The 72,089-nt window shown below is 38.8% G+C and overlaps 1 long non-coding RNA gene across 3 annotated transcripts; it reads left to right on the forward strand.

Moving 5' to 3' along the window:
- Positions 1-24,630: 24,630 nt before the first annotated feature.
- On the forward strand, positions 24,631-29,715 carry LOC142179380 (uncharacterized). 3 transcript variants are annotated; one of them, XR_012707371.1, is made up of 4 exons: positions 24,631-24,689; positions 24,774-24,941; positions 25,021-25,083; positions 25,205-26,210. It is a non-coding gene; the product is annotated as an uncharacterized LOC142179380 (long non-coding RNA). The 3 variants fall into 3 exon arrangements; XR_012707372.1 differs by lacking the exon at positions 25,205-26,210 and adding an exon at positions 29,361-29,715 and having other exon boundaries at positions 24,642-24,941; XR_012707370.1 differs by having other exon boundaries at positions 24,642-24,941.
- The last annotated feature ends 42,374 nt before the right edge of the window (positions 29,716-72,089 follow it).

Here is a 72,089-nt window from a genome sequence, read left to right on the forward strand (position 1 = left end):
CCAAAAATGCATAAAGCATAAAATGCAGCCTCAGGCCTAAATACAGGTGTTCAACATTCAGGGATTTAAAATCAAGAACTGAGAATCATACTGCGATATGTGATACTGAAATAAGGAATCACACTGAGTTACATAATACTGGAATACTAAATAGGACTAGACTGAGACATGAATTCTTGAATTGATTATGAACACTGAAACTTTGATTGTTTATTACATACTGAGTAATCAATACTGAGACTCGGGGCTTCAAAGCCAAGTCTATATTGAATATGCACTAAGCTTAAAATATTCAGAATGAAAGTTAAGAACAAGTTGTGAAGCTAGAGAATAGAAGTTCTACAACAATTCAAGGAACTAAGACATAATTACTTTATGAGGAAACTCATAGCAGTCATAAAGGATGGGACGTAGGGAGAATCATAAACATTCCCAAACGTAAAGAGAGTTAGCCTCACATACCTCAATTTTGCCCCTTAGTGATACTACAATGATCCACAATACTAAAAACCTTCAATCTACAATAGCAACATCCAATGGAACCCAATATTAGAAACAAATTTCATAACTTAAGCCATTTAGGAATATTATCAAACACCTTGTAGGCATAAATCTCTACATCTCATCACCATATAATTAGTTCATCTAACTGCCACCATTCATCAACAATTTATCCCACCATCATGATTAACCAATTTACAACTTCCAACATCACATATATGACCATCCTTCCACACCCAACCAATAAAATTTCATCTAATATTTATCTTTCAATCTCTACTATAGTTATGTAATTAAATTGGGAACTTTTGGCTTCCAATTACCATACCAAGAGTTCTATTACTTATTCATGCTCATATTCCCTTAATAAATCCATACATGTATGTCTAAAGGTGTAGGATTACCTTTTTGGAAGAAATCTTGCAAAACCGTCCTTTGAGTTCTTGAAGAAATGTCTTGATATAAAAGTATTTTATGTGTAGATTTCATTAATAATAGTATAGAAATGATGGAATTTTATACCAAGAAAATGGGGATTGCTTACCTTGAAGAGGGTAGGAGTTGGTGCTCTTGAGTGGGTGAAGAAGAACCCCAAGGATCGTCCAAATAGAATGGGGAAAATGAATCCCGAAATTGTGTTTATAAGCCCAGATTTTGGATGCATACGTGGATGCTTCGCATCCGAGCAGTCCTCCGCTCATGAGCTCGGACGCTATGGTAGCACTTCACCGCCAGCCCATCTTTTCGTATGCGGTCTCAGATGTTTCGCATCCGCGCAGTCTTTCACCAGTCTTTGGTAATTTGGTCATAATTTCTTGTAGGAAAGTCCAAATGACGAACAGTTTGAAGCGTTAGAAACTAGAATCAAAGACCTTTCATTTGATAGGTCTTGCATCATATAACACCCTATATATCTGTATCTATGCTTGTCGAACATATGGTCTTGTCCTTACTCATTTGGAATTTTAGTCTTTCATGTAGTTTTCCAATTTTACTTAGACTTAGGTCTCTCCTTGGACCCTAAATCACTAATGATATGCCTCATACACTTATTATCATAACAATTTGATTACCATCACGTTAATACTCATTTAATGCATCCACAACTGATTAAATTTTATGGGGTGTTACATTATCTCCCCTTTGGGATCTTTTGTTCTCGAATGATTGTCCTTGTTGTATCTTCGACTATCTCCGGACCTTAAATGGGCCTGGTGGGAACATGAACATGCATTAACACTTGCATACTAAACTGAATGAATACAAGATTACTGAACTGATGAGATACTGAACTGAATAAGTACTAGACTGAATGGCTACTATACACGAATACTTGTTTGTTATGGGTACGTGAATTCTGAACTAATGTAGATATATAAATACTGAACTGGCACGAATAATCGAGTGTTGCACTAACGTGAATATCTGCTCACTGAACTCACATCAATATCTGAGTATTAAGTTAGCATGAATATATGAGTACTAGACTGATATGAGTATCTGAGTATTGAACTGCCTTGAATGTTTCTAAATATTGAAAAACATAAATGTTGTGACATGAGATTTGAAAACTGGAAACACAACTGTCGTGACATGAGATTTGAATACTTGAAACTTGAATGTTATAATATGACACGTGAAATATTGGTATACAACCGCTAATTATGGTGGAAATTCCAACTCATAAGCTACTTACCCGATCCTTCATAGGATCCTATATAGGATGATGTATCTGGGATTGAGCCTTCCTTTCTTCCCAAATCTTATAACACCTTTCATAGGCGAAACTTTTAGAAACACCCATTCATCAACTTGAAACTCTAGGTCTCTATGTTGCATGTTCGAATAGGACTTTTGGAGACTCTAAGCCGTTTTCAAATGCTCTTGAATCAGCTTGACTTTCTCCAAATATCGATTGACCAAATCTAGTCCCAACAACTCCGCTTCGCCAAATTCAGACCAACTTATTGGCAATCTACACCTTCGCCCATAAAAATCATGCTTTCAAAATGAGAGAGATAATCCTATTATAAGATCCATATTTACCATCTCCACTAAAGGATATATGTGTTCTGAGATAAACACTTGGTTTTCTGCTGCTCGACTTTCGCTCGCTGACAATTCAATTACTTGGCCACAAGGTCTGCAACTTTCTTTATCATGTCTTTCCACCAATAAATATCCTTAAGATCATGATACATCTTTGGGAAACCTAGGTGGATAGAATACCTGGAATTATGGGCTTGTAACATCTTCCTCCCTTACTAAGTCCATGTATGGTTGGAACTCACAATCTATCGTGGTACCTCAAAGTACTATCATCCCCCTCTTGTTTAAAAGCCATCATATTATGCTTGTGAATCCCCCTTTTTAGCTACAACAGGTAGGGATCATCAAACTATTTCTCTGTCACTTCGGCTACTAAGGAGGAACAAGTCATATTTAAGACCACAACTATACTATCTTTGGAGTACGCATATTGAACTCATAGTTGGGCTAAGCGGTGAACTTCTGTCACTAGAGTTCTCTTGTCTACCTCAATCATGAGTTATACTTCCCACACTTGATTATCTTCTTCCTGAAAACACTTATAGTATTATTGTGAACTAGTCTTTGACATGTACTCTAAATTTTAGAGTCTCGTGCAATGGCACTACCCTTATAACACATAAATAGGAATGATTTTATAGCTTTTCTGTGATCACTTATCATCAATAACTAAGCTCGGTGGTCATTCTATTCACTTTGTGTTTCTTACACATGCTAGACATATTCCTTATGATAATTATACAATTTTCCCTCGTTACCGAACCAATTTTCTTTTTATCCATGCTAACTATTCGGGTTTCACATCACTAACTAGACTTACTGAAAAGTTTCACTTCACCCCTTACACCAAAGGTCTTATACTTGTGGATCTTTCTATTTTTGTTGGGATCCAAATAACCTTCCTTATTTTTTGCAATTCTTTGCACTCTATGTCAATGACGACTCATCTACCAACTTACTTCCGAGCTAGGAAAAACTAAATTATTCACATAAAAGATAGCTAATGTATTCACACCTATCATACACTATCTTAATAATTTAACTCTGCTCACACTGTCAATCTTAGAGGAACCACATTATGATAATTCCTTAAAGTTATTCTTCTATAGCTTGCTCTCTCACTGTTAGCTGGTTTTTTTTCCACTACCACTGTACTTCAGGTTTAACATAAACTCTTTGGGTTCTAACATTCGTTTGGTGTTTCAAACTGTCACTCATTCACTAGTGTTAATCTTGCTAAGTGAATCAAATCTTACCTCTACTAGCTCTGCTGAAATTGGTAATTCACTGTATTTACTCTAATCTTATTTACTATTCTTTTACTAACCACCTGCTAGCATCATATTTTCTCGCTTTGCTATGAATAACTAAAGTAAAGCATAAGGTTATTTCTAACTTACCACACCATCTGACAATATTCTACGGTCGCACACAATCTTTCTTTTGTACTATGTACATGGATCACACTTAGGAAAATTTCATCTGTATTAAATAAAATTGGAATGTCTAACCCCAAATTTCGATACACTTCAAAAATATATCAAACTATAAACTTTCGGGGTAAACACTTAGTCACATAACCTAAAGGGAACTATCATATCCTTGATCTCACAATACTAACTTCTTCTTATAGTAACTTACAAAGGTGGTACTTTCTAGTTCTAGTATGAATAAATATAAACAACTTAAAATTATTCGCTAAAATTCAATATCGGTTGCTATATGTTCTCATTTTCGTACATCATATCTTCTTAGTCATATGAATAAGTCGTAATAAAAATACCTCTCTCATAATATCAATCATTTCTGACTGCTAGGACTTTTGCCCTTAGTCTCTTTTTTGTCCAAAATTATAATGACCAATTCTAGGCCAGTTGCGGTCAAATTCTTAACCTGCTATACTATAGGGTCTAACATCTAAATTGTCATCATCCAACTTGTGGCTCAATTGCTAAGAATTAAAAATAAAATTGTTATGTGAAGTAAAATGCATTCGAATACACAACCATACATAAACATGTCCTTCAGAGATACCATCGCCTTATAAATAACTTCTTACACAATCTAGCGAGTCCTGGTCTTAATTCAGACCTAAAACATGTGACAATTTCGCTACAATCACTATTCTTACATTTTCTCTTAGCACCCGTAGGCATCACCATATACTCCCAAGTTAGTAGATATTAGATACACTGGAAATTGGAGATATGGTAATTGAATAACAAATAACTGGCATACTGAATAACCATAAACCTGGTAACTGAAAGACATAACTGGTACCTGAGTTAAACTGATAACCATAAAATATAATGACTGCTTTTGTACTTTCTGATAAGGTTATGCTCTAATCTCATTGCATCACACTTTCAACATCCTCTCAAATCTCAGTTGTTGCCAACATGAAATTTATAGTAATACCACAATAGGCAAATCATCCTTCCGGGACCTTGGGCTTTTCTTTTTTCTCCCTGACCGTCGCTTAGTCATTCAATATATCTGGAATTCGATAGGAATAGAAGGATACATATTGCTCTAAGCTTCATGGCATGATCTAGAGTAGAAAGAAATAAGACAATCCTGGATGTCTTAATAGTTAAACGTTTATATGAGTGGCCGACGCACACATATAAAGAAAACTCCACTGAACACAACTTAAGATTGTAAGGAGATCATAATGCCCCGAAAGAACTAGGGATCACCAATAGCTGGTACGAGAATCCTAGCACTCGGAATTATCAACCTATAAATCATTACCTGTATCGTGAGATGCAGGCCTTGGGCAAAAATGGATATCAATACATTTGAATTGCACTGGTATGTAAAGCAACTGAAAGAAAGAATTATAAATATTGAAATTGAAACTAAGCTGATAATTGAGAATTGATAATTGATAACTGAAAAGATTACTATTGAATCTGAAACTGAAATGATAACTGATAACTGATAATTGAACTGAATGAAGGAAGTAAGGATATGAATACTCCCTTTTCTGAATGATGAATTACCTGTTTATCTGTACACTAAACAGCGGCCTCAGGCCCAATATATCTGTGCACAAACTGCGGCCTCGGGCCCAAGTATATGTATACATAATTGCGGCCTCAAACCTAAAAATGCATAAAGCATAAACTACGGCCTCAGGCCCAAATACAAATGTTCAACATTAAGGGATTTAAAATCAAGAACTGAGAATCATACTGCGATATGTGATACTGAAATAAGGAATCACACTAAGTTACATAATACTGGAATACTAAATAGGACTAGACTGAGACATGAATTCTTGAATTGATTATGAACACTGAAACTTTGATTGTTTATTACATACTGAGTAATCAATACTGAGACTCGGGGCTTCAAAGCCAAGTCTATATTGAATATGCACTAAGCTTAAAATATTCAGAATGAAAGTTAAGAACGAGTTATAAAGCTAGAGAATAGAAGTTCTACAACAATTCAAGGAACTAAGACATAATTACTTTATGAGGAAACTCGTAGCAGTCATAAAGGATGGGACGTAGGGAGAATCATAAACATTCCCAAACTTAAAGAGAGTTAGCCTCACATACCTCAATTTCTCCCCTTAGTGATACTACAATGATCCACAATATTAAAAACTTTCAATATACAATAGCAACATCCAATGGAACCCAATATTAGCAACAAATTACATAACTTAAGCTCTTTAGGCATATTATCAAATACCTTGTAGGCATAAATCTCTACATCTCATCACCATATAATTAGTTCATCTAACTACCACCATTCATCAATAATTTATCTCACCATCATGATTAACCAATTTATAACTTCCAACATCATATATATGACCATTCATCCACACCCAACCAATAAAATACCATTAAATAATCATCTTTCAATATCTACTATAGTTATGTAATTAAATTGGGAACTTATGGCTTCCAATAACCATACCAAGAGTTCTATTACTTATTCATACTCATATTCCCTTAGAGCGTGTTTGGAAAGCCACCTATAAATTGGATTTGGGTGTAATTAGCTATAATTACACAGTTTGGCATGTTTGTTTGGCCAAGTAATTACTTGGTCAGCATGGAATTAGGTGTAATTGGATGGGTGTAATTACACTCTCCAATTCTCAAGGAGGAGGTTAGAATTGGTGGTAATTAAACCGTGTAATTACAAGGTTGTTTTTTTATTTTCTTTCCTTTTTATTTTTATTTTAATTTATTTTCTTTATAACTTTTTTATTTCTATTATTTTAATTTTTTTTATTTTATTTTTACTTTTTAATTTCTTTTAAAATTTTAAAATATATTTTTCTTTGTACATTATTTATCTTTTATTTCTCTTCCTTTACTTCTTGTTATTTCATGTAATTGCTTATATTTTTATTTTTTATTTATTTTATTATCCTATTTTTTGAAACTACACCTCCCAATATTATAAATAATGAGTCATTTACTTATCATGTAATGAGTGATGTAATTAAAGTGGAATTTCATTGTTGAATGAGGTTATAAACTTATTATGTTTCCTAATCTAAAGTTATAGTGGAACTTACTATTATTATGTTGGAATTTGACATATGCTAAATAATTTTTTTTTTGGAATTTGAAATTATGTTATATTCATGGTTTCAATTTACTTATTTAGTAGTATTGGCTCACGTCACATGTTGTTCATTTTTTAGTTAGAATTGATAGATCAATGTTGTCAAACATTTGAATAATGTTATGACATTATATTTATAAATATTAATTTATTTTATCAAATATGAATTCCATGATGTTCTTACAAAAAACGTATATTTTAAATTTTTGTAAGTATCTAAACTAAATATTATTAATTTCAAATATATATATAAATTATTTTTACAATATTAGTTATTAATATATGATTACTTATTAATGTGTATTCACGAAAAATATACATCTTAAATACCAAATATAATATCATTTATACTTATAAAAATTTATATGCATATATTTATTATATTAACTTTTAAGTTTTGTTAATTATTTAATTTAAAATTTAATCTAACTGTGTAATTACACTTGTTCAACCAAACAATAAACTAGTAATTACACTGTAATCACACTATGACAAACAAATAGGTCATCGTAATTACACAACTGAGTAATTACTAGGCTGTGTAATTACTATCCTAGTAATTACACCAATTTCAGTTATACGGTGGCTTTCCAAACATACTCTTAATAAATCCATACATGTAAGTCTAAGGGTGTAGGATTACCTTTTTGGAAGAAATTTTGCAAAACCCTCCTTTGAGTTCTTGAAGACATTTCTTGAAGATTTATGTATTTTATGTGTAGATTTCATCAATACTAGTGTAGAAATGATGGAATTTCACACCAAGATAATGGGGATTGCTTACCCTGAAGAGGGTAGGAGTTGGTGCTCTTGAGTGGGTGAAGATCGTGCAAATAGAAAGAGGAAAATGAATCCCGAAATTGTGTTTATAAGCCCAGATTTCGGATGCGGATGTGGAAACTTCGCATCCGAGCAGTCCTCCGCTCAGGAGCTCGGATGCTACATGGATGCTATGGCAGCACTTCACTGGCAGCCCCTCTTTTCGGATGCAGGCTCTGATGCTTCGCATCCGCGTAGTCCTCCGCTAGCCTTTGGCAATTTGGTCATAACTTCTTACAGGAAAGTCCAAATGACGAACAGTTTGCAGCGTTAGATACTAGAATCAAAGACCTTTCATTTGATAAGTTTTGTATCATCTAAAACCTTATATATCCGTAGATATGTTCGTCGAAAGTATTGTCTTGTGCTTACCCATTTGGAATTTTAGTCTTTCATGTAGATTTCCAACTTGGCTGAGACTTAGGTCTCTCCTTGGACCCAAAATCACTTATGATATGCCTCGTAAACTTATTATCACAACAATTTGATTACCATCAAGTTAATACTCATTTAATGCATCCACAACCGGTTCAATTTTACGGGATGTAACATTATTTACTAATTCAAACTCAAACACTTATCAATTCAAGAGGTTTCTTCACAAAATACATAAATAACTAATTTATTACTTAAAGAACTATCAAGCAATAATATAACTAAAAATCAACCACAACACTTTTGCAATTTCGGATAATAATCAATGAGAGAAGATATTCCAGGGTCATAGGCTAACTAACAATCATGTTGCATCCTTGGTTTAAAATAACTAATTGAATTATCTGGGTTATTGATTAACATGATTGATAACACTCATAAGAATCTGTCGAGTTCTTACACGCCTATTCAAGCTAACTTAGTACCTATATATCTATGGAATCAAGATTAACGAGAATGCATTTACAATTCCTAAATTTCAACCAAATAAGGCAATTAGATATATGTCTATCCTAATTGCAAATTCATACACCGATGCCCAGGATCAAGAACTTGATCTATTTAATTCTCTATGCAATCTAGAATTTTCACTTTCTAGTTAAACTCTAGATTCATAAATAGTATTTCACTGTCAGCTACTCAGCAAAAAAATTAAAAGCAGAATTAAGTAAACAACCCAATATGATAAATTCAAATTAAACTTCAAACATTACAATCATATAGCACCCATGATCCTAGAATATTTGGGTTCTTAGACACACATATTCATACAAGCATCAAAAATACTATTCTTAAACATAATATACATGGATACTAGAAGAAGGTTGGAAGAATTAATCAAATTCTTGCTCCCAAGTGCTTTGTACTCTCCTTTTGCTCTCCAAATTGGATCACCTTTTGTTTTCTTCTCCAAATTAGGTCCCCCCCCTCCCCCCCCGAAATAGTGTTTTTTATACCGTGTAGGAATAGCTTTGGACGAATCTACCTTTTTTAAGCCGAAGTAGAAATCATTTTGCTATTTTTACACACGCGTGGCGTGCCGCATTAGCGGTGCATTTTTTTTTTTGCGAAATTTTCACTCTAAGGCAAATTACACTACCGCGGCGCCCCAGGCGGTGCATTAGTACAAATTTCATAGAGTGAAGTTATTTTCTCCTATTTTGCTATCAAGGCTTGCTACGCGACTTCCGAACACGACCCCGACTTAATTTATTAGGCTTTTACTTAGACTTCAAAGCCCCAAATTGATCGATTTCATTCCAAATTACCTTTTGTCCTCAGAATCACTTCCTGCAAGGCATAAAACATATTAAGTGTAATTCACTATTATTTAAGGTCAAACAAATGTAAAATATAATAATTAAAGTATTGTTACTATGGCTAAAATACGAGTTTCTAGCCTAGGATCACTGGCCATGCCACCACTGAATTCCAGTAAATAACCCTTTTAGATCGAATTGTGTATGCTATTAGAAGTTTTTGGTTATGTGCTCGTTGTTGATTTGACTAAGTTTCTTATCTAACATTGTTATTTGTGGCTTGAATTATTTCATTGTATTTTTAGGAAACTCATTGTCCTAATAGATTTGGGAAAGGAAAACCTATAGTCCTTGTCAAATTGGGAAAACTTTCTCATATATGTTTGGGATATTTTGGGATCTATATGTAGGGGTTGTAGTTTGGGATTCTAGAGATTGTATTGTACTTTTCTTCTCATTCATAGTGGAAAACTCTCCGCGTTTGACCCGAGGATTAGGCTTAGCCGAACCTCGTTGAATCTTTGTATTGATTTTTCTTCTCTATTTGCTTTATGTGTGATTGTGTGCTAGTTAACACACGATATTCCGCAATAATTGGTATCAAAGCAAGGTTCGGGTTTCTACATATAATCTAGGGTTAAAATATCTTCATCATATTCAACAAAGTACGAAGTAGAGAAATTTGATGGAGGTTCTAGTTTCATTCTATGGAAGATTAGGATGAAATCGTCCCTGGTGTTACAAGGATTTTGGATAGCAATTGATGAGGATTTTACTGAAGTTATGAAAGAGACAAAGAAGGAAGACCCGAAGGAGAGGGCTTTGAGTGCGATCTTCATGATGGTTATAGATAGCGTTCTTCGGGAAATTGTTGAAGAAACATCTGCAGCAACGGCATGGAAGAAGCTGGAAAATCTGTATTCTAAGAGAGACTCCAGGACTAATTATCAGTCGGTATGTAACATTCAATAATCTTCTTCACTGGACAGTCAGAGGGAGAAGGCAATAGCAGAAACAGATCATGGTGTCAGTGACCGCATAGAGCTAGAAATTGAATCTCCACTAGCTCATCCCAGTAGTTCTAAAGTAGAGGAAGTGAAGGAGGTGCAAAATATTGATCAAGACGATAATGTTGATGCACCTATGAAAAAACCCTATAGCATTGCAACAGGCATAGAGAAAAGAGTGATCAATCCACCACAAAGTTTGCAAACGTAGCCGATAGTAATTTTCTTGGATATGTTAAATTTTATGGAGTTTGCTTTGTCTGTTGCAAAGAACATTGATGTGCTTGAGCCTAATAGCTATAAAGAAGTTATTTCTAGTCTAGAAGCAGATCAATGGGTTTGTGTTATGAGTGAAGAGATTGAGTCTCTTCATAAGAATCAGATATGAAAGCTTGTTCCATTGCAAAAGGGGCAGAATGTACTAGGCTGCAAATGGCTTTTCAAAAGAAACGAGGGAAATCCAGGGGTTGAAGCATCAAGGTACAAGTAAAGATTAGTAGCTAAAGGTTTTACACAGTGGGAGGTGATAGATTATAATGAAGTGTTCTCTCCAGTGGTAAAGCATAGCTCTAACAGGGTCTTACTAGCTTTGGTGGCTCTTCATGACTTAGAACTAGAGCAGTTAGATGTGAAAACTGCATTCTTGCATGGTGAGTTGGATGAGCAAATTTATATAAGTCAACCCGAGGGATTCATTACTCAGGATAATAAAAATCATGTTTGCTTACTTAAGAAATCTTTATATGGTCTGAAACAGTCTCCTAGGCAGTGGTATAAAAGATTTGATACATTCATGATTCAAAATGCATTTTCTCGAAGTGCATATGATAGTTGTGTGTATTACAAAAAGCTTGAAGATGGTTCTAGTGTATATTTGTTGTTATATGTGGATGGCATGCTTATTGATGCTAAAAACATGTCACATACCCGATTTAAGAAGCAACTAGGTGAGGAGTTTGAGATGAAGGATTTAGGTGCTGCAAAGAAGATATTGGGGATGGAGATTACTCGAGATAAAAGGGTTGGAAAGCTGATGTTGTCCCAACGGTCCTATATTGAGAAGGTCCTCAAGAGATTTAATATGATAGGTGCTAAATCTGTGTCTTTTTCTTTTGCTTCCTATTTCAAGTTATCTGCAAACATGTCACCAAAAACAGACGAGGAGATCGAACAGTTGTCTAGTGTTCCATATTTCAGTGTTGTAGGTACCATTATGTATGATATCGTTTGCACTCGTCCTGACATTTCACATGCTGTTAGTGTTGTGAGTAGATACATGGCGTGTCCTGGTAAAGAACATTGGTAGGCGGTGAAGTGATCTTGAGATACTTGAAGGGTACTGTAGATGTAGGCTTAATTTTTACAAAGACAAGTTGAGTGAATCCTTAGTTGGCTATGTTGATTCAGATTATGCAGGGGACTTGGATAAGAGAAGATCTCAGGCTATGTTTTTATTGTTTCTAGTAGTTTCATCAGTTGGAAGGCGACTTTGCAGTCTGTTGTTGCTTTGTCTACCATAGAAGCTAAGTATATGGCAATTACGAAAGCAGTGAAAGAGAATTTTTGGCTACAAGGCTTGGTAAGTAATCTTGGACTAGCTCAGAAGAAGACGCAACTTTTTTGTGACAGTCAGAGCGCCATTCATCTTACTAAGAATCAGATGTTTCATGAGCGGGCGAAGCATATTGAAGTCAGACATCACTTTATTCGAGACATTATATCAAAAGGGGTTGTTAAAGTAGAAAAAGTGTCTACGCATGATAATCCAACTGATATGATGACCAAGGAAGTCCTGGCCAACAAGTTTAGGCATTGCCTAGACTTGATAGGTGTGTGCAGTACTCATAGAGCCCTTGCGAGGGCTAAGGGCAAGGTAGAGAGACGTTGTTCCTATTGATGAAGAGAATTTCAAGCCAAGGGGAAGATTTGTTATTTGTGGCTTGAATTATTTCTTTGTATTTTTAGGAAACCCATAGTCCCTATAGGTTTAGGAAAACTCATCGTCCTAATAGATTTGGGAAAGAAAACCTATAGTCCTTGTCAAATTGGGAAACCTTTCTCATATATGTTTGGGACCTTTTGGGATCTATAAATAGGGGTTGTAGTTGGGGATTCTAGAGATTGTATTGTGCTTTTCTTCTCATTTATAGTGGAAAACTTTCTCTGCTTTTGCCCCGAGGATTAGGCTTAGCCAAACCTCGTTAAATCTTTGTGTTGAATTTTCTCTTCTATTTGCTTTGTGTGTGATTGTGTGCTAGTTAATTCACGATATTCCGCAACAAACATGAATATTTGAGTTTTTATCTTTTGTTGCCTATAACCTTAATGGCTTAATTCAACAACTCTTAGGATTTTTTTTGGGACTTATAGATGGAGTACCAAGTATTGGATTGGCTCGTGACCTCTAGCAATGGAGTAGTTTAAACTGATGATGATATATTACTGTTACGCTGGTGGAAATTCAGTAGCTTGATCATAGTTTAAACTGAATTGGATTGTCTTGTGCCCTACTGTTCAGTTTCACTGTTACTATTTAACACAATTTTCATGAAACTGATAGACTGTAGTTGATCCATATTGTATTTTTATGATGTGTCTCTCTTTTTCATATCTGTAATACCAGGATATAGTATTGATCTTGTAGGAAACTTAATAAAAGAGAGAAGAACAGAATAATAAAACTCAATGCTTGCAATGCTGCCTTGCAATGGTATAATTTCAAAGGGGAAATACCTGCTATCAAACTCTTTAATACTGTTGGCAGTATTATAATCATAGTATACATTCTGCCTATTTTACGCTGCAACTAATATTCTGTTACCTCAAAATGAGCTAACAAGATACTTAAAGTGAAGAAAACAGATGTGTTAAATTTATCTAATCGAAAACGTATTGTGGTTGATTTTGCCGACACGGATTCTCCCATTGGTGAAGGACAAGGCGTTCTTGCAGGCTTTTGTGGAATTTTAGCAACCGACTGCTCCATTTTTCCAATTCACTTTAAGAAATGGCCGGATTTACCTGTGACAACCTTCAACCATTGTTAAGATTGATTTATAAAGGTATTCCCGAGGCATAAAATATCTCTGTTTTATGTCATTAAATTGTATATTTGCATGTAATAATTATCTAACCCTTGGTTTATTGTTGAAGCTTAGGACAACTGAGTCAAAAGCAAGACGATATGTTTATAATTCTATGCATAAGAAGTGGGGTGCAAAAAGGCTAAAGTTGTATGAAAAGGTCTGTGATCCACTTAAGAGCAAAGGTGAGATAATAGATGGTGTTCCACTGGGGATTCCATCGAATCAATGGATTTCTTATGTTGATTCACTTTAAAGAAAAACACAGGTATTTATTCATTGCTTCAATTAGTATATGTAGTTATATGGCTTCACTTTAACCAATCTTCATCTCTGCTAATATTTTCAAGCTTTTCCAACGTCGACTTGACTTAAGCTTAATTTTCAGATTCAAAATTCGAGATCTCTTCTTTAAACTTGTAACAATGGTGAATAGTTGAAAACATTAATTGTTCTAGCTAGAATATTTCAGAACTGTTATGATGATTTATTGTACAACCAACAGGCCACTACTATGTGCAATGAGACCTAACAGGTGAAGAACATAATGAAAATTGAAACTGAAAATAAACTTGTTCATTATAGCAAAGTACACAGCCCATATTGCTACATAAAATGAAAATAACTAGACACACTACTCCTATCTCTATAATGAATCATAACAGTGTACCACATGTTAAATGCTTGCTTAATATCCAAATTTCTTGGTATCTGTTTGTAAGGAAACTTGTAAAAGAAATGCTGAAATTCGGAAGAAACAAACTGTTTCACATATTGGTAGCTCCAAACCTAACTCCAGATGAAGGGCTAAAATGGTATTAATTCATTTTGGATACTTTAATTAAACTAGCAACTATTCATAGTTGATTAAGTTAATGCGACTTTGACTTTTTCATTTGTAGATGGCTGAGACTGGACAAAAGCTCGGACGAGGACAGCTTTATCTCGCTACACATAGGAATGAAGATGGATCATATGTTAATGAGGCGGCAAAAGAGATATGTGTAAGACAGCTTTATCTGGAGCCCCAGTAATTGCTATTAGTCTTTTTGGTTGACATATAACTTAACAAAGAATATGGTAATTTTCATCTTCAACATCAATTAAAAAGGTTAGCTAGTCCACCATGATCTTAGCCAATCATGTTTAGCTAAACAAAGTTTATTTAACTGAATTTTTATGTATGGTTTCCTGCTATGGCTTTTTTTATGCGTCTTTTCTTCAGATCCTTTGTATTCTTGCTCCTCCTTCTTTTTTCTCCTTATTAGGTTTTATGTATATTTTATACATCAGATCTTGAGAAGTTGAAAGGAAGGGAAGGAATTACAATCATGGAAAGAGGGAAAGCAATCAAATTATTGGTATGCCATGTCTTTGATGAATCATAACAGTGTACCACATGTTAAATGCTTGCTTAAGTATGCTATGTATTGTTTAAGTATGCTATGTGGTTGCAGTATAGTCTGATCTTTCACATCAGATAAGATTTATCTTGGTAATTGAGTTAAATTTCTGTCTGAGTATGCTCGGTGGTTGCAACTTAGTCTGATCTTCCACACCAGAAAGAAAATAATCTTGATTTGTGTCGTCAGCTGTTAAATAATATTTGTGTCAAAATGGGAGACAATAAATAAGAAGAATCTATATCAAGTGTCAATAATACATCATCGTTGGCATCTTCGCTAATGACAAGAATTGTGTCAAATGCGAAATTTGCGGTAGAAATTTTTGACGGGTCAGGACATTTTGGGATGTGGCAAGGCGAGGTTCTAGATGTCCTTTTTCAACAAGGGCTAGATCTTGACATTGAATAAAAAGACCAGATGTTATTGGAGAAGAAGATTGGAGAATTATCAACTGTTTTACTTGCGGTACCATTCGATCCTACCTTGCTAGAGACCAGAAATATCCATACACAAATGAAACTTCTGCAAGTAAATTATGAAAAGCACTCGAGGATAAATTTTTGAAGAAAACAGTCAAAATAAATTGTACAAGAAGAAGAGACTGTTTCGCTTCACCCATGTTCCTGGTACCACGATGAATGAACATATCACCAGTTTCAATAAGTTGGTCACGGATTTGCAAAATATGGATGCAACTTTTGATGATGGTGACTTGGCCTTGATGTTGTTGGGGTCACTTCTTGATGAGTTTGAGCACCTTGAAACTGCTCAACTCCATGGAAATGACGAAATTTCTCTCAGAGAAGTTTGTTCGGCTTTGTAAAGCTATGAACAAAGAAAGGGAGAAACACAGAAGGGCGGAGAAGGAGAAGCACTGGTTGTGAGGGGTCGTCCTCAAAATCAAACGAGGACAAAGAAGGGAAGATCCAAGTCAAGATCTAGACCCAACAAAGATGAATGTACCTTTTGTCGAGAAAAGAGGCACTGGAAGAAAGACCGTCAGAAGTTGAAGAATAAGTCCAAACATAACAATGGAAAGGCCTTTATGGATTCAAATGTAGCTTATTGTGATGATTTAGACTTCTCATTAGTTACAACAGAGTCATCAACATCATCAGACATATGGTTGATGGACTCAGCTTGTAGCTATCATATATGTCCCAACAGGGACTGGTTCAGGGATTTTCAAGAAGGAGAATATGGAGTCATTCACACAGAATATAACAGCCCTCGTACCTCATATGACATTGGTTCAATACGATTAAGGAACCATGATAGAATGATCAAAACATTAACAGATGTTCGATATGTACCGGATTTGAAGAAGAATCTCATCTCTATAAGAGCCCTAGAATCAAAAGGGTTCAAAATTATTGCAGAAAATGGAGTGATGAGAGTATGCTCTAGTGCACTAGTGGTAATGAAGGCCAATCGGAAGAACAATAACACGTACCGTTATCGCGGTAGTATAGTTATTGGGACAGCGACAGTAACATCCAGTGACAAAAAAGAGGCAGAATCAACCAGGCTATGACACATGCGTTTGGGATATGCTGGAGGAAAATCCTTGAAAACTCTATCAGATCAACGATTGTTGAAGGGAGTAAAGGATTGCAACTTGGAGTTTTGCGAACATTGTGTCAAAGGGAAACAAACAAGGGTTAAATTTGGTACATCGATCCATAATACTGAAGGCATTTTGGATTATGTCCACTCTGATGTTTGGGGTCCTTTCAAAACAGCTTCATTGGGTGGGAAGCACTATTTTGTAACATTTGTTGATAATTTTTCCCAAAGAGTGCGGGTGTATACAATGAAGAGCAAAGATGAAGTGTTGAGAATTTTCTCAAATGGAAGATGATTGTAGAGAATCAAATAGGCAGAAGGATCAAGTGTATTCGCACAGACAATGGAGGTGAATACAAAAATAATCATTGCAATAAGGTTTGTGAAAAGATGGCATCGTCCCACACTTCACTATCAGACATAAACCACAACAGAATGGGGTGGCAAAACGTATGAACCGGACCTTGCTGGAGAAGGTATGATATATGTTGTCTAATGCTGGCTTGGGCAAAGAATTTTGGGCTAAGGCAAATACATATGCATGCCACCTCATTAATCGTCTACCATGTGCTGCTATTGATGGCAAAACACCATTTGAAAAATGGTATGGAAAGTCTGCTGTAGATTATGACTCTTTGCACGTGTTTGGCTCAACTACATATTATAATGTGACAGAGTCAACATTGGATCCAAGGGCAAAGAAGGCTATTTTTATGGGAATTACTTCTGGAGTCAAAGGATATCGCTTATGGTATCCTATAACAAAGAAAGTAATATTCAACAGGGTTGTTACCTTTGATGAATCTGTTATGGTAAATAAAGTAACATAACATACCAAACAAAATGAGGGTGCTTCTAAGCAGGTGGAGTTTGAGGTAAAATTTATTTTTCCTACAAAAGAAGCAGAGGAGGAAACAAATGGAGATTATCCGCTGGGAGAAGAGCCAGTAGAGAGGGAGATTCCAACTTAGGAACCTCAACAACAACTTGAATCAATAGCAACCAGCAGACCAAAAAGGACAATAACAAAACCTATTCGTCTTATAGAGACGGTTGCTTGTGTCGCCTCAATTGTAGCTAATGATGTTCCTATCACTTATAAAGATGCATTCCAAAGTTCAGAAGAAGATAAGTGGAGGATTGCCATGAATAATGAAATATAATCCCTTCATCAGAATCATACATGGAGATTGGCCAATCTCCCGAAGGGAAATAAAACAATTGGGTACAAATGAGTATTTGCAAAGAAATAAGGATTTCCTAACTAAGAAGATGTTTGATACAAAGCAATATTGGTGGCCAAAGGATATGCTCAAAAGGAGGGAATTGATTACAATGAAGTATTTTCTCCAGTTGTAAAACATTCCTCCATTAGAATTATGTTGGCTTTGGTAGCATAGTTGGATTTGGAACTAGTTCAGATGGATGCAAAAACTGCCTTTTTACATGGAAACTTGGAGGAGGAAATCTACATGACTCAGCCAGAAGGATTCAAAGTTCCTGGAAAGGAAAATATGGTGTGCAAACTTGAAAAATCATTGTACGGATTGAAACAATCTTCTAGACAATGGTGGAAACGATTTGACAAGTTTATGTTGCGGCAAGGGTACACGAGAAGCAAGTACGATCATTCTGTGTATTTGTCCAAGCTTAAAGATGGTTCCTTTATATATCTTCTCCTATATGTTGATGATATGTTGATAGCTTCCAAGAATTTGGATGAAATTGAAAAGTTGAAGATTCAACTGAACAAGGAGTTCGAGATGAAGGATCTGGGTGAGGCAAAGAAAATTCTTGGCATAGAGATAATAAGAGATAGACGTTCAAAGAAACTCTGTTTATCTCAGAAAGAATATTTGAAAAGAGTACTACAACGTTTTGGCATAGATGAAAAGACTAAGCCAGTTAGTACTGCACTTGCTCCCATTTTAAGCTAAGTACTACTATGTCGCCAAAAGATCAAGCTGAACAAGAGTATATGTCAAAGTTACCATACGCAAATGTTGTTGGTAGCTTGATGTATGCAATGGTCTGTACGAGACCTGCCATTTTACAAGCTGCTGGAGTTATTAGCAGATATATGCATAATCTAGGAAAGGAGCATTGGCAAGCTGTAAAGTGGATTCTACGGTATATTCATAATACAGTAGATGTTGGGTTAGTTTTAGAGCTGGAAGGCAATCAATCTGTAGTTGGATATTGTGACTCAGATTTTGCGGGTGACCGGACAAACGAAGATCAACTACTGGTTATGTACTTACTTTTGCAAAGGCACCAGTTAGTTGGAAGTCTACTTTATAGTCAACAGTTGCTTTGTCTACAACAGAGGCAGAATACATGGCTATTATAGAGGCTATGAAAGAGGCAATTTGGCTTTAGGGATTGCTAAAAGAGCTTGGTATTGGACACAAAATTATCACAATTTTTTGTGATAGTCAAAGTGCTAATCAATTAGTGAAGAACCAAGTTTATCATGCAAGGATGAAATACATTGATGTTCGATATCATTTTGTATGAGAAATCATAGAAGAAGGTGGAGTCACGGTGAATAAAATTCATACTACAAAGAATCCTGCTGATATGGTGACAAAAGTGGTGACTGCGGTCAAGTGTCAACATTGTTTGGATTTGATCAACATTGTTGAACACTGAAAGTTGAAGATGAATACACAACCAAAAATTGTTATTGAGATAAAATTGAAGATGTGGAATTTTGCCAAGGTGGAGATTTGTTGAAATTGTCAAATCCCACATTGGTGGTTTAGCCTTTTGGTTGGGAATTTTTCCCTATAAAAGGAGGCCTAATGTTTAGGATTTAAACATACCTCTCATTTACCTTCTTATCTTCTTAAGACATTTGTATCTTCTCTCTTTAGTATTATTTCTCTTGTATTTTTGGAGTGGAATAAAATATTTGTTGTGTCCGAGGAAGTACGCAAAATTGGCCGAACCTCGTAAATTCTGGTGTTCCTTTTATTGTTGCTTTATTGTCTTATTTATTATTTGGTGGCTGTCATAAATTTTGGTATAGTAGTTGTGACTCATTCACACTATATACATTTGGCTTCCGCAACAATGCCTTAGTATACAAAATAACTTATGCATGATATGAGCAAACCTATTGTTGTATGTGAAAGTAGACAAAACTAAAGAAAGAAAAATCAAAAAGAGATGAAAATATTATGTAAGCGCTTACATCGACATTCTTGTGATGTAAGTTCTTACCTCGGCATTTTTATGATGTAAGCGCTTACATCGGCATTCTTATGATGTAAGCGCTTACCTCGGCAGGGCATTCAAATGCCTATAAATAGGGGTCTACATTTTTATTTGTAGATCATCCCAAAATTTCTTCTTTTTCTCTTCAATTAATAAAGAGTTATTCTTTGTGTGGCCGTGGAGTAGGCAAAAAATGTCGAACCACGTAAATCTTGTCTTGTACAATTTATTATTTTTCTCTCTTAAATATTCTTTTCCTTATATTAGCTTGACACGCTTCCTAACAACTGGTATCAGAGCACAAACAGTGTAATTCCGGTAGAAAAGTACAGTATTGGTGCAGGTACTATTCACAAGAATAATGCGACCTTATTGATCATCGTACTATTCACAAGCACTATTCATATAAATATTTTTGTGAAAAATGACATCGAAAGAAGGGAATGTTAAGATTGACAAGTTCAATGGCAAAGATTTTGGATTCTGAAAAATGTAAATAGAGGATTATTTGTACCAGAAAAAATTACACTTACCTCTGACCGAGGTGAAACCGAAGACTATGGCCAAAGCAGTTTGGGATCTATTAGATTGCCAAGCTCTTGGTGTGATACGTTTGACGCTAACAAGAAATGTGATGTTTAACATCATTAAAGAGAAGATCATTGCAGGCCTGATGAAGGCATTGTCAAATATGTACGAGAAGCCATACGCTTCAAATAAAGTCTATTTGATGCGTTGATTGTTCAACTTAAAGATGACAAAAGGTGGATCAGTCACGGAACATATCAATGAGTTTAATATAATATTAACTCAGTTGAGTTATGTTAATATAACAATTGATGACGAAATTAGGGCATTGATTCTATTATCATCTCTACCGGAGAGTTGGTCTGCAACAGTAACTACAGTTAGCAATTCATCAGGAAGAACTAAACTCAGATTGAATGATATTAGAGACTTGGTTCTAAGCGAAGATATTCTCCAAAGAGAATCAAGTGATTCCCTAGGATCTGATTTTAGTACCGAAAGCAGGGGAATAATCAACCAAAGAGGACAGAGCTATGGTTGTGGCAGATCAAAGTCAAGGAGAAGAGGACAATCCAAAAATTACAAAGACATTACTTGTTGGAATTGCGATAAAAAGGGTCACTACAGTAGCCAGTGTAGAGAACCGAAGAAGAAGGAGGAAGAAAATTCAGCAAATGTAATTGTTGAACAAGTCGGTGATGCACTAATTTGTTGTGCAGACAGCCCAGTCGAATCTTGGATTCTGGACTCAGGTGCATCCTTTCACTCTATATCATGCAAAGAATTATTGCATAATTATATTGCTGGAAAATTTGGGAAAGTTTATCTAGCAGGCGGCGAACCTATCGACATTTCCGGAAAAGGTGAAGTTCATATAAAGACTTCGCAAGGCACGCTATGGAAATTGCAAAATATACGACATGTTCTTGGCCTCGTGAAAAATCTAATATCTATGGGTCAGATTAACGGTGAAGGATATACAACAACATTCGGCAATGGATCGTGAAAGATAACCAAATGGAATTTGGTTGCGGCACGAAGCTTCAAAAGGGGAACACTATATGCAACTGCAATACAAAGAGATACTATAGCAATAGGTGATCATGGTCATGATACAACATTATGGCAGAATGAAGCTTTTGGCATCAAAAGAAAAGTTGTCAAACCTAAAACATATTGAATTAGGTTTGTGCGAAGATTGCATTTACGGGAAACAAAAGAGAGTTAGTTTCTTAAAGGTGGGAAGGACGCCAAAGAAAGAGAAGCTGGAACTAGTGCATACAGATGTGTGGGGACCAGCTCCTATAACTTCTCACAGAGGCTCACACTATTACGTCACCTTCATTGATGATTCCACAAGAAAGGTATGGATTTATTTTCTGAAAAGTAATTCTGATGTGTTTGTTACCTGTAAGATATGGAAAGCTGAAGTTGAAAATCAGATAAGTCTAAAGCTAAAATGTCCGAAGTCTGACAATGGAGGAGAGTATGATAGCCAAGAGTTTAAAGCATTTTGCTCGTAGAATGGGATCCGAATGATCAAAGACAGTTCTTGGAACACCGAACAAAATGGCGTTGATGAGAGGATGAACATAACCCTAAATGAATGAGCTAGAAGTATAAGAATACATTATGGATTGCCGAAGTATTTTTGGGGTGTGGTTATTAAAAAGGTAGCTTACCTCATAAATACAGGACCCTCTGTACTGTTGAATTTTAAAATTCCTGAGGAGGTATGGATAGGAAAGGAGGTAACTCTCTCGCATCTGAATTTTTTTTATTGTGTTGCTTATATGCATGTAAACTCTAATGATAGAGATAAGCTTGATCCTAAAGCCAAAAAATGTTTCTTTATTGGCTATGGTGATGATAATTTTGGTTATCAGTTTTGGGATGATCAGAATAGAAAGATACTAAGACATAGGAATGTCACATTTAATGAAAATGTGATGTACAAGGACAAGCTTGAAGTAGAACCAACACCAGCAAATAGACAATGTATAAAACAATTGGGTTAGAAGAAATCTCAGAAAATGAAGTGGCTAGAAGGATTAAAACTGATTCTGAAATTGATGATGAAGAACCAGAAGTCGAATTTGAAGAAGAACTAGAAGCCAAACCTGGATCAGAACCAGAACAAGAGATAGAATCAAATGCAGAACCAAATCTAGAATCAGGACCTGAATCAAATTTGGATTCTGTTACTCACGAACCTACATTGAGGAGATTTAAAAGAGTCACGAATGCTCCAGATAGGTTAAATCTCTCTCTTCACTATTTACTTCTACTGATGCTAGAGAACCAGAGCATTTTGTTGAAGCAATACAGGTAATAGACTTTGATAAGTGGAAACTAGCCATGAAAGAACTGATGAATTCTCTTCAAAAGAATAAAACATGGATACTTACTGAGTTACCAAAAGGAAAGAAGGCATTACAGAACAAGTGAGTGTGTAGAATCAAGGAAGAGCATGATGGTAAGAAGAGATACAAAGCACGATTAGTAGTAAAAGGATTTAAGCAGAAGGAAGGAATTGACTACACCGAGATCTTCTTTTCTGTAGTCAAATTAACTACTATTAGTTGGTGCTAAGTATCGTAGCTGCAGAAAATTTGCATTTGGAGCAGCTAGATGTTAAAATCGATTTCTTGCATGGTGACCTTGAAGAAGACATCTACATGAAGCAACCTGAAGGTTTTCAAGTTTCTGGTAAAGAAAACCTTGTGTGTAAGTTGAAGAAGAGTTTGTATGGTTTGAAACAAGCTCCCCGACAATGGTACAAGAAATTTGATGGATTCATGCATAAAAATGGTTTCACACGATGTGAGATGGACTATTGTTGTTATATCAAAAATCTTGAGGAATCCTACATCATTTTACTTTTGTACGTTGATGACATGCTAATTGCAGGATCTAGCATAAATGAGATTAATTTGGTTAAGCAACAACTGGCGGAGGAGTTTGAAATGAAAGACTTAGGACCAGCTAAGCAAATGCTTGGGATGAGGATTAGTAGAAATAGGTCGGAAGGAACCTTAAAGTTGTCTGAAGAAAAGTACATACAGTAGGTACTAAGCAGGTTTAGTCTTCATGATGCAAAGACCATAAACACTCTACTCGGAAGCCATCTAAATCTGTCAAAGGACCAATTACCTAAGACAGATGAAGAAATGAAGTACATGTCCAAAGTTCCGTATGCTTCAGTAGTAGGAAGTTTGATGTATGCTATGATTTGCACTAGACCTGACATAGCTCATGTAGTTGGAGTTGTCAGTAGATACATGTCAGATCCAGGAAAGGACCATTGGGAAGGTGTAAAATAGATATTGCGATATCTCAAAGGCACCTCAGGTATGACACTTTATTTTAAAAAGAGAAATATTATCTTACAAGGTTTTGCTGGTGCAAATTTAGGCGGCGATCTGGATAGTCAAAAAAGTACCACGGGTTATGTGTTCACCTTGGGTGGTACTGTTGTTAGTTGGATGACCAGACTTCAGAAAAGTGTTGCTCCATCTACCATTGAAGCAGAGTAAATGGCAATCTCAGAAGCTGGAAAAGAGATGATTTGGCTCAAGAATTTTCTTAAATAGCTAGGTAAAGTGCAAGACAATTGTGAGTTTTTCAGCGATAGCTAGAGTGCAATTCATCTTGCCAAGAATCCAGTGTTTCATGCAAGATCGAAGCATATCCAATTGAGGTATCATCATATCCGAGAGTTGATAAATAAAGGAACTTTTTCCCTGCAGAAGATACCAGGATCAAAGAACATGTCAGACATGTTGACCAAAGTTGTCGGTGTTGACAAACTGAGGTTGTGCGCCGCCTCAGTTAGCCTTCAAGACTGATAGCGTGAAGGCACCACCAGAGAATAGCAAATTTTTTTTCTTTCTTGATGTAACATAGGTTTGAGGTGGAGATTGATAGGATCAAACCTATTGTTGTATGTGAAAGTAGACAAAACAAAAGAAAGAAAAATCAGAAGGAGATGAAAATAGGATGTAAGCGCTTACATCAACATTCTTGTGATGTAAGCGCTTACCTCGGCATTTTTATGATGTAAGCGCTTACATCGGCATTCTTATGATGTAAGCGCTTACTTCGGCAGGGCATTCAAATGCCTATAAATAGGGGTCTACATTTTCATTTGTAGATCATCCCAAAACTTCTTCTTTCTCTCTTCAATTAATAAAGAGCTATTTTTGTGTTGCCGTGGAGTAGGTAAAAATTGCCGAACCACGTAAATCTTATCTTGTTTTGTGTAATTTATTGTTTTTCTCTTAAATATTCTTTTTGTTCTATTAGCTTGACATGCTTACCAACAACGCAACTGATTGAAGCTCCATGTTCAACTCTTCCTAGAGAGATAGCAGTTTGGTTACTTTCCCTGTCGCTGGGGAAAGCTCAAACAATCAATTTTAGGATGATCTTTGATTTCTTTATACCAAAATATCTGCATCAATTTGTCATCAGGTATGTGAATTTCTCTAGTAAAAAGTTGTAATTTACCTACAACCGGTGCCATAATTTTGTTTTTTTTCATCTTGACTAGATTTATTATCCCATAGCAAAGGCCTCATCCGGATAAATCCCAACTTGTCTGCGATAATTTTTGGTAAAATTGACATCTTTGCTGTTTCATTTGGCAATTTTGTCAACTATTCTTTAGGTGCATGCTATGATCAACTGAATGCTTGCATATATTGTGTTACATATATACCAATTTTTTTTGGCAGGGTTCCTCCGCTAGCTTTGGTTTTTTAGATTGTTACTACATTTGCTCCATTTTATTTCACCTAAGAGTCTTAAAGGAGATCCTGGATGTGATTGCGCAGTGCTTGGCTTCTTTCAATCCTATAGATTGTTGGCTTTATGTTTACCTTGTCCGAAATCCATGCGGAAAGGTTCTTTTGATGCAATTTTGATGGAGAGGCAACTTGAATCATCGTTGGTATACTCTGTCACTATTCCAGCCCCTCAGCAAGGCCCCGAAGTAATTTTTAGTCCTGCTCCTTTCCCATCATCGACAGGTCCTACTATATTTCCTCCACCTAATGTCCAACCAAACTAGATGCCTTATCAAAATGCTGTTGTAGTTGCTGTTGCAGCTAGGTCTACTGCACAGGTTGCTACGTTAGCTGTGAAAAAGCAGACAAGAAATTCAACAACTATTCTTCAAACCTTGATCTACTCTCGTTTCGTTATAAGAACGAGACTCGAGTTGACACTTTACTTTGCCATTGTGCTTGTTGTCTGTCGTAAGTTTTGAAATTTCTATTTCACAACCGCACGTCCAAATCAGGTCAAACCAACTCCGATTATCACCAAATTTCACAGACAAGTCACAAATGTGGTATTGGACCTATACCAGATTCCGGAACCAAAATACGGACCCGATATTCAAATAGTCAACTATTGGTCAAACGCTTCGAATTCATTAAGCCTTAACTTTCAAATTTCAACAAAGTCCGATAACTCGGGCTAGGGACTTCCGAATTCTATTCCGGGCATACGCCCAAGTCCCAAATCACGATACGAACCCTTCGGGACCGTCAAAACACGGGTCCGGGTCAGAACCGTAAAAGCTTTTCGGAATCACGCCCGGACTGCGCTCGCAAATCTAGGAGGATTAAAATGAGGTTTTTAACGCCTCGGAACACAAAATTTGGGAATGTATTTTATGTTAGTAATTGTGAGATTTTCTATGGAATTCAAATAAAAAATTTCAGTGTTTAAAAGAAATGGTGTTTCGTTGAGAGTTATTGGCTTGCCTATTATTGAGACAGGCGTCATCATGACTTGTGAGATTTTGGGTCGTGACACCATTCCAGAAAAAAAACATTGTAGAAAGTAATAAACTAAGAAAGCAAAAAGTCAAAGTAGAAATAGTACTATGTCTTGCAAATTTAAAATGCAAAAATTCCATATGACGTTTTCAACAATCGATGATACCATGCATGTAATTTCCTTTGGTTCATCTTAATATCCATTTTACTGCATCCCAATGTTCTTTTCCAGGATTAGAAAGGAATCTACTAACAGTACCAACGGCATGTGCAATCTCTGGTCTAGTGCAAACCATAGCATACATCAAGCTAACTTTGACAGAAGAGTAAGGAATACGAGACATCTCCTTTTTCTCTTCATCAGTAGATAGACTTTGACTAATACTCAATTTGAAGTATTTAGCAAGAGGAGTACTAACCACTTTTGCATCTATCATATTGAACCTCTTGAGTACCTTCTCAATGTATTGCTTTTGGGACAAAAATAACTCCTTTTTATCTCTGTATCGGTGGATTTGAATGCCTAAGATTTTCTTTGTTGGCCCCAAGTCCTTCATCGCAAACGATTTGCTCAATTTCTTCTTAAGGACTACAATTCTGGATTGATTTTTGTCAACAATAAGCATGTCATCCACATAAAGCAATAAAATAATAAAATCATCATCAAAGAACTTTTGGAAGAATACACAATGGTCTGAAGAGGTATTCTTGTACCTTGTTCTTCTATGACACATTCAAAATTCAAATACCATTGCCTTGGAGCTTGTTTCAATCCATACAGGCTCTTTTTCAATTTGCAGACATAATTTTCTTTTCCCTTAGTTACAAAACCCTCAGGTTGCTCCATATAAATCTCCTCATCTAAATCACTATGAAGAAAAGCAGTTTTGACATTCATTGTGTGAGCACGTGATTTTTGCTCTATATATGAATAATTCCCAAAATCCCAAACAAAATAATTTTTCTTTTATTTTTACAATTTTTGTGCGTTTTGGTGTCATCTTCTGATAATTGTTGCATTTTATTTGTGCGTGTTAATTTTTATAAAATACAAAAATACGCATTTTTCTGCACTTAGGATTTAATTTTATCCTTTAGTATTAATTGAGGATTAACCTGTTTTGGAATAGGATATGAAGAAAATGACAAAAACAGTTCACTTTAACGTTTTTATTATTTTAATTGTGAGACAGTCGCAAATAGTTATCAAGTTAATTTTAGGCATTAATTGGTTGTAGCTTAATTGTTAATTTAATTTCTCATCTTTGTAAAAATCAGAAAAATAAATACAAAAATACAAGATTGCAAAATGAAAAATGAAAAATTATTGTTTAAAAGAATATAGAGGGCTTGGTTTTAATGGCCAAATTTGGGCCACTTTCGCATTAATCCGTTGGCCCAAACGCCTCAGCTTTTTAAATTAAATCCAGCCCAAATTCCCCAGCCCAGTCCGGTTCATAACAAGTCCAAACGACGTCGTTTCGGGATCCTTGGATCAGGACCGTTGGATCTCATCAATCCAACGGTCCGGAACTAACGAGGTTTCCAGTATTTAAGTGTCCAAACCGCCCCCTACCCCCCATTTCCATCGTCTTCCTCACCCCACCCCTTCTCCCCAAACCCTCATCCGCGCCGCCCTAAAATCCCTTGCCGGCGGTGAACGCGAACTATGTCGTTCACCCTGAAATTAACACCACGGACTCCCCTCACCCTCCTCTTTCTATTGCACCCGCTGGTTTGCCTCGAATAAGGCCGGAACTCTTCGAATCTTGATTTGAAGTTTTCCGGCCAGGTGACAGTTTCTCCGAATCAGCCCAAAATCACACCCTACAACCCCTAGCCCTTCCTCAACACTAATCCGTGTTTGTTTTCTTTCAAATCACCATGAAACGACCCAAATCTTAGATCTAAGAATTGCTGGCCAAACCCTAAAATCAAATCCTTTTAATTTCGAACCGTAGTACCCTTAACCATGTGTTCTCGTGTAAGAACACATGGTTAGGGATGTTACGCGTCAAAAATCTGAAAGGATTCAGATGTTCATAACTGGCCGGAATCCCATAGGCTTTTGTGAGTTTTTCTTTTCTTTTTTTACTGCTTCTTTTATTCGCATGATTGAAATATTATTTACAGTCGTTGTTTCATTATTGTTCTGTTAATTTTATGGTTTAATTGTGCTAGTTTAGATTCTGTTAATTACTGTTGATTCTGAGCTTGTTAGTTGGCTGAATGATTATTAGTTCATGGTTTAATAATTTGTTTTAAGTTCATTTAATTTTAATCGTGGTAGCTTAAGCTCAGTTTAATTTCATTTAGCTTATTTGAGTTGGTTAATTGAACAGAATTGATTCAGTCAGTTTGATTAGTTAGTTTCTGATTGGTTGTTAATTAATTTTAGTTAAGTTTCAGAATGGTTTAGGATATTGGGTATAACTGTTAGGGATAAGGGTAGGTTCAGTGATTTTGAAAGGATTTCAGGGGTAATCTGGGTATGGAAAAGGGTAGTTATGATAGGAATAGTAATATCAAGGTATAGGGAAGGACAGTATAGGTATTGTATGAGTATAGGGATACCTTAGGGCCTTCTAGAATGGGGTTCAAGTGTAAGTTTGAATAATTATACTGCAGTTACTTGTTTGGCAAGATAAAAATAGAGGGGCCAAATTAAAAATAGAGAGGGACTAATTGGAAAATCAGAGCCTAGTCCATTCTCTTTGGGGGTTGCCTATAAAAGGGCACAAGATGCCTTGGGAAAGGGGGTCGGCTCTCAATCTTCTGCCTTGAGCCCTAAGTTTTAATTTGAACTTTCACTCCTGCTTTTTGATTCAGTTAGAAGTTCAATTCTGAGGTTATTTAGAAAATAAAAACATAAAAATATGGAGATCTGAAACAGCTTCACAGTTTCCTTACTAGTTCTGGGTTTCAGTTGTGAAGGTCAGGGAAATGTTAGAAGTCTGTTAAGCTGGTCTGTGGGATTTTGCTTATATTTCTGGTTTCAAAGCAATCTACCTGTGTTTCTGTGGTGTAACATTGCTGGGTTTGTTGCTGTTGCTGTTAAATATAGCTGATTCATCTCCTTTTCTCTATTTTTCATTACAATTCCCAGGTACATTTCCCTGACTCGCATCTATGTAATTCTAAGTTGAAGTGGAGAAAAATGGGAATGCTATTGGAATTCTGTTGCCTTTGGAAACATTATCTGTTTATTGCCTTTTCATAGTTTAGTTGTTTAAATTGTCTGACTGTTACTAATTGATTTAGTTGACATTGATTCGAGTCCCTAACTGATTTGTATAATTGAGACTGATGAATTGTCCAACATAATTCTGATTATTTTAACTAGTAAATGGACATTCGGGTACTCAGATTCATGTATATAGTCCAGGGTGAGGGTTGTTTAAATTGAGCATTTCATGTTTATACAATTGTCATCTTCAATTTGTTTAAAGTTTCACAGTATGCTGAAGTCAAATCTGCAAAAGTTGCAGTTGGTTTGGAATTCTATACACATGGCTGATTTTAAGTTTGGGCTGGTATGAATCACATATTTAAACAACCTCATATTGGGCCAGTTTTGGGCCTGGCATTTTAGTAGGTAGTCCAAGAAATTAGAAATCAAAAGGGGCCCTAGGATTCGATCCCCGGGCTGTACGAGTGCAAGCCAATTTTGGGCCTGCTTTGGGCCTGACGCCAAAGTGCTCCAAGGGCCTGTGCCCGCAGCATGTGCAATGGAAGGAGTTGGGCTTCGTGGGCTCAGGGCCCATTTACTCGGCATTCTTGCCCAGATATTCAACTGCAAATTCAACAAGTTGTAGGCCTAATCAATTAGGATCCTCAAGTAGCTAATAGCATAATTATTTCATTGTGTAGACGGCTCAAGGCAGAAGATTGAGAGTCGACCCCCTTTCCCAAGGCATCTTGTGCCCTTTTATAGGCAACCCCCAAAGAGAATGGACTAGGCTCTGATTTTCCAATTAGTCCCTCTCTATTTTCAATTTGGCCCCTCTATTTTTATCTTGCGAAACAAGTAACTGCAGTATAATTATTCAAACTTACACTTGAACCCCATTCTAGAAGGCCCTAAGGTATCCCTATACTCATACAATACCTATACTGCCCTTCCCTATACCTTGATATTACTATTCCTATCAGAACTACCCTTTTCCATACCCAGATTACCCCTGAAAGCCTTTCAAAATCACTGAACCTACCCTTATCCCTAACAGTTATACCCAATATCCTAAACCATTCTGAAACTTAACTAAAATTAATTAACAACCAATCAGAAACTAACTAATCAAACTGACTGAATCAATTCTGTTCAATTAACCAACTCAAATATGCTAAACGAAATTAAAACTGAGCTTAAGCTACCACGATTAAAATTAAATGAACTTAAAACAAATTATTAAACCATGAACTGATAATCATTCAGCCAACTAACAAGCTCAGAATCAACAGTAATTAACAGAACCTAAACTAGCACAATTAAACCATAAAATTAACAGAACAATAATGAAACAACGACTGTAAATAATATTTCAATCATGCGAATAAAAGAAGCAGTAAAAAAGAAAAGAAAAACTCACAAAAGCCTAAGGGACTCCGGCCAGTCATGAACATCTGAATCCTTTCAGATTTTTGATGTGTAACATCCCTAACCATGTGTTCTTACACGAGAACACATGGTTAAGGGTACTACGGTTCGAAATCAAAAGGATTTGATTTTAGGGTTTGGCCAGCAATTCTTAGATCTAAGATTTGGGTCGTTTCATGGTGATTTGAAAGAAAACAAACACGGATTAGTGTTGAGGAAGGGCTGGGGGTTGTAGGGTGTGATTTTGGGCTGATTCGGACAAACTGTCACCTGGCCGAAAAACTTCAAATCAAGATTCGAAGAGTTCCGGCCTTATTCGAGGCAAACCAACGGGGGCAATAGAAAGAGGAGGGTGAGGGGAGTCCGTGGTGTTAATTTCAGGGTGAACGGCGTAGTTCGCGTTCACCACCGGCAAGGGATTTTAGGGAGGCACGGATTAGAGTTTGGGGAGAAGGGGTGGGGTGAGGAAGACGATGGAAATGGGGGGTAGGGGGGGCGGTTTGGACACTTAAATACTGGAAACCTCCGGACCGTTGGATTGATGAGATCCAACGGTCCTGATCCAAGGACCCCGAAACGACGTCGTTTGGACTTGTTATGAACCGGACTGGGCTGGGGAATTTGGGCTAGATTTAATTTAAAAAGCTGAGGCGTTTGGGCCAACGGATTAATGCGAAAGTGGCCCAAATTTGGCCATTAAAACCAAGCCCTCTATATTCTTTTAAACAATAATTTTCCATTTTTCATTTTGCAATCTTGTATTTTTGTATTTATTTTTCTGATTTTTACAAAGATGAGAAATTAAACTAACAATTAAGCTACAACCAATTAATGCCTAAAATTAACTTGATAACTATTTGCGAATGTCTCACAATTAAAATAATAAAAACGTTAAAGTGAACTATTTTTGTCATTTTCTTCATATCCTATTCCAAAACAGGTTAATCCCTAATTAATACTAAAGTATAAAATTAAATCCTAAGTGCAGAAAAATGTGTATTTTTGTATTTTATAAAAATTAACACGCACAAATGGAACAATTATCAGAAGATGACACCAAAACGCACAAAAATTGTAAAAATAAAAGAAAAATTATTTTGTTTGGGATTTTGGAATTATTCATATATAGGGCAAAAATCACGTGCTCACAGCTGCCCCTCTTTGTTCGGAAACACGAAAGGTTTCCGGGCAAAGACAAGTGAGCAAATACGAGCGATTTTTGCCCGTTCGAAAATTCCGTGTGAAGCATTTTGAAAAGCTTGACCGCATCCTACTTCGGAGGTTGCCTACATATCCTGGGCTAAATAGGAATCTGGTCAGTGTAGTTCGGAAGTGTCTGGTAGCTGGGACTACCAGGAGCTGTGATTGCACTGTGCTTGTTGTTGTTACTACTGCTGTTGCTGCTTGCTGACCTCCATTATTACATCGTGCCAAAGATAAAAGAAGCTAAACTAAATATGCTCTATGAATTATAAAAATCCTATCTAAATTCTTCAAACTTGCTCTTGTACTTCCTTGTTGCCTTGTTCTTTCTCGATAAAAATCCATGTTGCTATTCCTTGGTTGACTAAGATGTTATTCCCTCTCTCCCAACTGCTGAACTTAAATAAACTCGAGCTTGAATGTATTCCTCTGTTATTCAGGCGGGCTCCTGACTTCAACTACTTAAAATATCTAACACCTCCATTTTCCAGGCGGGCTCCTGACTGCTGAAATTCAAAATACGTGTCTCTGTTTTCCAGGCGGACTCCTGACTTTTAAAATGTAACCTATATGTTTCCATTCTTCAGGCGGACTCCTAACTTCCCAGAACTTGAACTGTGTGTCTCCGTTCTTCAGGCGGACTTTTAACATCAAACTTGAAAAATATGTCTCTGTTCTCCAGGCGGACTCCTGACTTCAAACTTGAAAAGTATGTCTCTGTTTTCCAGGCGGACTCCTGATTACCAGAATCAAATTGTCTATCTCTGTTTTCCAGGCGGACTCCTGATTGCTAAAATTAAAATGTATGTCTCTGTTTTCCAGGCGGACTCCTGATTGCTAAAATTAAAATGTATGTCTCTGTTCTCCAGGCGGAATCCTGACTACTTGCATTTATTCTAATCATGCAAACTTCGCAACCAAGCTCCATTCCTCTTACGTACTTTAATATTATCTCTCTCTCTCTCTCTCTTTTTTTAATCAAACCGCACTTTGCGATCAAACCTGATTACTGCTTGCTTTTCCTTCTTGGAGAATTCCTTTTCAGCGACTAACTTTCTGCCCCTGTTACAATCAAAGAAAACTTCGTCAATTTTAAAAAAAGGGTGGTCAGTTGATGGCATTCTTGCTGAAAAACCCTTCCCCTGCATTGCTTTGTGTTGGCTGGTTTCCACATATCGTCCCTGAACCGCTTGACTTTCCAACCGATTTCCACATTCCCCCAATTTCTGACCACCTGAATGCTTTTGTACCCATATTGTTGTCTCATTTTTCCGACCCTTTTGCCTGAACCTTCACATTTCCCATAACATTTTCCAAATATTCTGCCGATGTAACTTCCGGTTTCTTCCCCTATTCCATTTACATCATGTTGTTTTTGACATGCTCTGACCACGTTGTGCTTTACAATTCCGGAAGCTGGTAGTGAGCTATGAAGTCCCTTCTGCCTGCTTCGACCAAAACTAGCAATGGAATGTCTCTGCTAGATAAAATCCCCAACAGAAAAATGAAATGCGACGATTCTTGAGTTAAGGATAAGAAGAATCCAAAACAAGATGACTATTTTTAAGAAGAGAAGGAAAAGAAACTTATCTGAGTGAGACAGCTGGTACCCATGGTCATGACATGCATTTTGGATTAATCGGCCCAATCTGTCCAAATAACCAGCTTTCAATTGCCACACTTTGTTGCTCAGAACTTCCATCAATTGTTTAAATTACCCAGACATTACCCTAGTTTTCCTGCGGTACTTCGAGACATTCTTCCACTCACAAACCTTTTGCCTTTTAACCATCTTCCAACTCACTTTCGCCTCAAGGTGCCCGCGAGAGTTTTCACCAATAAGACTCTCTCATTTATTTTTCTCTCAGCTCCCGTCGCCTTACGGTGCCCGTGAGGGTTTTCACCGATAAGACTCTCTCATTTTGCTTTCATCCTTTCTTGCTTGAACCAGAGTGTCGCCACTGATACGAATTACCGTCACCTGCTCGATCTGGCATTTCTTAGAGATTGATCACAAGGTCTTTCTTTGGACCGTAATGTAGGCTTTTGGATGGGGTTAGAAAGAGAGGTATAAAATGCTCAAAACAATTCGAGTGGGTTCAAATTACATCTTTCGGAATCCAACTTTCATAGCAATCACAATTTCTGCCCCAATTTCTTGCTTGGGGATTTTTTGAATTTTTGTTTTGGTATGACTGAACCTCAGAGAAGCTGCCTACGTACCCTTTTGGGATCAAGTCAAACGTAGTTCACTGTATTTAACTTTTGTCGTTGTGATTTTCTTTCTTTCCCTTTCTTTCGCTTTTCTTTCTTTTCCTTTTCTTACTTTCTTTTCTTTTCTTTCTTCTTTTTTTTCTTTTCTTCTTTTTTTTCTTTTCTTTCCTTCTTTTCTTTTTCTTTCTTTTTCCTTTTGGTTTTTCTCTTCTTTCCTTTATGTTTGGCACTTGTGTTCTCTGATAGTGTCGCTGATTCCGAAAGAGGGGTATGAAAAATAAGTAAGGCTCGAAGGGGATAACAAGGGATAAGAGTGTTTGGATAGCAGGACAAAATGCCTTTATCATTTCAATCTTTAAGATATGCCAAATACAAACAGATACATTCAGAAAATAAAGAAATCATACATAATATCTCTTGACCGCATCGGAATTAATGGCCATTTCTATACATTTTTCTTCCACATATGTCAAATACAATGCTCCATTGGACAACACTCTGGTTACTACAAATGGTCCCTGCCAGTTTGGGGCAAATTTTCCTTTTGCCTCAGCCCAATGAGGCAGGATCCGCCTCAGTACTAATTGCCCGACTTCAAATTTCCTTGGACGTACTTTCTTGTTGTATACTCTTGCCATTCTTTGTTGGTACAGTTGGCCATGACACACTGATGCCAATCTCTTCTCGTCGATCAAACTCAACTGCTCAAGACGGCTTTTCACCCATTCATCATCATCGATTTTAGCCTCTGCAATGATTCGCAGAGATGGGATTTCCACTTCTGCAGGTATTACTGCCTCGGTACCGTATACCAATGAGTAAGGAGTCGCCCCCACCGAGGTACGAACGGTAGTGCGATATCCTAACAATGCAAAAGGAAATTTCTCGTGCCATTGTCTAGATCCTTCAACCATCTTCCGGAGTATTTTCTTTATATTCTTATTGGCTGCTTCAACCGCACCATTTGCCTTGGGACGGTACGGAGTAGAATGCCTGTGAGTAATCTTAAACTGCTCACATGTCTCCTTCATCAAATGACTATTAAGATTAGCCCCATTATCTGTGATGATTACCTTTGGGATCCCAAACTGACATATGATATTTGCATGCACGAAGTCAACTACAACCTTCTTGGTCACAGACTTGAATGTCTTCGCTTCCACCCATTTGGTAAAATAATCTATAGCTACCAAGATAAACATGTGCCCATTTGATGCTGCTGGATCAATTGACCCAATAATATCCATTCTCCACGCAACAAAAGGCCATGGCGCGGACAATCTCGTTGATGACAAATCTCCATGTACTTGGCATTGATGACACTTACGCACAAAACTGATACAATCTCGTTCCATCGTGAGCCAAAAATAACCCGCTCGAAGAATCTTCTTTGCTAGAACATACCCACTCATATGAGGTCCACAAACTCCGGAATGCACCTCAGTCATGATAGTTGTGGTCTGCCGTGCATCTATACATCTCAACAAACCAAGATCTAGCGTTATTTTGTACAGTACTCCTTCACTAAAGAAAAACCCACTTGCCAACCGTCGAATTGTTCTTTTTTGATCATCGGTGGTCTGCGTTGGATATACTCCCACTTTGATGTACTCTTGGATATCATGGAACCACGGCTCTCCATCGGTTTCTTCTTCTATCACATTACAGTAAGCATGCTGATCACGGACCTGAATTTGTAATGGGTCAACATAAGCCTTATCTGGATGGTGCAACATTGAAGCCAAAGTCGTCAAAGCGTCGGCAACCTCATTATGCATCCTTGGAATGTTCCTGAATTCTATGGCCTGAAAACGCTGGCAAAGCTCATGTAGACACTATCGATACGGTATAAGCTTCAAGTCCCGTGTTTCCCATTCCCCTTGAATCTGGTGTACCAGTAGGTCCGAGTCGCCCATGACCAAGACTTCCCGTACACCCATATCCACAGCAAATCTCAATCCCAATATGCATGCCTCATATTCTGCCATGTTGTTTGTACAGTAGAACCGAAGCCTAGCTGTAATAGGGTAGTGCTGACCTGTTTCCGAAATAAGTACTGCTCCTATTCCCACGCATTTCATATTTGCAGCACCATCAAAGAAAAGTTTCCATCCCGGCTTCTCAGCTTGTTTCAATTCATCAATGTGCATCACCTCTTCATCAGGGAAATAAATTTTCAAAGGCTCGTAATCTTCATCAACGGGGTTCTCAGCCAAATGATCGGCTAGTGCCTGTGCTTTCATGGCGGTCCGTGTCACATATATAATGTCGAATTCTGTAAGCAAGATCTGCCACTTTGCAAGCCTTCCTGTAGGCATGGGTTTCTGAAAAATATACTTCAACGGGTCCAAGCGAGATATAAGGTAAGTGGTGTAAGATGACAAGTAATGTTTCAATTTCTGTGCCACCCAAGTTAGGGCACAACATGTCCTTTCCAGATGAGTATACTTGACCTCGTAAGGTGTGAAATTCTTACTGAGATAGTAGACGGCCTACTCCTTTCTACCCGTAACATCATGCTGCCCCATCACACAACCGAACGAACTGCTCACAACTATCAGATATAAAATCAAAGGCCTCCCTGGTTCTGGCGGAACCAACACAGGTGGGTTTGACAAATACCCCTTTATCTTATCAAAAGCCTCCTGACATTCATTAGTCCATTTGACCGCGACATCTTTCTTTAACAATTTGAAAATCAGTTCACACGTTGCCGTGAGCTGAGCAATGAACCTGCTGATATAATTCAATCTTCCCAACAAACTCATCACTTCGGTTTTGTTCCTTAGAGGTGGCAACTCCTGAATAGCTTTGATCTTTGACGGGTCTAATTCAATACCCCGCCGGCTGACTATAAACCCCAACAACTTTCCTGATGGCACCCCGAAAGCACATTTTGCAGGATTGAGCTTAAGATTGTACCTGCGAAGCCTTTGAAAGAATTTTCTCAAATCTCTAACGTGGTCGGATTGCTGTCTAGACTTTACGATCTCATCATCCACGTATACCTCGATTTCTTTATGTATCATATCATGGAAAATAGTTGCCATGGCCCTCATATAAGTTGCCCCAGCATTTTTCAAACCAAAGGGCATGACCCGATAACAATATGTTCCCCACGGCGCGATGAATGCCGTCTTTTCTGCATCTTCCTTGTCCATTAGAATCTGATGATAACCCGCATAACAATCCACAAAAGAGCCAATATCATGTTTGGCACAATTGTCGATCAGTATATGGATGTTGGGCAATGGGAAATTATTTTTTGGACTTGCCATGTTAAGGTCTCGATAATCGACGCACACCCTGGTCTTGCCATCTTTCTTTGGCACAGGCACGACATTAGCTAACCAAGTGGGGTACCGTATAACCTGAATGACCCTTGCCTCAAACTGCTTGGTGATCTCTTCTTTGATCTTCACACTTATGTCTGTTTTGAACTTTCTCAACTTCTGCTTGACAGGGAGGAGTGCTGGATCAGTGGGCAATTTATGAACCACCAAATCGGTGCTTAGACCCGGTATATCATCATATGACCATGCAAAAACGTCTTTGTACTCATGCAAGACCTTAATTATCTCCTCCTTGAGTTGTGGCTCCAAATAAACACTTATTTTAGTTTCCCGTACATTGTCTTGGTCCCCTAGATTAAATGCTTCTGTGTCATTTAGGTTAGGTTTGGGTTTTTCTTCAAAGTGACTTAATTCTTTACTAATTTCCTCATAAGATTCATCATTGTTACAATCCACCCCATCGTCACACTCGATCTCTTGTATTATTACTTCTGAACTAGATTGGCTTTTAAAACTGGGCCGAAGATTCCTCATGCATGTCATGTCATTGATATCAGCATAAAAAGAACTGTACAAAGAAAAGAAAATGGAAAGAGAATTAGGGACGAAGAAAATTTCATTTCATTAAACGTAAAGACAACAAGGTTTTACTCATCAAAACGAACGGAACATAGCAACTGGATTACAAACTCTAGAATAATCCAGGTGACAAAAAGGAAAACAAAACCCACTACCACGACTCCCTCCGAACTGGAAGAGGAGTAGCTTTCCAATTGTTGATGTTAGCACGTGGTCCGATGTACTGTATGTCTGCTCTGCTTGACCCTTCCCCGGCTTCAACCATGTTTACTTCAGCAAATACTTTCTCGAACACCTTATCCAAATTCCCCTCCGCCCCAATTAACGAACTTGACATCTTTGCCAATGACTGTTTCTTGATACCCGGCCTGATGAAGGACCTAGACAATCGAGGAATTGGTTTAGGAAGCACCCAAGCTTTCTTCTTCAATTTACGGGCCCTTCTAACATCTGCTGATGTTGGCTTGAACCCTAACCCGAAGGTGTCCAGATTTTTGGGCAAAGACACAGGTTGAGTAATGCCCTGCAGTTCAACCCCCAAACCCTTCCCGGGCACGAACCCGTTATTCAGCATTTCTGACACTACCATGATGGTCGCAACTGGCACCCTTGGACATGGCATGCTTTTACCCTCAAGCACCCTGCTCACCGGAACCGTGTTGAGGATCTGATACACCCATGGACCCTTATCATCTTCGGTCTCTATAAAGGGTACAATGGCATCATTCATGGCGCATGTGGAATCTTCCCCATGTAACACAATTTCTTGTTTGTACCACTCGAATTTGATCATTTGGTGCAATGTGGAGGGCACAGCTTTTGCCGCATGAATCCACGGTCGACCCAACAAAAGATTATAGGATACTGCAGCATCCAACACCTGAAATTCCATCGTGAACTCGACTGGGCCAATAGTCAATTCGAGTACAATATCCCCTACCGTGTTTGTTCCCCCTCCATCGAACCCTCGAACACAAATGCTATTTTTGTGGATTCTATCCTTTAAAATTACTTTCCTAAACTCGGGTGCGCATTGATGCGACCGAAATCCAAATCTCGATGAAGTCAAAATGTGTCGATAACCGCGGGTGCATTGATTATTTTAGAAAAATCAATAACTAATTACTGGCGAAACTCTGCCGAAATTTTGAGAAAGAAAAAAGAAGGAAAATATTCTATTTTGTTTTACTAAAAATAAAATAAAAAAAAAGTCTTTTATTTTAGTTTTAAAAATAAATTGTTTTATCGTTTGTTGAAAATGGAAAAATCGTTATTTTGTTTTGTTTTCAAAAATAGAAAAGGAAAATAGTTTGTCTTGCCAGGAAAAATAAAAATGCAAAAGAGTCATGTTTTAAAATAGTTCGGTTAATTTGCCCGAACTACGCATGGTTTGATTCTCACAGGGCGTGAGATACGTAGGCAACCCTAATCGGGTCCAACCTTCCCTTTTCAAAAATAACCAAAAAAATCAAAATTTTAATTTTTTGTCATAAATAAACCAGGTGATACCGTTTTTGTCAAAATAGCCAAATGTTCCCAAATGGGACGCCGGAAGGCTGACTTTGCAAAAAAAGAAGAAAGAAGAAAGAAAAAAAAGAATAATTTAGAATTGAGAATTGAGTTCCTTATTTGAAAATATAGGGGTAATTTTGAGTCGATAATATAGATAGTTTTGAGTTAAATAAAAAATTTCTTTTTGCTTAAACGCTTTAATAAATGTGCAGGATGAGCACGATGGTAAATGAGCCTTTTGCAATAATGACCAAAATCCCTTTTGAGCTGCAATTGTGGTGGAATGATTTGGGCAAAGAAGGGCAAGACGAAGTGAGAAAATATTTGAAAGACCTTCCGGATTTATTAAACATTCAACCTCGGGGGGATATCATCAGGGCATTGGTCGCCCATTGGGATTCGGCACATAATGTGTTTCATTTTTCAGACTTTGAACTCACCCCAACATTGGAAGAAATAGCGGGGTACATTGGAAGTAACCAAGCTCCATTGAGATTCAAGTACTTGATTGCTCCTAGGGCCATTACCATACACAGATTCCTGGATTCCTTGAAAATACCCCGGACAGTTCATCACCCAGATTTTGCAAAGGGTTTCTGCAGTTTCCGCTTCGTGTATGATAGATATGGCCATGTGGGCCGGTTTAATAATCCAGACTTTAAGCTTTGCAGCAGAAATAGCCGACAAAAATGGGAGGAACACAGGCGAGTGGAATTTATGGTAGCTTTTTTGGGTCTCGTACTATTCCCAAGGAAAGATGGTAATATTGATTTGAAAGTAGCAGGCGTCGTCAGTACTTTGAAAACCATGGGGGAAAGCACTTTAGCACCTATGATTGTGGCTGATATCTTCAGAGCTCTCACTGTGTGCAAAGCGGGGGGCAAATTTTTTGAGGGATGTAACTTATTGTTACAAATGTGGATGATTGAGCATTTGTGCCCGCGCTCTCAGTTATTGAGTTATGGTTCGGCTGAGAAAACTTGTATAGGAGAATTTGGTACGAGGATCAAAGGGGCTAGTCTACATGAAGGAGTCACGGCTTGGGCATTATTATTTCGGAACCTCAAGGCTAGCCAGATACAGTGGGTGCTTGGATAGTTGTCTGTCGAGGAAGTCATATATATGCCAGCAGCCCAACCACATTTTTTGTTAATGGGACTCAAAAGCATACAGCCTTATGCACCATATCGGGTTCTGAGGCAACTTGGTAGATATCAAGTAGTACCGAGAGATGAAGATTTGAGTACCCAAGTGGTCGAAATTAGTCTTGATGGTCGATTCCCCGAGGAAGAGGTTCGTCAAATTTGGAGTGAGTGTAAATATCTGATGGCAAACACTTGTGTGTCTGATAGGGTCAAAGGGGAAATTGCTCCAGGGTATCACGAGTGGTTCAGAGGTGACGTGGCATATGGGAGACCGGCTAAAAGACCTCATCTCGAAAATTTCGTCAAGTCGTCCCAGGAGCAGTGGGATTGGTTAGGAAAGGAAGAAAGCTATCGAGTTGAGATTGGTAAATTAAAGCAACAAGTCGAGAGTCTAAAATTCGAGAACAGTGTACAGGTTGCCGCGGATCAAGGTGAAAAGAATAGACTAGCCAGAGAAAATGAAGCACTTAGGGCCCAAATCCGATAGTTGAGGATAACCATCGATAAGCAACCAAGGAGCCGATCCGATGAACAATTGGTAAAAAGATTGGAAGGCGAAGTCAGAGAATGGCGGGATGAGTTAGGAAAAGTTGAAAATGTCATGGCAGAACTTAAAGCACAGTGGGCGACAAGAACCGAAGAGCGTCGCCAATACTTGAATCAGTTGAAAAGGGACCATGAGAAAATTGTTGCCAATTTAAAGAGAAAAGGGGTTGCCCTTGAGGGTAAAACGGTTAGGCAGGCTAGAAACTTTGAAACTAAAAGCGGACATTGTTACAACTTGTTGGCCCAAATGGAGGCAGAAGTGCAACAGCTGCAAGACCAGCACTTGCAAGACTCCCGAGCTTTAAAGACATGCAGCGATCAGATAAGACGTTTGCTCATAGAAAAGAAGCAAACAAAAGACAGGATTAGATCCATTGCTCATGCTATTGTCAGGAGATGTCGGGTTTGTAAAGATATGACCCATACTACTTTTATCTCAGCAGTGATGATCTATGTGAAGCGAACCATGAATGAGTTAGAGCAGCTTGAAAGGGATTTGGATCCTAGACCCGCGGCGAGGCCGAACGACGCCCCGCGGATACCCAAGTTTGAAGCACTATAATATGCATAGTCCGTGTCTGTAAGTGTCTACTATTTCGAGTCAGTCTTTTGTACGTCCGTTATCTTTCTAAATTGAGTATGTTTGCAGGCTTAGAGTCTTTTTTTTTGTTTTCAGGGTGCGTGTGTTAGTTTCTTTCCAAAACAAAAGATGTCGAGTTTGTAAGAGTCTGTTTTATTAATGAAAGTTGAGCATATTTATTTCCACTCTTATTTTTACATTTATCTGCACGAACTACGCTTGGTCTGATTCGTGCGGGGTCACGATACGTAGGCAATCTCCATAGGATTCGACCATAACCGAAAGGAAAACAAAAAGAATGAAAGTGAAAATAGAAGGAAAACCGAAAAAGAGAGAAAGAAAGAAAGAGCGGAAAAACAAAAAAAAAGGAAAAAGAGCTGAAGAACAAGAGAGAGAAAAGAAAAAGCACAAGAGAGGGATAAGAGAAGAAAACGAAACAAGGAATGTAATGCCGGGATGACGCATGCAATCGAGCAAACGCATAATAGAAAGGAATAACTATATAAGTGCATTCATGCCAACGTGTGGTTGTTAAATCTGTTAAGACCTAATCTCTAACAAAGTGGTTGTCTAAATGTGTGAGTCCAGGCAGGTGGTTAGTTGATTGGCAATTCTGGCAACTCATCCATACAACACCCGGTCGAAAGATCAAGTAAAAATGATAGGGAAGGATTCGGAAATCAGCATCGTAGACCCTTCGAATGAGGTCGAGGTAACAGATGTGAGTGCTATGAAAGAAGAGATGAGGAAATTAAAAGCACAAATGGCTGAAATGCATCGGGCATGGTCGCAAGGACACCCGGCACCACTATATCCTGCTAACCCATCTTACATCCCACCCCTGGCTCAAGCTCAGGAGCCTACCACTCCCCACGCATCTTCAGCTTTCCCCTATCAGGCCCAGGGTTATGGTACCACGTGATACGCTCCCCCAGCTCCACCCTCTAAACAGAACCCTCCACCACCCATGGTTCCCGTCTTTGTGGCACCTCCCCCAGCTCCACTACATAGATCATCCAATGAGCCGCTATTACAAGCTCACGACACCCAATATTACCCTCCCAAACCCACTTTCAAAGCGCCTGAGCCATATACCTATTCTCCCCATTTTGAAATCCCAGGAGAAGTTGAGAAACAGGTTAAGAATGCAGAACAAGAGGAAGTGATTCGTAAAGTCAAAAGCCTGGAGCAATCCTTCAGGAACATGCATGGTTTAGGAAACCAAGTTAGCGTCGCATACAAAGATTTGTGCCCTTTTCCTGATATACAGTTGCCTGCGGGGTTTAAAATGCCGAAGTTTGACTTGTATGAGGGGCACGGTGACCCAGTAGCCCATCTGCGTGGTTTCTGTAGCAAAATGAGAGGTGCCGGGGGAAAGGATGAATTGTTAATATCATATTTCGGGCAAAGCCTGAGCGGGTCAGCGCTAGAATGGTACACGAGGCAAGACCCCGGCCGATGGTATACATGGGATGATTTGGCCCAGACATTCATTGGCCATTTTCAATATAACCTCAAAATAGTCCCTGATCGTCTGTCATTGTTGAAACTAGAAAAGAAGCCTGGGGAAAGTTTTAGAGAGTTTGGTTTCCGCTGGAGGGAACAAGCTACAAGGGTTGATCCTCCCATGAGGGGGAGTGAGATGGTAGATTACTTCTTGCAGACATTGGAACCTACCTATTTTGGTCATCTAGTGACATCTGTCGGAAAGTCGTTTAATGAAGTGGTAAAGATGGGAGCCATGATTGAAGAAGGATTGAAATCTAACAAGATCTTGAGCTACTTGGCATTGAAAGCAACCACCTAGGCCATCCAAAGCGGTACTGGGGTGTGCTTGGGAAGAAGAAGAAAGAAGAAGTTGCTGCAGTTGAAGCTAGTGCTTGATCCAGGCCCAATAACCCTTCACCCTACTACAACCAACCCAGACCCCACCATCCAAACTATCAATATACCCCATATGGCCCACCGCAACACTATTATCCACCACCAGAACCACACTTTTCTATTCACCACGCCCAGACCTACACTCAGCCCCCGGTGCACTCACAATGGCGTGCACCGAACCCCAAAAACATACATCCACCCCCACAAAGCACCTATCCACTGCCCAGGGCAAACAGACCAGGAACCAGCTTCCGCCCAAACCAAGCTTTTAGAAGTGAGAAAGCCCCAAACAGAAAAACCTTTACTCCGCTGGGAGAATCTTACACTGCCCTCTTCCACAGACTGAAACAGTTAGGGATGTTGACCCCGATTGAATCCAAAACACCAAACCCCCTTCCCAGAAACTTGGACCATTCTGTTAGCTGCGAGTACTGCTCAGGGATGTTGGGGCACGATACTGAAAAGTGTTGGAAATTGAAAAATGCAATACAAGAGCTCATTGATAATCGCCGTATTGAGGTACAGGCTCCAGAGGCCCCGAACATCAATCAAAATCCATTACCAGCACATTATGAGGCCAACATGATCGAACTGATACATAAGGGGCAGGGCCTAAGAAACCTTCGCAGGTAGTTATGGTGATTCGTTCTACGAAAGCCAAAGAAAAGACAATGAATGCAAGGCCAGTGGTTCAGTTAAAAGCAATAAAAGACAAGCCAGCGTTAGTAATGGGGAAGGGATCGTTTGTGGCCGAGAAAAAGCAGGAGCCAGTCAAGATAGTGGTACCAGGGTCAGCATCAGCGCCCGTAGTGGTTGTTAAGGGGGCTTATGTAGAACCGGTTGTCATAAAACCGGTTGTCCAGTTACCCATGGTTGATAGCAAAGCCGTACCGTGGAAATATGACAAAGTAGTGGTGACATACAAAGGAAAGAAAATTGAGGAAGAGAGTTGTGAAGCACAAGGACTAACCCGGTCGGGACGTTGTTTCGCTCCCGAAGAGTTGAGAAAGGCTAAGGGCGCAAAAGATAATCCAGTGCCAGTTAAAAAAGCTGTAACGGAAGAAGAGGCAGAAGAATTTCTGAGAAAGATGAAAGGACAAGATTATTCCATTGTTGAGCAACTAAGAAAAACACCGGCCCAAATCTCGTTGTTGTCATTATTAATTCACTCTGATGAGCACTGCCGAGCTTTAATAAAGATATTGATTGAGGCTCATATGCCTGACAAAATTTCAGTGAACCATTTAGAGACAATTGTTAACAAGATCTTTGAAGTGAACAGGGTAGCATTCTCTGATGATGAATTGCCTATGGAAGGCACAGAACACAACAAGGCTCTCTATTTAACGGTCAAATGTGAATGTTCAATGGTTACTCGGGCACTAATCGATAACGGGTCGAGCGCTAATATTTGCACGTTATCCACATTGAACAAGTTAAAGATTGATGAGGATAGAATCCGCAAAAAATAGCATTTATGTTCGAGGGTTCGATGGAGGGGGAACAAACACGGTAGGGGATGTTGTACTCGAATTGACTATTGGCCCAGTCGAGTTCACGATGGAATTTCAGGTGTTAGATACTGCAGTATCCTATAATCTTTTGTTGGGTCGACCGTGGATTCATGCGGCAAAAGTCGTGCCCTCCACATTGCATCAAATGATCAAATTCGAGTGGGACAGACAAGAAATTGTGTTACATGGGGAAGATCCCACATGCGCCATGAATGATGCCATTGTACCCTTTATAGAGACCGAAGATGATAAGGGTCCATGGGTGTATCAGATCCTCGACACGGTTCCGGTGAGCAGGGTGCCTGAGGGTAAAAGCATGCCATGTCCCAGGGTGCCAGCTGCGACCGTCATGGTAGTGTCAGAAATGCTAAATAACGGGTTCGTGCCCGGGAAGGGTTTGGGGGTTGAACTGTAGGGCATTACTCAACCTGTGTCTTTGCCCAAAAATCTGGACACCTTCGGGTTAGGGTTCAAGCCAACAGCGGCAGATGTCAGAAGGGCCCGTAAATTGAAGAAGAAAGCTTGGGTGCTTCCTAAACCAATTCCTCGATTGTCTAGGTCCTTCGTCAGGCCGGGTATCAAGAAACAGTCATTGGCGAAGATGTCAGGTTTGTTAATTGGGGCGGAGGGGAATTTGGATAAGGTGTTCGAGAAAGTATTTGCTGAAGTAAACATGGTTGAAGCCGAGGAAGGGTTAAGCAGAGAAGACATACAGTACATCGGACCACGTGCTAACATCAACAATTGGAAAGCTACTCCTCTTCCAGTTCGGAGGGAGTCATGGTAGTGGGTTTTGTTTTCCTTTTTGTCACCTGGATTATTCCAGGGTTTGTAATCCAGTTGCTATGTTCCGTCCGTTTGGATAAGTAAAACCTTGTTGTCTTTACGTTTAATGAAATGAAATTTTCTTCGTCCCTAATTCTCTTTCCATCTTCTTTTCTTTTCTTTGTACAGTTCTTTTTATGCTGATATCAATGACATGACATGCATGAGGAATCTTCGGCCCAATTTTAAAAGCCAATCAAGTTCAGAAGTAATAATACAGGAGATCGAGTGTGACGATGGGGTGGATTGTAACAATGATGAAGCTTATGAGGAAATTAGTAAAGAATTAAGTCACTTTGAAGAAAAACCCAAACCTAACCGGCTTTTGTTAGTTTTTCTTTTCTTTTTTTACTGCTTCTTTTATTCGCATGATTGAAATATTATTTACAGTCGTTGTTTCATTATTGTTCTGTTAATTTTATGGTTTAATTGTGCTAGTTTAGGTTCTGTTAATTACTGTTGATTCTGAGCTTGTTAGTTGGCTGAATGATTATCAGTTCATGGTTTAATAATTTGTTTTAAGTTCATTTAATTTTAATCGTGGTAGCTTAAACTCAGTTTAATTTCGTTTAGCTTATTTGAGTTGGTTAATTGAACAGAATTGATTCAGTCAGTTTGATTAGTTAGTTTCTGATTGGTTGTTAATTAATTTTAGTTAAGTTTCAGAATGGTTTAGGATATTGGGTATAACTGTTAGGGATAAGGGTAGGTTCAGTGATTTTGAAAGGCTTTCAAGGGTAATCTGGGTATGGAAAAGGGTAGTTCTGATAGGAATAGTAATATCAAGGTATAGGGAAGGGCAGTATAGATATTGTATGAGTATAGGGATACCTTAGGGCTTTCTAGAATGGGGTTCAAGTGTAAGTTTTAATAATTATACTGCAGTTACTTGTTTGGCAAGATAAAAATAGAGGGAAAAATTGAAAATAGAGAGGGACTAATTGGAAAATCAGAGCCTAGTCCATTCTCTTTGGGGGTTGCCTACAAAAGGGCACAAGATGCCTTGGGAAAGGGGGTCGACTCTCAATCTTCTGCCTTGAGCCCTAAGTTTTAATTTGAACTTTCACTCCTGCTTTTTGATTCAGTTAGCAGTTCAATTCTGAGGTTATTTAGAAAATAAAAACATAAAAATATGGAGATCTGAAACAGCTTCACAGTTTCCTTACTAGTTCTGGGTTTCAATTGTGAAGGTCAGGGAAATGTTAGAAGTCTGTTAAGCTGGTCTGTGGGATTTTGCTTATATTTCTGGTTTCAAAGCAATCTGCATGTGTTTCTGTGGTGTAACATTGCTGGGTTTGTTGCTGTTGCTGTTAAAAATAGCTGATTCATCTCCTTTTCTCTATTTTTCATTACAATTCCCAGGTACATTTCCCTAACTCGCATCTATGTAATTCCAAGTTGAAGTGGAGAAAATGGGAATGCTATTGGAATTCTGTTGCCTTTGGAAACATTATCTGTTTATTGCCTTTTCATAGTTTAGTTGTTTAAATTGTCTGACTGTTACTAATTGATTTAGTTGACATTGATTCGAGTCCCTAACTGATTTGTATATTTGAGACTGATGAATTGTCCAGCATGATTCTGATTATTTTAACTAGTAAATGGACATTCGGGTACTCAGATTCATGTATATAGTCCAGGGTGAGGGTTGTTTATATTGAGCATTTCATGTTTATACAATTGTCATCTTCAATTTGTTTAAAGTTTCACAGTATGCTGAAGTCAAATCTGCAAAAGTTGCAGTTGATTTGAAATTCTATACACATGGCTGATTTTAAGTTTGGGCTGGTATGAATCACATATTTAAACAGCCTCATATTGGGCCAGTTTTGGGCCTGGCATTTTAGTAGGTAGTCCAAGAAATTAGAAATCAAAAGGGGCCCAAGGATTCGATCCCTGGGTTGTACGAGTGCAAGCCAATTTTGGGCCTGCTTTGGGCCTGACGCCAAAGTGCTCTAAGGGCCTGTGCCCGCAGCATGTGCAATGGCAGGAGTTGGGCTTCGTGGGCTCAGGGCCCATTTACTCGGCATTCTTGCCCAGATATTCAACTGCAAATTCAACAAGTTGTAGGCCTAATCAATTAGGATCCTCAAGTAGTTAATAGCACAATTATTTCATTATGTAGACTTGGAAAGGTTGTTTAGTGAATTCCACCGTCTTCCCCAAAATAACAATATGTTAGAATCTTTAAGCGCGACCTACTTTAAAATTACTTTCCTAAACTTGGGTGTGCATTGATGCGACCCAAATCCAAATCTCGATGAAGTCAAAATGTGTCGATAACCGCGGGTGCATTGATTGCGACGTGGTTCGAAACGCGTTTTCGCGACATCGTAATTCTTATAAAATAAATAATGATCGAAAAAATAGGTTCATAAAATGAGACAAGCCTCACCGAATAGAAATAAATAAATGTGGGGCCCTCAATAAATGGTTATTAAAAATGATTAGAATTTGGGATGGCCATTTAGCGAACTCCACGGTCTTCCCCAGAATAATATTACATGAGAACCTTTAGGCGCGATTTAATTAAATTACTTCTTTAAACTCGGGTGCGCATTGATGCGACCCAAATCCAAATCTCGACGAAGTCGAAATGTGTTGACGACCTTGGTTGCATTGATTGTGACGTGGTTTGAAACGTGTTTTCACGACGTCGCAATTATTTTAAAATAAATAATGATAAAAAGCGGTTTACGAATAGAAGGCACATAAGCCAGCATGTATTGAAATCAGATAAAATCAAATACAACAGTTAAGCGACTGTGCTAGAACCACGGAACCCGGGAATGCCTAACGCCTTCTCCCGGGTTAACAGAATTCCTTACCCAGATTTCTGGTTCGCGGACTGTTAACAGTGTCATATTTTTCCTCGGTTTGGAATTCAATCGGTGACTTGGGACACCATTAATCTCTCAAGTAGCGACTCTGAATAATTAATAATTAAATCCCGTTCCGATTGTCCTTTGAATGGAAAAAACTCCTTTACGCCCTTCCGGGTGAGGTAAGTGAAAAAGGAGGTGTGACACATTGCTCAACCTCTAAATCTAGACTTGCGGCTAAGCTTAGAACCATACGAATTGAAGACATTTTCACAACAGGGGAGAAAATTTCATCAAAGTCAATTTCATCAAGGCACTATCGAATAAGCCACTAAGATAGTAAAATCCACTACATAACGATACAAAACTCTGCAAATAACACATATACAGTTCAACAGCACCACAGGATGAGACAAGCAGCCGAGCAAATGCATAATAGAAAAGGGTTATTTGTCTAGGAACATTGCATCTTCACGTGAAATTATATATGTGTTAAACTCTCAAAACTAACAAGTTTGCTCATTTCCAGAATTCAAGCAGTTAGTTTTTCTAAGAGATACTGGCATATTATCACTATCACACCAGATCAAAAGGACCGATACCCTAAAGTATGTCTATTCCGGATGTCGACACATGTATTGAGATAGAGGAGATGGACGTTGGCAAAATGAAATAAGAAATGCTTAAACTCAAGCAGCAAATGGCTGAGATGTACCGGGCCTGGTCTACAGGGCAATCACCCCCATCTTACCCAGCTAACCCTGTTCCATCACTAGCCCAAGCTCAGGATAATCTTACCACTGAACTATCCCCGAATTTCGCCATCTACCAACACTACCGAGGCACCACCTCTCAGACACCGCAGTCTCCACCTCCAAAACCAGTTCCATACCATCCTCCACCAGTGACTCCTGTCTTCATAGCACCTCCCCCGGCTACATTCCACAAATCTCCTAGTGAGCCTATACTCCAGGCCCAGGACAATCAATACTACCCCCCGGAGCCCACCTTCAAAGCCTCCGAAATCCATTCAACTACTCCTCGTTTTGACCTCCCAACCAAAATTGACAAGCCAGCCAAAAATGCGGAGCAAGAAGAGATGTTCAGAAAGGTCAAAAGCCTAGAACAATCGTTCCGAGACATGCGAAGGTTAGGAGGACAGGTCAGTGTGGCCTACAAGGATTTATGCTTATTCCCAAATGTGCAATTGCCAGTTGGTTTCAAGATGCCCAAATTTGACCTATATAACGGCCACGGCGATCCAGTAGCCCACTTGAGAGGATTCTGCAGCAAGATGCGAGGAGCTGGGGGAAGAGACGAGTTATTGATGGCTTACTTCAGTCAAAAGTTTAAGCGGATCAGCTTTGGAGTGGTATACACGCCAGGACCATGGGAGATGGTACACCTGGGATGACCTGGCACAGGAATTTGCTTACCACTTCCAATACAATCTGGAAATCATCCCAGATCGACTATCTTTGACAAAATTTGAGAAAAAACACAATGAAAGTTTTAGAGAGTATGGCTTCCGGTGGAGAGAACAGGCAGCAAGGGTGGATCCTCCTATGAAGGAAAGTGAAATGGTAGACTACTTCCTACAAGCCTTGGAGCCAACTTACTATGCCCATTTGGTTTCGGCGGTAGGAAAATCCTTCAACGAAGTAGTAAAGATGGGAGGTATGGTGGAAGAAGGCCTCAAGACAAATAAAATCATGAGCTATTCGGCTATTAAGGCGACTACTCAAGCTATTCAAGGCGGAGTAGGAGGAATCAGAAGAAAGAAAAGGGAGGAAGCAGTGGTAGTTGATTCAAGAACTTGGTCAGGATCCGGAGGTTCACCTCATTAATACAATCAACATCGATCCCACCAATCAACTTACCACCACAATTCACCCCAACACTACTATCACCCGTCGGAACCTCATTTTTCCGTCAATCATGCACAAGCATACAATCAATCACCTTCCCACGCTCATTGGCGTGCCCCTGTCATACCAAGTACTTACCCACGAACCTACCCCGGACTGGGTTTCAGGCCTAGTCAAGCATTTAGGGGGAAAATGGGACAGAAAAAGAAAACCTTCACTCCATTGGGTGAATCCTACACTAGTCTGTTCCACAGGTTGAGACAGCTAGACATGCTAAGGCCAATACAATCCAAGCTGCCCAATCCTCCTCCAAAGAATCTGGACTACACCATAAGTTGTGAGTATTGTTCTGGTACACTAGGCCATGATGCAGAAAAATGCTGGCATTTGAAGAATGCAATACAAGAGCGGATTGATACTAACAAAATTGAAGTTCAAACCGCCGAAGCTCCCAATATCAACAAAAATCCAATGCCAGCCCATCAGGAGGACAATATGATAGAAATAGTACGGGCTGATGGGGAAACAAAGAAGCCATCGCAAACCGTCATGATGATTAGGTCTCATGAAACCAAGCCAGTTGAGCTGTTAATAGAGGAGAAGTCGGTGCCTGAGCAAAACAAAAATGGTGATGAACCATCTGTGGTATTTGAGAAGGGATCTTCGAGCAAAGTTTCCACAAAGCAGGAAGGATTAAAAGTGATTATACCAGGGGTCGCCAACAAGCCCATTGTAGTCGTGGAAGGAACCCGTATAGAGCGGGTTATTATCAAGCCGGTAACCCAATTACCAGTGATCAACAACAAGGCCATTCCATGGAACTATGAACGGGTGACGGTAATGTACAAAGGAAAAGAAGTCAAGGAAGAAGTCTGTGAGGTGCAAGGCTTGACTCGCTCGGGAAGATGTTTCACTCCCGAGGAGTTAAGAAAAACAAAAAATAATCCAACACCAATAAAGAAAGTTGTGACGGAAGAAGAAGCGGAAGAGTTTTTAAGAAAGATGAAGCTTCATGACTATTCTGTTGTGGAACAATTGAAAACAACGCCCGCCCAAATTTCATTATTGTCATTACTAATCCATTCAGAAGAGCACCGTCAAGCTTTGATGAAAATCCTGAATGAGGCACACGTTCCCGACAAAATCTCCGTAAATCATTTGGGAAGAATAGCCAATAGAATCTATGAGGCAAACAGAATTACATTTTCTGATGATGAATTGTCTGTGGAAGGTACTGAGCACAACAGAGCTCTTTACCTCACATTGAAATGTGAGAACTCCGTAGTAACCCGGGTATTGGTTGACAACGGGTCAAGCGCAAATATCTGCCCTCTCTCCACTCTGGGCAAGTAGAAAATCAAAGAGGAGAGGATCCAGAAAAATAGTATTTGCGTACGGGGGTTTGACGGTGGAAGCAGAGATTCATTTGGCGACATAGTGCTGGAGCTGACAATAGGGCCAGTTGAATTCACAATGGAGTTTCAAGTGCTGGACATAACTATTTCTTATAATTTGGTGTTGGGTCGACCATGAATCCATGTTGCTAAAGCAGTCCCGTCAACACTACACCAGGTAGTCAAGTTTGAATGGGATAAATAGGAAATAGTTGTGCATGGGGAAGATAGTTTGAATGTTCCCAGCAGTGCCATTGTGTCGGTCGAAGGAATAGAAAATGACCAGGGACCATGGGTTTACCAAGTGTCCGACACAATGTCTATAGAGAAATTTCCAGAGGGAAAGTACCTTCCGAATCCACAGACAACCTCTGCATCAATCATGGTAGCCTATGAAATGTTAAAAAATGGTTTTGTACCCGGCAAAGGTTTGGGCTCATCTTTGCAAGGAATTATACAACCAGTATCTCTCCCCGAGAACTGGAGAACATTTGGTTTAGGATTCGTACCCACTGTCACAGACGTGAAAAAGGCCAGAAAGCTGAAACAAAAGGCATGGGTTCTTCCAAAACTAGTCCCACATCTATCAAAGTCTTTTGTCAAGATCGGTGCTAAAAATCACCCGATAACAACAATTCCTAAATCCCTGGTCAATCCTGAGGAAGATTTAATTGAAAGATTCGAGAAATTGTTTGATGACGTGAATATGGTGGAAAGCGGGGAAGGTTCTAGCAATGCAGAAGTCCAATTCGTTGAGCCAGAAACAAGGCTTAATAATTGGAAAGTCACTCCTCTCCCTATTCGAAAGGAGTCTTGGTAGTTTATTTTGATTTTTCTTCAGTTTGTTTGGGTTACCTCAGGGTTGTAATCCCAATGTTTATCTTACAGTTTGTTTGAAGTGTGCAAACCTTGTTATCTTTCATCATCCAATAAAATACAGTTTCCCTTTCATTATCATTCCTGATATTTTTCTTTTCTTTTCTTTTTTTCTGTACAGTTCTTTTTACGCTGGCTCTTGTGATATGGCATGCATGAGGAATCCTCAGCCCAGTCTTAAAAATCAATCTGATTTCGAAATAATAATTCAAGAAGTATATTGTGATTGTGAATCAGAATATGATGAGGATGAGGCTTTCGAAGAGATTAGTAAAAAGTTAATTCATTTTGAGGAAAAAACCAAACCTAACCTAAGTGATACCGAAGACATCAACATAGGGGACACGAATAATATCCGAGAAACTAAAATAAGTGTCCATCTCGAACCAAAGATCCGAGAAGAGTTAATTAAAGCACTCATAGAATTAAAAGATGTTTTTGCATGGTCGTATGACGACATGCCAGGTTTGAGCACTGATTTAGTGGTTCACAAATTGCCCACTGATCTAATGGTGCCTCCTGTCAAGCAAAATTGTGAAAATTCAAGCCTGATATGAGTGTGAGAATTAAAGAAGAAATCACCAAACAGTTGGAGGCAAAGGTCATTCGAGTTACTCGATATCCTGTTTGGTTGGCTAATATCGTTCCTGTGCCAAAGAAAGACGACAAGATCAGAGTATGCGTCGACTATCGCAATCTCAACAAAGCAAGTCCAAAGGATAATTTCCCATTACCCAATATCCATATTTTGATCGATAATTGTGCCAAGCATGAGATAGGATTTTTGGTAGATTGTTATGCCGGGTATCATCAAATTCTAATGGATGAAGAAGATGTGGAGAAGACGGCATTCATCATACCATGGGGAACTTATTACTACCGGGTAATGCCATTCGGTTTGAAGAACGCCGGGGCAACCTACATGAGAGCAATGATCACGATGTTTCATGATATGATACATAAGGAGATTGAGGTATACGTGGACGATGTGATCATAAAATCAAAGCATCAGGCCGACCACATTAGGGATTTAAGGAAATTCTTCTTGAGACTTCGCAGGTACAACCTCAAGCTTAACCCTGCCAAGTGCGCATTTGGTGTTCCGTCTGGAAAGCTGTTGGGATTCATAGTCAGTCGGCGAGGCATCGAGCTAGACCCATCAAAGATCAAAGCCATCCAAGAATTTCCACCTCCAAAGAACAAAACTGAAGTAATGAGTTTGTTAGGGAGGTTGAATTACATCAGCAGGTTTATTGCTCAGCTCACGGCAACCTGTGAGCCTATTTTCAAATTGTTGAAGAAAGATGTTGCGGTCAGGTGGACTGATGAGTGTCAAGAAGCATTTGATAAGATAAAGGGATACTTGTCAAACCCACCCGTGCTGGTTCCGCCAGAGCCAGGAAGACTTTTGATTCTTTACTTGACGGTCTTAGAAAATTCCTTTGGTTTTGTATTGGGGCAACATGACCTCACCGACAGAAAAGAACAAGCCATCTACTACCTTAGCAAGAAATTCACAGCTTATGAGGTTAAGTACACTCATCTGGAAAAGACATGTTGCGCCCTAACTTGGGTAGCTCAGAAATTGAAACACTATTTGTCATCCTACACTACTTACCTCATTTCGCGTCTGGATCCGTTGAAATATATTTTTCAAAAGCCTATGCCAACAGGAAGACTTGCAAAATGGCAGATATTGCTCACAGAATTTGACATCATCTATGTGACTCGGACTACAATGAAAGCCCAAGCATTGGCCGATCATTTAGCCGAAAACCCGGTCGACGAGGAGTACGAGCCATTGAAAACCTATTTTCCCGATGAAGAAATAATGCATATCGGTGAGATGGAGCAGATTGAAAAACCTGGCTGGTAACTTTTCTTTGATGGGGATGCTAACATGAAAGGAGTCGGGATAGGAGCTGTAATTATTTCTGAGACCAGGCATCACTATCATGTTACGGCTCAACTTCGATTTTATTGCACCAATAATATGGCTGAATATGAAGCGTGTATTTTGGGGTTAAGGCTAGCCGCAGACATGGGTATCCGGGAAATCTTAGTCATGGGAGATTCGGATCTTCTGGTACATCAAATTCAAGGAGAATGGGAAACCCGAAACTTGAAGATCATACCATACCGACAATGTCTACATGATCTTTGTCGGCAGTTTCAATCAGTGGAGTTCCAGCATATTCCAAGGATCCATAATGAGGTTGCCGATGCATTGGCTACCCTGGCATCAATGTTGCACCATCCGGACAAAGCTTATGTGGATCCACTACATATTCAAGTCCACGATCAGCACGCTTACTGCAATATGGTTGAGGAGGAATTTGACGGTGAAGCATGGTTCCACGACATCAAGGAGTATATCAGAATGGGGATATATCCAGCATAAGCCACAGGGGATCAAAAGAGAACCATTAGGCGATTGGCAAATGGATTCTTCTTAAGTGGAGGAGTTTTGTATAAAAGAACACCAGACCTTGGATTATTAAGATACATAGATGTTAAACAAGCTACGACTGTCATGTCTGAAGTACATTCGGGAGTTTGCGGACCCCACATGAGCGGATATGTGTTGGCAAAGAAAATTCTCCGAGCTGGTTACTATTGGCTTACCATGGAGCGAGATTGTATCAGTTTTGTGCGCAAATTTCATCAATGCCAAATACACGGGGATTTGATTCATTCTCCACCATCCGAGTTGCACACAATGTCAGTACCATGGACCTTCGTCGCTTGGGGCATGGATGTCATTGGACCAATTGAGCCGGCAGCATCCAATGGGCACAGGTTCATTCTGGTAGCCATTAATTATTTCACCAAGTGGGTTGAGGCCAAAACATTCAAATCAGTGACCAAGAAAACTGTGGTCGATTTTGTTCACTCAAATATCATATGCCGATTTGGAATCCCAAAGGTGATCATCACAGATAATGGTGCTAATCTTAACAGTAACCTAATGAGGGAAATATGTCAACAGTTTAAGATTATACATCGCAACTCTACCCCATATCGTCCCAAGGCAAATGGAGCAGTCGAGGCAGCCAACAAAAACATAAAGAAGATACTTCGGAAAATGGTAGAAGGTTCAAGACAATGGCACGAAAAATTACCATTTGTGTTGTTGGGATATCGCACTACTGTTCGCACTTCAGTAGGAGCAACTCCTTATTTGTTGGTATATGGCACTGAGGCAGTAATTCCTGCAGAAGTTGAAATTCCTTCCCTTCGGATCATCGCCGAAGCTAAGATTGATGATGATGAATGGGTCAAAACTCGTCTGGAACAGTTAAACTTGATTGATGAAAAATGATTGGCAGCAGTATGTCATGGCCAATTATATCAAAGAAGAATAGCAAGGGCATACAACAAAAAGGTGCGTCCCCGAAAGTTTGAAGTGGGTCAACATGTGCTGATCTTCCACATCAGGCTGAAGCAAAGGGCAAATTTTCCCCGAATTGGCAAGGACCATTCATTGTGACCAGATTATTATCCAATGGTGCATTATGTTTAACAGATATTGAAGGAAAATGCATAGACATGGCTATCAATTCTGATGCGGTAAAAAGATATTATGCATGATTTTTCCTTGGTATAAGTTATTAAATGTTTGTATTCGGCATTATTTCGAAGATTGGAATGACAAAGGCAATTTATTCTGCTATCCAAACACTGTACCCTTTGTTTCCCCTTTGAGCCACATTCTTTTCTTTCTTACCCTCTCTTGGAATCAATGAAAATCAAATAAAAAAAAATATATAAAAAAAGTAGAAAATCACTATTATGGAGTGAACTACGTTTGACCTGATTCCTCAAAGAAGGATACGTAGGCGCCTCACGGCTCGGTCATAGGGTGCACAACGTGCATAATGTGCACATAATGAAACATCAAGAGACCCCAATCAAGAAATTGGAGCAGGAATTGTATTGGCAAATAAGAAAAATAATTCCAAGGGTTGTAATTTTTAAAACCCCTATCAAAAATTGTTTAACTTTTGATACATTTTCATTCCAACCACATACCAAAAGACCTTTCGACCAATTTTAGGAAAGTGCCGAGTCAAGCAAATGGAGATGGTACATAACACTCTAGTCCAAACAAGAAAAGCAATGAAAATGAGAGAGTCTTATAGGTGAAAACCCACACGGGCACCATGAGACGACAGAAGCTAAGAGAAAGTAAAATGAGAGAGTCTTATAGGCGAAAACCCACACGGGCACCATAAGACGACGGAAGCTGAGAGAAAGAGAGAGTCTTATTGGTGAAAACCTTCGCAGGCATCATAAGGCGAAAAGGAATTAAGAAATGAACAAATGAGGAAGGTTTGTCGGTGAAAACTCTTTTAGATGCTGCAAGTCGAACAAAGTCTGTAAATTGGCAAAAGTAAAATTGGGTTGTGGAAATTTTGGGAAAGCAAAATGAAACAATTGAAAAAAAGATTGGTTAAAAAGACTGGGTCGATTAATCCAAAATGCATACCCTGATCATTGGGGCCAGTGACTCCAATCAGATAAGTTCTTTATTCCTTCTCCAACAGTCATCCAAATTTGGATTTTTCTTTTCATTCTAGATTGTCAAAAATCGTCATGTTTTCGTCACTAATAATCTTACTCTTCTAAAGCTTTTGAGGTAAGTTTTGTTTCAAACCAAATAAGAAGGAATGTCAAGGTATACTACCAAGATTCAAGACTGCATAGGGCAAAATACGGCCATGATGGGCAGGAAGTAATAAGATAAAAATAAGATATGGGTGTAATAAAAGTTAAATCAAAAAGTGGTTCAGCAATGTCAGGAGAAACGTATGATTAAAATTGAAAGTGTTTGAAGTGAAAACCACAGTTGAGGATCCTATGGTTAAGGATCAATTACAAAGACAAAACTGTCTTTTCAATCGCTCCAAGGCAGTAAAACAAGACAAAGAGAAACCCCACCCTCAGCAAGAATGCCACAACTGACCACCCTGCTTTAAACTAACGAAATTTTCTTTGATTTGAAACAGAGGCAAAAAAAAACATTTGTGTCAGGAAACACCCGGTGAAGGAAATGGAAAAAATCAGGCGTCCACCTGGAGAATAAGGAAGAACAATGGAAGAATTAGCAATCAGGCGTCCACCTGGAGAACAAGGATGAGGAAAGGAAATAGCAATCAGGCGTCCACCTGGAGAACAAGGAAGAGCAAAAGAGGTATTGGCAATTAGGCGTCCACCTGGAGAACAACGATGAAGAAAGGAAATAGCAATCAGGCGTCCACCTGGAGAACAAGGATGAAGAAAAGAAATAGCAATCAGGCATCCACCTGGAGAACAAGGATGAGGAAAGGAAAGAGCAATCAGGCGTCCACCTGGAGAACAAGGATGAAGAATTGAAATGGCAATTAGGCGTCCACCTGGAGAACAAGGATGAAGAAAGAAAATGGCAATAAGGCGTCCACCTGGAGAACAAGGATGAAGAAAGGAAATGGCAATCAGGCGTCCACCTGGAGAACAAGGATGAAGAAAGGAAAAGGCAATCAGGCGTCCACCTGGAGAACAAGGATGAAGAAAGGAAATAGCAATCAGGCGTCCACCTGGAGAACAAGGATGAAGAAGTGAAATGGCAATCAGGCGTCCACCTGGAGAATAAGGAAGAACAATGGAAATGTTAGCAATCAGGCGTCCACCTGGAGAACAAGGATGAAGAATTGAAATGGCAATCAGGCGTCCACCTGGAGAACAAGGATGAAGAAAGGAAATAGCAATCAGGCGTCCACCTGGATAACAAGGATGAGGAAAGGAAATAGCAATCAGGCATCCACCTGGATAACAAGGATGAGGAAAGGAAATAGCAATCAGGCGTCCACCTGGAGAACAAGGATGAAGAAAGGAAATAGCAATCAGGCATCCACTTGGAGAACAAGGATGAAGAAAGGAAATAGCAATCAGGTGTCCACCTGGAGAACAAGGATGAGGAAAGGAAATAGCAATCAGGCGTCCACCTGGAGAACAAGGATGAATAAAAGAATTAGCAATCAGGCGTCCAACTGGAGAACAAGGGTGAGGAAAGGAAATAGCAATTAGGCGTCCACCTGGAGAACAGGGATGAAGAAAAGAATTAGCAATCAGGCGTCCACCTGGAGAACAAGGAAGAAGAAAGGAAATGGCAATCAGGCGTCCACCTGGAGAACAAGGAAGAAGAAAGGAAATGGCAATCAGGCGTCCACCTGGAGAACAAGGATGAAGAAAAGAAATAGCAATCAGGCGTCCACCTGGAGAATAAGGATGAGGAAAGGAAATAGCAATCAGGCGTCCACCTGGAGAACAAGGATGAGGAAAAGAATTAGCAATCAGGCGTCCACCTGGAGAACAAGGAAGAAGAAAGGAAATAGCAATCAGGCGTCCACCTGGAGTACAAGGATGAAGAATTGAAATGGCAATCAGGCGTCCACCTGGAGAACAAGGATGAGGAAAGGAAATAGCAATCAGGCGTCCACTTGGAGAACAAGGATGAAGAAAAGAATTAGCAATCAGGCGTCCACCTGGAGAACAAGGAAGAAAAAAAAATGGCAAACAGATGTCCACCTGGAGAACAAGGAAGAAGAAAGGAAATGGCAATCAGGCGTCCACCTGGAGAACAAGGATGAAGAAAAGAAATAGCAATCAGGCGTCCACCTGGAAAATAAGGATGAGGAAAGGAAATAGCAATCAGGCGTCCACCTGGAGAACAAGAATGAGGAAAAGAATTAGCAATCAAGCGTCCACCTGGAGAACAAGGAAGAAGAAAGGAAATAGCAATCAGGCGTCCACCTGGAGAACAAGGATGAAGAAAGGAAATAGCAATCAGGCGTCCACCTGGAGAACAAGGATGAGGAAAGGAAATAGCAATCAGGTATCCACCTGGAGAACAAGGATGAGGAAAGGAAATAGCAATCAGGCGTCCACCTAGAGAACAAGGATGAAGAAAGGAAATAGCAATCAGGCGTCCACCTGGAGAACAAAGATGAAGAAAGGAAATAGCAATCAGGCGTCCACCTGGAGAACAAGGATGAGGAAAGGAAATAGCAATGAGGCGTCCACCTGGAGAACAAGGATGAAGAAAAGAATTAGCAATTAGGCGTCCACCTGGAAAAAAAGGAAGAAGAAAGGAAATGACAATCAGGCGTCCACCTGGAGAACAAGGATGAGGAAAGGAAATAGTAATCAGGCGTCCACCTGGAGAACAAGGATGAGGAAAGGAAATAGTAATTAGGTGTCCACCTGGAGAATAAGGAAGAACAATGGCAATAAGGCGTCCACCTGGAGAACAAGGATGAAGAAAGGAAATGGCAATCAGGCGTCCACCTGGAGAACAAGGATGAAGAAAGGAAAAGGCAATCAGGCGTCCACCTGGAGAACAAGGATGAAGAAAGGAAATAGCAATCAGGCGTCCACCTGGAGAACAAGGATGAAGAAGTGAAATGGCAATCAGGCGTCCACCTGGAGAATAAGGAAGAACAATGGAAATGTTAGCAATCAGGCGTCCACCTGGAGAACAAGGATGAAGAATTGAAATGGCAATCAAGCGTCCACCTGGAGAACAAGGATGAAGAAAGGAAATAGCAATCAGGCGTCCACCTGGATAACAAGGATGAGGAAAGGAAATAGCAATCAGGCATCCACCTGGATAACAAGGATGACGAAAGGAAATAGCAATCAGGCGTCCACCTGGAGAACAAGGATGAAGAAAGGAAATAGCAATCAGGCATCCACTTGGAGAACAAGGATGAAGAAAGGAAATAGCAATCAGGTGTCCACCTGGAGAACAAGGATGAGGAAAGGAAATAGCAATCAGGCGTCCACCTGGAGAACAAGGATGAATAAAAGAATTAGCAATCAGGCGTCCAACTGGAGAACAAGGGTGAGGAAAGGAAATAGCAATTAGGCGTCCACCTGGAGAACAGGGATGAAGAAAAGAATTAGCAATCAGGCGTCCACCTGGAGAACAAGGAAGAAGAAAGGAAATGGCAATCAGGCGTCCACCTGGAGAACAAGGAAGAAGAAAGGAAATGGCAATCAGGCGTCCACCTGGAGAACAAGGATGAAGAAAAGAAATAGCAATCAGGCATCCACCTGGAGAATAAGGATGAGGAAAGGAAATAGCAATCAGGCGTCCACCTGGAGAACAAGGATGAGGAAAAGAATTAGCAATCAGGCGTCCACCTGGAGAACAAGGAAGAAGAAAGGAAATAGCAATCAGGCGTCCACCTGGAGTACAAGGATGAAGAATTGAAATGGCAATCAGGCGTCCACCTGGAGAACAAGGATGAGGAAAGGAAATAGCAATCAGGCATCCACCTGGAGAACAAGGATGAAGAAAAGAATTAGCAATCAGGCGTCCACCTGGAGAACAAGGAAGAAAAAAAAATGGCAAACAGATGTCCACCTGGAGAACAAGGAAGAAGAAAGGAAATGGCAATCAGGCGTCCACCTGGAGAACAAGGATGAAGAAAAGAAATAGCAATCAGGCGTCCACCTGGAAAATAAGGATGAGGAAAGGAAATAGCAATCAGGCGTCCACCTGGAGAACAAGAATGAGGAAAAGAATTAGCAATCAAGCGTCCACCTGGAGAACAAGGAAGAAGAAAGGAAATAGCAATCAGGCGTCCACCTGGAGAACAAGGATGAAGAATTGAAATGGCAATCAGGCGTCCACCTGGATCACAAGGATGAGGAAAGGAAATAGCAATCAGGCGTCCACCTGGAGAACAAGGATGAAGAAAGGAAATAGCAATCAGGCGTCCACCTGGAGAACAAGGATGAGGAAAGGAAATAGCAATCAGGTATCCACCTGGAGAACAAGGATGAGGAAAGGAAATAGCAATCAGGCGTCCACCTAGAGAACAAGGATGAAGAAAGGAAATAGCAATCAGGCGTCCACCTGGAGAACAAAGATGAAGAAAGGAAATAGCAATCAGGCGTCCACCTGGAGAACAAGGATGAGGAAAGGAAATAGCAATGAGGCGTCCACCTGGAGAACAAGGATGAAGAAAAGAATTAGCAATTAGGCGTCCACCTGGAAAACAAGGAAGAAGAAAGGAAATGACAATCAGGCGTCCACCTGGAGAACAAGGATGAGGAAAGGAAATAGTAATCAGGCGTCCACCTGGAGAACAAGGATGAGGAAAGGAAATAGTAATCAGGTGTCCACCTGGAGAATAAGGAAGAACAATGGAAATCAGGCGTCCACCTGGAGAACAAGGAAGAACAATGGCAATCAGGCGTCTACCTGGAAAACAAGGATGAAGAAAGGAAATAGCAATTAGGCGTCCACCTGGAGAACAAGGATGAAGGAAGAAATAGCAATCAGGCGTCCACCTGGAGAACAAGGATGAGGAATTGAAATTGCAATTAGGCGTCCACCTGGAGAACAAGGATGAGGAAAAAGAAATAGCAATCAGGCGTCCACCTGTAGAACAAGGATGAAGAAAGGAAATAGCAATCAGGCGACCACCTGGAGAACAAGGAAGAGCAGAAGAAGTATAGGCAATCAGGCGTCCACCTGGAGAACAAGGATGAACAATGGAAAAATTAGCAATCAGGCGTCCACCTAGAGAACAAGGAAGAACAATGGAAGAATTAGCAATCAGGCGTCCACCTGGAGAACAAGGAAGAAGCAAGGGAAATAGAAGAAATCAGGCGTCCACCTGGAGAACAAGGAAGAGCAGTTGGAATGTCAGCAATCAGGCGCCCAGCTGGAGAATAAGGGAATACAATTGAAGTATCAAGCAATCAGGCGCCCCCTGAAGAACAGAATGGCAATTTATTTTGACATTACGGGTTGAAGTCAAAAGCCCGCTCATATAAGAAAGGAGCACACTTAGAATCGATAAAGCAGAGGAGTCCAACAAAATCCCCAACAGGAAACAACAAGAGTCCCAAACAGAGAAAGAAAATACGAGATACAATGAAAGGAAATGCGGAACAAGTCAGAAGCAAAAGATGCCCAAAAGTCACCAAGACATCAAAGCAACAAGAAACGCAATGGCATGATATAGATAAGATTTTGTAATTCATATTCCTTAGTCTAGTTTAGCTTTTTGTTTTTCCTTTAAAGCAGGGTGTAATAAGGAGGTCATCAAAGCAGTAAAAGCAGCACAAAATAGCAGTAACATCACAGTCCCATGGTAGTCCCAGCTACCAAAACTTCCCGAACTACATTGACCTGATTCCTTTATAGCCAAGGATATGGAGGAAACCTTTGAAGTAGAGGTTCGGTCAAATCTTTCAAAAAATGCTTCACACGGAGTATTCAAACAGGCAAAAATCGCTCGTATCCGCTCACTTTTGTCTTTGCACGAAAACTCTTCGAGTTTCCGCACAAAGAGGGGCAGCTGTGAGCACGTGATTTTTGCCTCACAAGAACTACTCCAAAAGAAATTACAAATAATTGTTTTCTTTGTGTGCGATTGTTGAATTTTCGGGTCATTTCGTCTGTGCATGTTCATTTTTATCCTAATTAAGGAAAAATACAAAAAAAATGGTAATGCAGATGCATATGCATTTAGGAGTTAATATCGCATTTTTAATCATGGGTTTTATAAAAATGAAAAAAATACAAACAAAATACATACATTTAGGAGTTGATTAAAATATTCGGCATAAATGGGAAATCACAAAATGTGCATAGATGTTTCTGGTCATTGTGTCGATTTTATTATTTCAGGCATTAAATAATATGTGTGTAATTTTCTTTTATTGATTTTTAATTTTTGTTTAATTTTTGAAAAATAGAAAATAAGTTTAAAAGTTGAAAAATCGGACCTGGACTGAAATCCAGGCCCAAACAAAAGTTACCCCCCCCCACATCCCAATCCAAACACCCCAGGTCCGGTCCAACTCAGGAGTAAACCAAACGACGACGTTTGGTAATATTTCATCAAGGGACGTTGGATTAAATCAATCCAACGGCTGATATTCCACACCCTTACCCGTAACCCCTACCCGACCCATTGCCCCAATTCAGCCCGACCCCAACATTAAACCAAACGACATCGTTTGGTTAAATGAACTGATCCTGACCGTGGATCATGTTTGATCTGATGGTCATTATCAATCCACCACAAATATGAACTCACCTAGATCTGTCTCAAATTCACACCCAATGACCCCTAGGACTCCCTCACCCCTAAATCATCTTTGGTTCCCTTCGAATCTGCCCAGATTTGGTCGAACCCTAAATCTGAGAAAAAATGAAACCCTAAAAAGCCAACTCGTGGAATCTGTCCAATTTAAGTGAGGGATTGAGGTCTAAGAGACTTTAATCGAGGTATTCTCAATTGAGAATACTTCGAATAAATTCTGTTCAGCCTCAAAAGGTCCGAATCCAAAGCTGAGTTTTGTCTGTGTAAGATTGAAGATTCAGAGGTATTTTTCTACTTCTTTTTGTTTCCTACATGTATATTGTTGCCTATTTTAGTAGTCTGTGTAATTTTCCTATTTTTGTTTATTTGATTCTGTCTCATACCCGTCCATGTAATCAAATAATGACATTTGTCTCTGTTTGTTATGTTTGTTTACAATGTGTGTAATCGATTCGATTAAGTTCGTCGATTAGTCATATTATGAATTCCCGTTTCTGATAATGCTGATCGAAACAATCTGTTTATCTATTTATAAATTGTTTGTCGACAATTATTGTAGATAGTTAGTTGATTAGTATTTGTCAGTTAAATCATGTTTGTTTATAAGTCAATGAGTCCGTCAAATGGATGTTGTGTGTGTGGTGATTTCTGGGCATTTAGTTCAGGACATTGTCAATATACTGACAATGCTCTTGCATTTGTTTGATCTTAGTTCGATTTTCAAAATCAGTTTAAATTGTTCTGTTGTTCAGTGTGATGTTATTGTGATGTTGGGTTTAAATTCAATTTTACAAGTGATGATTAGATACAATTGTGTTAGAAGGTTGTATTCTCAGTTATGATTCAGTCCAGAGCTTAAGAAAATTGGTTATAGCTGTTTAAATCAGAAAGCAGGTTGATAATTAAGTTTGAACAGATTATAAAATCTGTTTTGTATCAGATTCTGATTTTTGTATTAAGGGCAGTAATAGCAGTAGGATTTTAGGGGTATTTCTGGGATAGAAACAGTAGGAATAATATGTTAGTATTAGTGTGTTATAGTGGAATGTTGATGGCTATAATTTAATGTAATAATGGGAAACCAAGGGAAGTGGAAGGGCTGAAAATCAGGAAAGGTTTTACTTAATGGGATTTAAAGTAATAAAGCAGAATTTTAGTGGGATTTTCTGATTTTAAAAGAAAGAAGGGGTCCGGACAGCATTAGGGGAGTAAGTTATATAAGAAGGGGAGTTGGGACTGATTTAGAAGAAGAGAGACAGAGAGAGAACAAGGGGGAGAGAAAAAAGAGAACCAGATAGAGAGAGAGAGAGGAATCTGAAAATTAGATAGATATACAGACAAGGATATACACACAGGGAGAGGAAAAACCAAGATAGAGGAATCTGAAAGAGGGATTGAGAAGAGAAGAAAAAACAGAACTAAGAAAAGAAAAAGAGAAGAAAGAATCTGGAACAAAAATAGAAGAGAAAGAAAGAAAATCTGAAACATTGTTTCTTGAATCTGTTCGGGGTTTGTTTCATAGTATTGCTTGGTTTTAATCTGAAATTCTTCTTAAATTTCTGTTACTGTTCGTTTGGTTTCACTGGACTTGTTGTTTTGCTCAAATCTGCTAAGTTAATTGGTATATTCTGCTGATTTAGTTGTTGCTGCTACTGCTGAAATTTGCCTCTTTTACCCTCATTTCCAGGTATATATCTTTAGACTTGTGCTGTGGAAAGTTTCAACATTGCAAAAATGAATAAAGTTTGGAATTAATATTATGTCTTCTACTCATTTAAGTCTAATAGTTTAAATTGCAGTTTTGTTTCAGTTGGTTAATATAGTAGTATGCTTGACATAATGACTATTAGTTAATCATTCACTTTTGAAATTCGTATAAGTATTGTAATAATGTTATCTATTTCAGAATTTCGTTAAGTATAAGTTATGTTCGAATCGTCAAGATAGGGAACATGGCAGAAAGTTGGCCATTAATTCGATCTTGTGATATTGTTAGCTAAGTAAAGAATAGTGTAGAAATATCAAAAAAACTATATTATTGGCCTATTTTGTCAAATATCCGATTTTGTTTAAGGCTAGATAATGTTAATTGTATTTCGTTCATATATGGCATAATAACGGTTATGGGAATAGCCATGGTAGAAATGTGAATTGATGTAATCCGTCCCGTTTAGGATGTTGGAATATGATAAATGGTTCGGACGTTCCACTACGTTGCATGTGATGCCATTTTATTAAGTCAATTTGTATAATAGTTCTCTTTCTCACCAACTTGATTATTTATCATTGTAAACAAATTAACCAAACAATTATAACTTTGGACTAAAAACAAGTATACGAGAATGAGATGGGATTTATAAGCACGAATTGCAACATTTTATGTCAAGGATATGTAGAAATAGAGTTCGCACTAAATATAAATAATGAAAATTCTTCAGAAACTATTAATTTGTTTATCAAATTAATTCTTTTCCCAGTTTTATATGCGATTTGATTTTTGGGTATACTAATGTTGTATTCACGATAAAAATGGTAGTACTAAGTACACGTTGTTTATTTTTGTTTTACTCGTTAAATTCGAATGGTTTTGAGGAATATAATTCACACGCGAAAAATATAATTTGTGGTCAACACTTAATAATTTTGAATTCTTTTCAAGGAATTTAGAGGCATGTCAAATAGGGATTTCTCATGACTTTCACATAAAAATGCATGGACGTAATAAACAATTTGTGGAAAATTTATACTACCATCAAGAATATTTTGTGTGATTAGGGATACGTTCGCGTGACTTGATTATATTTCTAAAAGCAATTCGGATTATGCGTTCGCGCAACTTCGAGCGAACATTTAATAAAAAAGGGGTTCTTCGGAGAATATCAAATTAATTTCATATAACCCGAGATGTGCAGTTCACTATTTAATCATACAAGAGCGACGAATGTTCTTAATTTTATTTTAAGCACAATTTCGAACATAAGTCTATTTTTATAATAAAAATAAACAAAAAATAATATTATCAATCTTATCATGTACACGTATGCGTGACACGATTCTTCACGTTTATAAAAAAATATACGACACGAATATACGTACGCGTGATTCGTTTAAGGGTCTATAATTATGAACAATCTAAAGCGGTAACGAAAATTATGTATTTAACAAATCAAGATAATTAAGCCAAGTATAATAACGGTTAAGCGACAGAGCTAGAACCACGGAATTCAGGAATGCCTAACACCTTCTCCCGAATTAACAGAATTCCTTACTCGGATTTTCTGGTTCGCAGAATGACAAATAGAGTCATATTCTCCTCGATTCGGGATTAAAACCGGTGACTTGGGACGCCTTAAAATTCCCAGGTGGCGACTCTGAAACAAACAAGCGAATCCCGTTTCGACTGTCCTTTAATTGGAGAAAACTCCCTCGCACCCTCGTCGGGGGTAGAAAGAGGAGGTGTGACAGGTATCATACCACAGTCTGCACATCAACCAGGGCAACCCACTATATGTTGGTTTACGGTACAGAGGCTGTCATTCCCACTGAGGTAGAAATCCCTTCCCTAAGGATCATACAAGAAGCTGAGCTCGATGACACAGAGTGGGTAAAAGTCGTTATGTGCAACTAGCCCTTATAGATGGAAAGAGAATGAATGCAGTCTGCCATGGTCAACTCTATTAGAACAGAATTTCCAGAGCCTTTTACAAAAGAGTCAAGCCAAGACTGTTCACACCGGGGCAACTGGTGTTGAAGAAAAATTTTCCAAATCAAGATGAAGCCAAAGGGAAGTTCTCTCCCAACTCGCAGGGTCCATACATGTTTCACCGGGTTTTGATAGGAGGAGCCCTCATACTTGCAGAAATGGACGGAGAAGTCTAGCCAAAGCCGATCAATTCAGATGCAGTCAAGCATTACTATGTGTAATCTTTATGCTTTCCTTATATGATGTAAATTGAACTACGCCTGAACTGATTCTTGTTTAATATTGGATACGTAGGCAGCCCTATGGGTTCAGTCACAATTCAATAAAAATTTCATTTCCCCCCACAATTGGAAACTAGGGCAGAATTTTGAGGAGGACCCTCAAAATTTCGAAGTAATTTCAGCCGATCGCCGCATGAGCAACAGTCAGAAATGTCAACCCATTAAACTGGGGCATAATTTTGAGGAGACCCTCAAAATTCAGTAGCAAGAGAAGTTCCAATGTCCTGAACCACGTCACAGTCGTCGGTTCATCTAAAGCTATTTTTAATTATACATTTATGTCATATTGTTTTATAAAATCATGCATGTTTATTATCAAAACTGCTTTGTTTAGCAACGCTACCCCAATGATACAAACAGTATCACCAAATCAAAGTCGAACGAGTCAAGTAAAGCCAGTGGGGATACGAACTAACCTTCCCTTTACAAAACTCACGATTTTTCTTTGGATGCAGGCACTAGGATTGCGAAATCATTAAACATACTATACGCCCATGGGACAAACATTGTTCAAAATACGACTCTCAGAACCATTGCACTTGCTAACATTTTCTATTAGCATACACCAGTGATGTCCCGTATGTCACAATGCTCCCGGTAATCACAACACCGCAATCTGCTATTAGCTAAGAAAACCCTACTGCCACTGGTTATTTTATTTCTTGCATAAGGTTACCATTCTACCTTCTGAGACTAAACGTTGTCTCCATCCACATTTGCATTGCATAAGGCTGTTATTCTGCCTTCCGAGACTAAATGTTGTCTCCATCTACATTCTTGCATAAGGCTACCATTCTACCTTCCGAGACTAAATGTTGTCTCCATCTACATCTGCATTCTTGCATAAGGCTACTATTCTGCTTTCCGAGGTTAAGCTCTGCCTCCATCTGCATTCTTGCATAAGGCTGCTATTTTGCCTTCCAATTTGCATAAGGCTACTATTCTGCCTTCCGAGGTTAAGCTCTACCTCTATCTGCATTCTTGCATAAGGTTACTATTCCGCCTTCCAATTTGCATAAGGCTACCATTCTGCCTTCCGAGGTTAAGATCTACCTCCATCTGGATTCTTGCATAAGGCTACTCGTCTACCTTCCAACTTGCATAAGGCTACCATTCTGCCTTCCGAGGTTAAGCTCTACCTCCATCTGCATCTGCATTGCATAAGGCTACTATTCTGCCTTCCAATCTGTATAAGGCTACCATTCTGCCTTCCAAGGTTATGCTCTACCTCCATCTACATCTGTATTGCATAAGACTACTATTCCGCCTTCCAATTTGTATAAGGCTACCATTCTACCTTCCGAGGTTAAGCTCTACCTCCATATGCATTCTTGCATAAGGCTACTCCTCTGCCTTCCAACTTGCATAAGGCTATCATTCTGCCTTCCGAGGTTAGGCTCTACCTCCATCTGCATCTACATTGCATAAAGCTACTATTCTGCCTTCCAATCTACATAAGGCTACCATTCTGCCTTCCGAGGTTAAGCTCTACCTCCATCTGCATCTATATTGCATAAGGCTACTATTTTGCCTTCCAATCTACATAAGGCTACCATTCTGCCTTCCGAGGTTAAGCTCTACCTCCATCTACATTCACATCTTTGCATAAGGCTACTTTTCTGCCTTTCGAGGCTAAGCTCTGCCTCCAATTTTCTTCGAAACTAAGCACTATCTCAAGCACTATATATCTCGGTTTTCTTACGGGGTAAGCTCTGCCCTTCAATTCACAAGACTAAGCTCTGTCTTGTCCATACTACTACATCTTTCATGGGTTGAAATATCACCAACTCATCCAAGGGCGTCATCGTTCGGAGGCACTATCTTCATAGCCTGAGAACACCATGTCATGGCCTGAAGATCTCTTTCAATCTTTTGCATATCATTATTCAAAGGCGTCATGGTTTGGAGGCACCATCCTCATAACCCAAGAAAACCATTTCATGGTTAGCGAATCCCTTGTTATATGCATCATGGCCCAGGACATCATGGTCTAAGGACATCATCCTCATCATCCGAAGACAACCTTCATGGACCAACAGGAATTTGCATCATATTTAAATTTACGCACAATATATGCTTGTATTGCTTATTTCCAGGTAAACCGGCGAGCAACAGCTACCCCAACAGGAGAGGTCCCGCTCAGTTCCACCGAGCCATATCAAACTTAACCGTTCCCGTAAACATATCACTCACTCGGCTCTAGATATTGCATTCATTCTTGAAATATCTTTATCGGCATACTCCGCCGACGGATCCTGAACTACATGTGGCATGATTCCTGTAAAACCAGGGATACATAGGCAACAAGAAGCCAGGGTGCGGCCTAACCTCTTCAAACCGTTTCACTCGGTCAAAATTGGTCATTATATTTTTACCCGACAACTCTTGGTAAAGAGGGGCAACTGTTGATACCCAATTTTTTCCAATATATTTTCAATATGGAAAATACCTTCAAAATAGCATATGTATGCATATATAAGCATGTCCAATGGTTTTATTATTTTTTTCACAATTTTAAAGGTTTTTTTAATTGATTTATTCCCCCTTTTTATCCATAAAATCCCAATAATTATTTCTAAAATTATTGTTTTGATAATTCACCTATTGCATTTCTATATTTATGCCAAAATATGGCTAAAGTAAATTTTACATATTTTTATAATTTCATTTAGTATTTTTTTAAAGCTAAATTGCACATAATGACAATATTGGCCCTTTTAAGGTTTAATTAGGTTTTAAATTCATAAAATTGGATCCTGTATTTTTAAATTGTTAATTATGTATTATAAATCATTTTCAGCCTTTTAAATTAATTTTCATAAAACAATTGACTATTTTTATAATTTAAAAAGGAAAAAGTGGCTATTTAATTTGTAGCCAAATTTGGCTTTCAAATCTAGCCCAAATCTAACCCCCAATTCCCCGGCCCAATTCCAATTTTAACCGACCCATACCCAATTTTAACCCAAGCCCAAACCGGATCCCCATCTACAACGTTCAATCTGGACCGTTGATCATTCAACGGTCCCCATTCACCCTTCCTAAAATAAATCCAAACGACCCCCTAAACTAATTCATTTTCCACCAACCCACTGTCCTTGAATCCCCTTCCTCTCCAATTCTCTCTGCAACCTCACTCAAACCCTAGCCACTGCCACCCAAACTAACCTCAATCCCCTTCGATTCTCACTCAATCCATGGACTCTCATGGCTGTTTGAGATGTATACTGGTCTCTTATGCCTTCTGGTTGCCTGTTTTCATGCTTTCATGGAAAAATCTCTAAGAGATCTAGTCTAGACCTTGCTCAACTTCTATCTATGGTCTTTCGTCCATCTATGGCCGTTCGAGTCAGATCCATGGCTATTCTGGCTAGATCGGTAACTTTTTGAAATTTTCTCACTTTTTCTAGGTTCTCTGAAACCATAGCTTTAAAAACTTTCCGATTTTCTTTCAGATCTGTCTTAGATCTGTGCATGTTATGAACCTCTTGGTATTTTCTCAAAGGTTTTCTGATTCTTCGAAGTGACTCTTCGTCTTCAATGATTAGGGTTTTCTTAATCTCTTTTAAAAGACTTCTTCTCTGATTTTCAGTGTTTTCTTATGATCTTACTATGTTTAAACGGTTTGTTTTCTACCTAGTTCATCGTGTTGAAAACCTTAGGTATTTTTGGTTATCCGAGGTTCTGGAACTATCTTTTTATTTTATGTGCATACCTGTTTTGATTGGGTTCTTTATGGTTAGATCATTTCTCTTTGTATGTCTTGAATGATTCTGAGTTCTTACTACGTTTAACTCAACTCTGTCAAAACCCTAATTTCCTAAAGATTTTCCTTGCTGCTTACTATGGGGTTTTAAAGACTTCCTTACTTATTTTTGTATGTTGGTCTGATCT

The sequence above is a fragment of the Nicotiana tabacum genome, chromosome 3 (genome assembly GCF_000715075.1).
Source record: "Nicotiana tabacum cultivar K326 chromosome 3, ASM71507v2, whole genome shotgun sequence".
In the NCBI taxonomy this organism is placed as follows: Eukaryota; Viridiplantae; Streptophyta; class Magnoliopsida; order Solanales; family Solanaceae; genus Nicotiana; species Nicotiana tabacum.